At 29.3% G+C, this 57137-nt stretch overlaps 5 protein-coding genes across 7 annotated transcripts; 2 read left to right on the forward strand and 3 right to left on the reverse strand.

The window, feature by feature from the left end:
• Positions 1–12389: 12389 nt before the first annotated feature.
• On the reverse strand, positions 12390–16295 carry LOC135961728 (phosphatidylinositol 4,5-bisphosphate 5-phosphatase A). 2 transcript variants are annotated; one of them, XM_065513281.1, is made up of 3 exons: positions 16042–16295; positions 14835–15916; positions 12390–14693 (listed from the first exon to the last, which is right to left on the reverse strand). In XM_065513281.1, the coding sequence occupies exons 2-3, from the start codon at positions 15846–15848 to the stop codon at positions 14685–14687; spliced, it is 1023 nt and encodes a 340-aa protein (XP_065369353.1). In that variant the 5' UTR covers positions 15849–15916; positions 16042–16295; the 3' UTR covers positions 12390–14684. The 2 variants fall into 2 exon arrangements, with proteins under 2 accessions (XP_065369353.1, XP_065369352.1); XM_065513280.1 differs by having other exon boundaries at positions 12390–15916.
• Positions 16296–17037: 742 nt separating this feature from the next.
• Positions 17038–17935, forward strand: LOC135960258 (UPF0598 protein CG30010). The gene is made up of 2 exons (XM_065511502.1): positions 17038–17237; positions 17290–17935. Exons 1-2 carry the CDS (start codon positions 17094–17096, stop codon positions 17806–17808), a joined length of 663 nt encoding a protein of 220 aa, XP_065367574.1. The 5' UTR covers positions 17038–17093; the 3' UTR covers positions 17809–17935.
• Positions 17676–19629, reverse strand: LOC135960257 (protein crossbronx-like). The gene is made up of 4 exons (XM_065511501.1): positions 19424–19629; positions 19300–19364; positions 18766–18869; positions 17676–18396 (listed from the first exon to the last, which is right to left on the reverse strand). The coding sequence occupies exons 1-4, from the start codon at positions 19498–19500 to the stop codon at positions 17926–17928; spliced, it is 717 nt and encodes a 238-aa protein (XP_065367573.1). The 5' UTR covers positions 19501–19629; the 3' UTR covers positions 17676–17925.
• Positions 19630–19744: 115 nt separating this feature from the next.
• On the forward strand, positions 19745–20482 carry LOC135960259 (DNA-binding protein SMUBP-2). Its single transcript, XM_065511503.1, has 2 exons — positions 19745–19826; positions 19887–20482. The coding sequence occupies exons 1-2, from the start codon at positions 19820–19822 to the stop codon at positions 20426–20428; spliced, it is 549 nt and encodes a 182-aa protein (XP_065367575.1). The 5' UTR covers positions 19745–19819; the 3' UTR covers positions 20429–20482.
• Positions 20483–20999: 517 nt separating this feature from the next.
• Positions 21000–24740, reverse strand: ZnT49B (Zinc transporter 49B). Of its 2 annotated transcripts, none has more exons than XM_065512263.1 (10): positions 24307–24740; positions 23970–24233; positions 23088–23591; positions 22763–23030; positions 22571–22697; positions 22098–22504; positions 21813–22023; positions 21554–21746; positions 21368–21481; positions 21000–21307 (listed from the first exon to the last, which is right to left on the reverse strand). In XM_065512263.1, exons 2-10 carry the CDS (start codon positions 24162–24164, stop codon positions 21263–21265), a joined length of 2064 nt encoding a protein of 687 aa, XP_065368335.1. In that variant the 5' UTR covers positions 24165–24233; positions 24307–24740; the 3' UTR covers positions 21000–21262. The 2 variants fall into 2 exon arrangements, with proteins under 2 accessions (XP_065368335.1, XP_065368334.1); XM_065512262.1 differs by having other exon boundaries at positions 23970–24247.
• Positions 24741–57137: the final 32397 nt, after the last annotated feature.

A 57137-nucleotide genomic window follows, 5' to 3' on the forward strand; every position in this document is an offset into this window, starting at 1 on the left:
AGGAAAGATGAATATAATCGTACACTATATAATTTGCCAAAACAAGTAAAATTATTTCAGCATTTTCCTTTACATGTGGTCTGGGACAATTAATACAAATTTTTTACATTTTCAAAACACATTTCGAGCAGCTGCAGATTTAACTGTAATACAGTTACTATAAATACAGAATTTGATATTATGCAAATTATGTTTACACATACAATTTGTTATTTTGCAATCAAATTTGTTTATTATCAAATTTGAGGTGTTATTGACCGATCAATAATGTGGGTGAGCAAGTAAAATATTGTTGATATCAGTTACAAGGAGAATACGCAAGTTTTACAGCAACAATATCAATATAAATGACGTTTAATAACCACAAATATGTCACAACGCTGCAATAACATCAACAAATAAAATCATGAGTTTGATGACGTTTATTATCAAGCAAATAATAACGTCTAGCTTCCTTATAACGAAACCGATGTTTTAATTATTATATTATTATTGACAAATCTTCCATATTTGTTTGTCGTTTTACAAATATCAATATTAATTGCTAACAATTAATAATGAGCTCCTGGTGTTTACTAAGTTGTTTGGTTTAGGTGAATAATTTTTTGCTTTTTATTTTTTTGAGAAGAAATAATTTTTATACAAAAATAAAATTTTCTATTAGCATTAAATCTATATTTTATTCTTCAGATTGAACGAGTAATTTTTACTGCTCGAACAAAATAAAATTCAGTAAATAACTTTTATTTTAATCTGGTTCTTCAATATATGACAACAAAGCTAATGCAAAACCAGAGGTTCGAATTAATTCTCTAAAATCTTTAATTAAAATTGAACCCATATTTTCCGAATATATATTTATGGCGCCATTTTATTTATTGCATGGTTTTATAAATTTCCTGAGAAATGGGTACAATTTGAAGTGCCACAAATCAACATTTAAACACAGGGGGGAAAAGTCATTCAAAAATTATGATAACGAAGTGATCATAATTTTTCGAGAACATCCATTCCGATATCTATAACAAAACGTTTTTAAATCAAGAATGGTCTGTTATTAAATCAAGAACGAAAAAAAATACTCGACATTATCAAATTAACCCATTTCGCTTCGATATTAAATTTTTATTTATTTTGAAAAAAATACTTTTTTTAGGGTAATTAGGACCCACTGATTGCAAAAATCTGGTCAAAAATGTGGTTGAAATTTCGAACACTGGCGCTTATTCTATATGTCAGCTTTGTATGCAAGTAGAACATTTTGATTTATTTGCTGTTTTATTGATTTATTTTATTTTCGAATCAAATTTATTAAATTTTGTGAAAAATTCTATTACTTAGTTAAATTTATATTGCTATTACTTGAGATAAATCGTATAAGTTCTTTAAAAAAAATTGATTATAAAATGTAAAGATTTGGATCCCGAAGATATCTGGGGTCTTCAGAAAATTGATTTCAACATACAGACGGACAGACGGACAGACATACGCACATGGCTTAATCGACTCCGCTATCTATAAGGATCCAGAATATATATACTTTATAGGGTCGGAAAATTATATTGTGGAAATTACAAACGGAATGACAAACTTATATAGGGTATATATAAGTTTGTCTCAGGAAGGTGAAGGGTATAAAAATGTATGGCAAAGTTGATTTCTGCATACAGACGGACCAGAATATATATACTTTGTGGGGTCGCAAAAGAAAAATGTAGAAATTACAAACGGAATGACAAAGTGAAATTTATTTTACAATTTTTCCTTTTTTGATATTAAAACATTTCTGTTTTGTGGGGGGAAATTGCTTTGTTTCACCCGCCTGGATCCGATGATATAATGAAAATATATATCGTGGCAGTTTTTATATTGCTTGGTAAATTAAAAAAAGAACGATGCGTTGTCAAATTAAAGGTAGGGTCACACATGGCAAATATTTGATCAAAAAAGCGTAACCACTTTTTAGCACAAATTTGTTTGTTTTTCAAACAGCATCAAATAAAATAAAACTAATTTTTTGTTTTGAATCATCCTAAGTAAAATAAGTTTTTGAAATAAATAAAAGAATTCAAACGTCTTTTTCGTCAAATATTTGTCATGTGTGACCCTACCTTATGAACAATTGTTGCCAAAATAAATACTTTTTGTCGATCAGATATGTTTAGCATTCCAAAAACTTTACCTGTTAAAAGTTGATTTTAAGAAACAATTCAATTTAAAATATAGTTATTTATTTTTCCAAGAAACCACAAAATATTAGTTTAATTGTTGTTTTTTAAAAAAAAACAATAAATGGAAAATATGTATACTTAACCACAAAATATTAGTTTTATACATATTTTATTATTTTACACACAAAAATAACAGTCGACAGCTAAAAAAAAATAATGACGCATTTTTGGCCGCTAAGCAAACATTACCTCTAAAAAAACGTTACAGATATTATCAAAATTAGCGTTACCGTTATCTCTTAACCCTCTGAAAGCTATTTGGAAAAGGGAGTCATCAAACACAATGCTGAAACATTCAAATCGCTGACGAGGTCAATCATTGAAATATAAAGAAAGAAAATGTAATTGGTTTGAATAAATTCAGAAAACCATGGTGATATTTGTCCAGAAACAATCTATAGACCAATAATGTAATGTGTAAACCCATAATTCTTAACGAAACCAAGAAATCGTTCAACGAACTCAGACATATTGTATATAAGGAACACAACTTATGTTTCTGATGGGATTTGCTAAATAATAACATAATATAAAATACATTGTATCACTTAGATCGGGTCCTCCAAAACCTTCGTCCTTAGCTATATAATGATCTTTCGAAGTTGTCTCATCCATTTTTTCTCCACCTTTAAATCAACTTGGGGTCAATCCAACACAATTTCGATTTTTTAATTAATATTATAGATGTATATACGTAATACTTTTAAAAAAAACATGCACTATTTTAACTGTTCTCATTTATAATAATAATTTAATAATAGGTATTTTACAAATAATATTAATTTTAAGGGGATTCACTTTAAATTTATAATCGATATTGTTTACAGAATCAAATAAAAAGAACTTTTAAGTTATTGAAACTACATGACACCAGATATACTGTAGTTAAAGTTCAATAAAATACATACGTCGGAAAATAATCGTAATCGCTGATTTCACCTAAAAGTTATTTTCGTATAAAATTGTTATGCTCGTGGGGATGTGAATAACAAACACAAGAAAGTAATTTAAAGTAAAAATATTAAATGACATTTTAAAGTAATTGATAGGTAAGTGCAACACTCGTACAAGGAAAATCGTCTTAGAATATCCGAAATTATTAAGGATTTCAAGATATTATGATTTATGAAAGTCAAAGCTCTTTATAACAGATTATAAATATTGCAGGGAAGGCAAGTTATTGTGCACTTAAAAATACTCTGCGATAATAGATAAAGCTAAAATAAGGCGTACATAAAAACAAATTGGCGGGCCATCCAAATATTATGACCGATAAGATTTGTATTTATATGTATATACAGTATCGGCCATAACTAAAGCACCCCCTCAGTGAATTTTTTTCATATTATATTTTCTTTTATAAAAACAAAGTTTTAAATTTCGATTATGTATTATTTTCATTTGTTAATATGTTTATTATTGAAAAACAAATACTTTTAAAGTTAATCTTTCCATAAGTGGTAACATAAAATCAAAAAATATTTTAAGGTAGAAAATTAAACGGACAAAACTAAAGCACCCCTTGATGGATATAATATAACACTAATTTTAATTACTATTTTGTTGCAAATCCTTTGCATTGGATGACACAAGCACATCACTTAGGCATAGAAGATATTACGTTTTTTATCTTGTCTTGCAATATTTCCGATCCTTATTTCGGCAATTTTCAGGTTTATTTTCATATTAACAATATCCCTCAAGTTCTCAATAGGATTGTTATTGGGAGATTGAGGAGTTCAATGAATAACTTGAATTTTATTGCTCTGTAGCCAAGTCTTACAAATTTTGGAGGTGTGCTTAGGATCTTTATCCTGTTGGAAGCTCCCTTTAAGTGGCATCTCTTCACTGGCATAAGGCAATATTACATCTTTCATTATATCACGGTACATGAAATGATTCATAATCCCATTAATTTTATGAATTGGCCCAATTCCTTGACCAGAAAAGACACCCCAGACCATTACATTGCCTCCTCCATGTTTAGTTGTTCCTTTGCAATACTTTGGATTCAGTCTTTCTCCTTTTGGCCTGCGTACACGTCTTATTCCATCGGAGCTTTTTAAGTTGTATTTGGATTAATCAGTGAACAGTACTGTCTTCCATTTTTGGACACTCTAGTCGATGTGCGCTTTGGCAAACTCCAGTCTAGCATTCTTGTTCTTAGCTGATATAATGGGTTTTTTTGCTGGTCGTCAACTGAATAATCCGACTTCTACTGCTCTTCAATGGATTGTTCTATCGCTAACGCATAATCTTAAACTTGTTCATACTTGACTAGATTAAGCTATAGGATATTTTTGAATTGCTCTTTTGATCAAGGAATCATAATATCGTGTTTTTTTTTCGCGGACGTCCTCCAGAATGCACCGTTGATATGCGACCAGTCCGCAAAAACTTTGAAATAAGCCTGAAAGAAACTGATCTGTTAATTGAAAATTATTTACTCAATTCATGTCGTGATAAACCCGTCTTTCAGTCTTCAATAACTTTAATTTTAAATTCACTGGAGTACTTTTTCCATGTCATTGTTTTTATTACAATAAACTGTATAAAACTTAAATTATACACACTACGCCTTCCTTTATTTTTATCTTCTGGAATTTTTAAATCCATTCGTTGTCAGTCCCGTCAATTCACAATGCAAATATACAGTAGCGTAGTTAAATTTTTAAACATCTTATAAGAGGGTGCTTTTGTTTTGTCCATTGCGTTTTGTGTTTTTATATGATTTATCATTTTAAATTAATTGAACATTACACAATTTAAATTTAATAAAATATATACAAATCAGAATTCAAAAAAGCATTTTTTTTATAAAAAAATTATGTTTTGAAAAAATCTATTGAGGGGGGTGCTTTAGTTATGGTCAATACTGTACATCGAATATTTGCTATTTTTCTAAAAACAAAACAACAAGATTGATTAAATGCAAGGTGATCGTATGTGATTTTTGCATTAGTTTAGGTTTTATACAATTGTGTTCTAAAGATTAATTAGGTAATAAATAATATTTGGAAAAAGTATGTAGCTATATAATCAATAACAACGCTCAACAAGTTTGGAAAATTTGTCGTACTTTTAGTTAACTTTAGTACTTTATATACTCAAACTTAGCTCAGTTTGAAAGAGTGTGATGAATTCAATTTCAAGTATGATTTTTTAACTAGTAGGATATTATTTCCTTCCAAAATACAGGCCAGATACAAATATCAAGTAATTTAAAATAATTTAGTCAACAAATGTTGGAATAATAATTTACAGTAATTGGAATTCCGTGAACTATATACTTAGAGAAACAGGACACTGCTTCATTCGAATCTTAATTTGGAATTGCGTGGGTAATTGGTGTTTACTGTACCAAATCGTAGATTTCATTAAGGACTCTATTGGATCAATAGCCATTAATGATTTCTGAAATGCAATTTTTGTTTACACTAGAAATGGACAGTCCTGCGACGTCGAGGGCATAAAAATCTGATGGTTGGGATAACTTGGCAGGTCACGTGCCATCAGAAACTATCCGATCAGCTAAATATTATGTGATCCAAATTTGTCATTTAGATCCATTATTTCTATAGTCCTCACCATTGGGAAAAGTGTTTTAGAATAGTTGCTGATGTTAACAGCAATTTTTTTTTCTTGGACTACTCTACTCATGCAAAGCATTGTGTTGGAATTAAGAAAATTGGTTATGGGAGGAAGGATAGAGGGAGTAGTGTTTGTGGACATTTGATTTGAATTTTCCTATGTATATTGAAAGTGACAGGAAAGACTTCAGGAGGAAGCTTATTCCACATACGGACACTACGGAACGAATTTTTTCCCTGTAATGTGTTGTGCGATCCACTGTCCAGTCGACAACGAATTGATGTGCCCTTGCCGAAGAGCGTGTGTTGCGTAGAAAACTACGGGTTTCGGGAACAAGTTCCCTAATTTCAGCAGAGCACATACCATTGTAGTATCGGTAGAACAGTGAAACACAATCCACATTGCGACGATGTTCCAATGAGTCAACAGAGCTGGATACCCTACTGATCAGATGGAGTGAAGTATTTCTTACACCGTTTTAATAAACCAAGACACTTGAATGCTTCTTTCGACTCTCGAAAGCGGACATCACACTGAATACTCATGTCTAGAACATCAAGAGCTTCTGATTCCTTAATATTTACGCCACCCATAAAAACAGATGGAGCAACAGGATCTGTTGTGCTTTTGTGAGTTAACATACAACATTGAGTCTTGCGTGCATTGAAATCTACTCTATTCGCACAACCCCATTCAGAGATTGTCACAAGATATTGGCTGAGCGTATCATTCATGTTTTGCCTCATTGCCTCAATCTCCGACAGGCTTGGTCTATAATTGAATGCATATAAATGGCAAATGTTGCTGTCATCTGCAAAAGAGTGGTAGGGTTGGAAGTTTGACGTAGAAGGTCGTTTATAAAGATAAGAAATAGAGTAGGTCGAATTAATAGGATCATTCACATCACCAATGAAATCGTCGGCCACACTCTTCACCACCACGCCCCCAGGATAAAGCAATCTTGTGGAGAAATATTCAAAGAATCAAAGGTTATCGCGATCAAAAAAAAAAAACACAATGTAATACTGTCAAGACAGTTCCTTCCGGGATGTTAACGGATGAGACATCCAACCATCTGGTATGACCTTCGTATGCACGAGGAGAATATTCAGTGTTATGTTTACGATAGTATATGTGTCAGAAGCTAAAAGGCCTAACAAAATAAAAATTTGGGTAATTTAGTAATGTTTGAAAAATTGATTTGCCAAATTTATAAAATTCCTCATAAATTAAATTAAATAATAGAAAAACAAAATAATTTTCAAAGAGTTCAGAACTAATTAGATAGTAACATGTAGAACAAAATTGAGAAATTTTGAAAAATGGAGTTAGGCTTTTTAGCTTCTGGCACATCCATATCGATATTTATAAAGACGAGAACAATTCAGATATCACAGGATACAGGAGGAATGTGCATACACAGAGAAGAACAGAAAACAAGAGTAATTCTGCCACAACTGAGGTTGGAACGTATCCACAGGCATAATGCCATAGGACACATTTTAACTACAACATCATACAGTTAGTCTGGAGTTATGTCTTGAACGACTTTAAGAGAACATGCAATGGTTTGTTCAGTAGCTCACATAGAACAGCTTTGAAGGAAATTTATTAAGATGCCATAAATTCAGCTGTTTCATAAATGAATATCCAATGATATCCATATCAGACATAGAGAAGTGCCAGTGTCTTCAATACACCCGCCATACCTTATTCAGTTGGTTTATTTTCACTATTTGATACTTTTCTAGCTTTGCAAGACCTCAGCTTATATTTTGCTTTATATAAACAATCGCGACATTTAATTGAAAACGATCAGATTTTAATAATAACATTTTTTGATAAAATTTGATAAATTTTGAAGAAAATGTGCTTTTATCAATAGATACTATAAAAACTAGTTTCAAGGTATGTATCTCTTTTAAGATTTTCAAAAATAGTTATACAAGATAACTGCAATGAAAAAAGTCAGGGTCAAACAGGAAAATTTAAACTTAAATGCCAGCATCCCACTGTGCGTCGTTGGTATCATTTCTATATTTGGAATTCCAATATTTAATTTATACCATTTAAGACATTTTTACAACACACCATTTTTAAAAATAGTATAAATCTAGTTTTACACATTCTTCTCGTGTATTTTGTTTAAATTATTCATATAAAAACAAAACTCACTCACAAATCAAAGGTCATTAAAACTAAAGGCAATAATACTGAATATTTTTTTTTTACTAAAATCCCCCTTTGCGAATATTATCAGACAGGTGGTCATTGAGTTTATTTATTTTTTTTTTTGTGTGTTTCAGTACTTCTTCGATATTTAATCTATACAAAATATTGATAAAATTTGTTAAACGGTTTTATTTGAGTATCTTCTTCTTTTGAGCAGTTTATTTCTCTTCTTTTGTTATTTATAACAAATTAATTTGATTATTTGTTTAGTTAGTGTGTTCATTTTATTTCAAGGGGATTTTTTCGGAAACAAGCAGAAATATTTTGAACTTAATGGGTGTGAAAATAAAAAAAAACACACAAACGATACATGCATATGTATCTAATTTGTTAAATTACAAAAAGTAATATTTATTTAAAGATAGTAGTAAATAGTATTTTGAAACAAATTTAGCCCTAGCAACACTATTCAGTGAAAATGTTTATTAAATGCAAAATATGTAACGCTCTTGAGACACACAAATTGGGAATGAAAAAAAATATTAGTTTTATTATTTTTTAGAAATTACAAAATAAATTGTTATTTAATTGTAAATTACCGCAAAAATAAAGTACAAATATTGAAGGTGTTAATGTTTTTGAACTAGATTTTAACTATGTATGTCCATGTAAGAACCTTCGTTCTTTGATCAACATTATCTATATATAGAGAGACATCGTACTTTTTTGGCAACCTATATATCTTTTAAACCAATAAAAATAGAAATAAAATTTAAATCGTGTTATTTACTTAGCAAAAAATTCCAAATGTAAATTTGGTACTTTTTGGAGATTTTAACCTTTTAGGAGTAAAAACTGTAAAATACATTTTATTAAAAATTATTAACTCAGTTTTGATACAATTTTTATCATTTGTTCCTATATTCATACCAAATTTAACTAATACATATATGGGGCATTTCATGTCAAGTGAACCAACTTTTGAAATCGATGTCTTCCGTTCGGGATTTTGGAAAAAAAATTTGCAAAAAAAAGCAAAAATTGTATGTCTTGAGTTACAAAATATTTATTTTGATAGATATCCCACTCGCATACCAAAAAAGGATCCATTTTGGAAAAAAACTTAGATTTTGCAAAAAAAAAATCACAAATTTTATGTCATCCCACTAAGCGACCTCTTATAGGAATGGACCTAAGCTTTCTTTTGAAAAAAAAAATTTAAAAAGGCCCATTTTGGAAAAAAATTAGATTTTGCAAAAAAAAAGTCAAAAATTGTGTGCCTTGAGTTACAAAATATTTATTTTGATAGATATCCTACTCGCATCCCAATAAGCGACCACATAGGTCCTAAGCTTTCTTTTGAGCAAAAACAATTTAAACAAGTAAGAGTGCTATATTCGGCCGTGCCGAATCTTATATATCCTTCACCAAATTATACTTAAAAACTTTAAATATTTTTAGGTAAACAAAATTTAATTTTTTTTCCAGCTGTTTTTTTCATTTTTTGAAAAAAAAAATTTCGATTGTTATTTTAAATTTTTCAAATTATTTTTTTTAAATTTTAAAATTTTTTTTTTAAAATTTTAAAATTTTTTTTTGTTTTTTTAATTTTTTTTTTGTGAAAAAAAATTTGGGTTAAACATTTTTTTTCCGATTTTGACCCATTGTAGGTCCAACTTACTATGGTCTTATATACGTCGTTGCAAATGTCTTTGAAATATCTATCATTAGATATCCATATTGTCTATATTAATGTCTTAGTAATCCAGATATAGGTCTAAAATAGGTCAAAAATCGAGGTTGTCTTGGTTTTTTCCTCATATCTCAGCCATTTGTGGACCGATTTTGCTGATTTTAAATAGCAAACTTCCCGAAAGCATGTCTGACAGAATTATTGAAGATTTGGATCCCGAAGATATCTGGAGTCTTCAGAAAATTGATTTCAACAGACAGACATACAGACGGACATGGCTTAATCGACTCCGCTATCTATAAGGATCCAGAATATATATACTTTATAGGGTCGGAAATGAAAAATGTAGAAATTACAAACGGAATGACAAACTTATATATACCCTTCTCACGAAGGTGATGGGTATAAAAAGGGCCATTAAAAAAAAAAATCAACAAAGTTTTTGATTTTGCAAAAAATTTAAAAAATTTTATGTTTTTATTTTTTATTTATTTATTTTGATAGACATAAAACTCACATCCCACTAAGCGACCAAATTGATCTAAGCTTTATTTTAAGAAAAAAAGGCCGATTTTTTAAAAAAAGTCAAAAATGTTTTTGATTTCGGGAAAAAAATTATTAAAATTTTTTTATTATTTTTTTTAACATTTTTTTTCGAAAGATTGAAGAAAGAGCTATCTAAACTATTTGGCTTGACCAAAATGACTGGACCGATCTTGTTGAAAAATTGTGTTTGAATTGCTATACAATAGTTAGTTCTATTTTTGGTGCAAATTTCATCCCGATCGGAAGACATCGATTTCAAAAGTTGGTTCACTTGACAAAAAATCCCCCATATGTATTATTTGGTAATTTTATTTCATTATCTTTAATTGAAAATTCTTACTTAAATCTTGCACCGATTTTGATGAAATTTTTAGGGAATCACCTGTGACACTGTAAAGTCAGATTTTTTATTTTCGATGTGTGAGTAGAGGGGTGTGGCAAAATAAACGTTTTACACAATACCGCTAATGACATAAAAAAAATATTTGGTAAAAAAACAGATTTTTGTCAAAAAAAATTAATTTGTCCAAAATTATTTTTATCAACCAAAAAAATTTTTCAATCAAATTTTTTTTTTTATTCGAGAGATAATGCTTTTTTTATTCCCAACGTTCAAACATGACAAAAAAAATGCATGAATAAGAAATTTCCACGTGAAATCTATTTAAAAAAAAATATTCTGAATAATTCTCCGCATTCCACTTTTAATAAAGTCACTGACTACATTTGATTTGCTTTGCATTGATTGCAGACGCAACCAGCCGGACCATATACGTAATGATTTCACGCATACCGATCGACTTACCATTTGAATTCAAGCGGCTCCAGTTCCAGTTTCATTATCAACGTACAAGACCAATCGTCGACTATTGCTGTCATATATTTGAAAAATTCATGTTGGCACACCAAATAATTTACATATATATTTTTACTATAAAAAAAACGTTGACCTTAAGCTGAATTCATAAATATAATATCCCATTTGTCTTAAATACATTCGTTTCTTTTTTTTCAGGACATAGCATGGCACTATACTTATAGATATCTGCTACAACTTTGTCATATGACCACCTCGGGAGCGAAGTCATGTCGGGGCAGGCCGTGCTTTAGTTTTGTCTAACACTGTATATTAAAATCGAGATGCAATATAAAACAGATGTTTTCTAAGGGCCAGCTAGTTTTAGATAAAAGATGTTTTAATTCAATATTTTCACTTTTTATACCCTTACCATAAGTCAATTTTTTCATTTGCGACCCCATAAATTATATACATTCAGGATCGTAGAAAGCGCAGTCGATATATGTAGCTATGTCCATCTGTCTGTTTAAATTAACTTTCCGAAGCCCCCAAATAATTTATATGACCGATATATCAATATAACGCGTGTATACCAAATTAGGTTGCTTTTTAAAATCGAGAAATCGGCCCACGATAACCTCGATTTGCTGCTGTTTATAATAAGTATGCATATTAAGGCGGGAAATATTCTACGAAGAATTCTAAGCAACTTTGCCCTAGAAACCATGGGACTAAATTGGATTTTGACCTTGCGGAAATTCAGAAATAGGTTGTAAGTGCTTCATAAGTTTTAATAAGTTTCTTTAATTTTCTTTAATGTATATAGACATAGAGATGTACATTAGGGAGAACCATTTGTTTAGATGAAATATAAGGTGTCTATGTTCCCAACTATAATGAAAGTTTATTTTTTTTGAGGAGACCATTTCTCAAAAATTGTATTCTGGCATCAAAATAGTTTTCCAGAAATTCAAATAAAATTCGAACTAGATTGAATTTCGAAAAACGGTAAAAATCATTTCGGTGAAATTATATAATTTTTTGCAAAAAATTACAAAAGTTTATATGACTTATGAACATTTGGTCTCTCTTAATAAAACTTAGATATTCGCCGCAAGTTGAATTAAATTATTTTGATTTAATTCAATTTTTTTAAATTTCCTACTTAATATCGTCAAACTAGACTTGGTGTACTCTTAATATTCAGTTATATACCGCTATATAATTATATTTAAAATAAACCCCCTGTGTTAATTATTTGATAATAATCACATAACTTTCTTAATTTTCAAAGTTTAATTTTAACACATCGATGATAAAATCAAATAAAAACAAAGAAATTGAAAACGTTTGAAAATTTGTTTCACTAAATTTTTATATTTTATAACATTTTTTATAGATGAGTATAATAAAAACAACTTTTTTTAATAAGATTTTGTTGAATATACATGTATATATTGAGAATCAAAAAGTATTTAGATACATATGTATGTATGTAGTATATAATTAAATATGTATGTATTGATGAGTGTATATTGTATTGCTTACTTAAATCACAATTTCAAAATTTAACAACTATTGAGACTAAAGTTACGAGTACAACAAAAACTTATACAAATTGATATGATTTCAAATATTTTACAACCAATTTTAACATAATATGTATATACTAATTACTAATTTAAAAAAAAAGTATGGACGTCTAAAACATTTTGTGAGGTAAGTTAAAAAATCATTAGTACAAAAATGACACTGAATGATGATTGTTATTAGGATTATTATAGAAGAGAGCAAATAAAATAAAAAATGGGAATTAGTAAGAAATTAAAATATGATTAAATGTTAGTATGTTGTTGAATAATAATATAAGGAAATTTTAGATAATGTTTTTAACCCTTTTATGAATTATAAGCTTTTATAAAAAATATGCAATTTGAAGATATTTTTTATGTTTTGTACTATTAAAAATCTTCTACAAATTAAAGTAAATTAAGAAAGATACCAATAAAGTTGTTGGCCATAGACTCAAACAGATGTTCAAAAATGTTCACATACGAGTGTTGTTTATTGTTTTCGTATGGATTTTTTTACGACAGAATTAGAAAAAAAAAAACTCAAACAAAATATTACTCAAAATAACCACACATACGAGTGTTGGTTTTGTTTTCAAACAGTATTTTACTAACGCTTAGGTTTTTGACAACTGATCTTTAACATGAGAGCTACCGATCTATTTGTGTATTTATCTATGGTTGGCATTTTTATTTAAATTCTCATAAGAAAAAACAAAATTCAATCGTTTTTCTCCGAATTTCATGTGAGCGTGACACAAATAAGAAATATATTTCTCAATAACCAATCATCAAGATTTGACAAACAAACGTTTACCAAATTTGTTTGTACGTTAAACTTGTAAAGTAATTTGAATGCTATTTTTTATATTATTAAATGATTAAGCACAAGATAAGCCATGTTGCGTATTTATTTATTTTATTAAATCATAAACATACAAATTTAGAGAATTATTTAATTAAAGTCAGACAAACGCAAAAGTAGAAATCAAAATGAGAACCTAGGAAAAATATTATTTCAGGATTGGAAGTATAATGTAGAAAGAAGTAATAAAACCATCAATTAAATTGTATGTTTAAATATTTAAAATCATTTTCTATCTTTATTATGGATCCCTCCCATAAGCAATCGATGTTACCTATTGAGTTTTATTTATCTAAGTCATTCGTTTTACTAAAAATATAAAAACAAGTTCGTTAATACTATGTATCAAATCCCTCATAATATTCAAACCAAGAATTATATTACGATTTGAAAAATATACATATAAAATAAAAGTGTATAAGTGTATTATTTAATTTTTGTATGAAAATTACCAACAACAAGCTTACAATATTGTATTTTAATACAATAATACACTCAATTCAATGATACAAGGGGTTTTGTCAATTCAGCAATTGTTTACGAATTCGAACAAATCCTACAAATCCTAATCAAATAATAAACAGCCTTCAGTTTGCCACATGGCTATATCGACACCGCTATCTATAACGATCCAGAATATATATATTGTATCAGGTCGCAAATGAAAAATGTAGAAATTACCAACGGAATGACAAACTTGTTTATACATCCTTACCAAGCATGGTGAAGAGTATAAAAATGAGATTCATAATGTTTTCGTATAAATCCTTAATTTGTTTGTAAAAATTGAAAATGTTTTTATTTGTATTTTATATTTTTTAAGTAATTTTTATGTAAAATGGCCTAAACAATACGCACTGAGTATTTTAAGGAAAATTAAAGTTAAATACAATTTTTAAGTCCTAAAATTATCTTCAAATTGCACTAAATGCCTGTTATAATGAAATCATATATTTGAATGTCTTTTTTTTAATATTTCTAACAAACACATTTAAGGGTTAGTAAAATAAACAAGTAATTATTAAATATGTATAATAAAAAATAATAATGAGCACCTCGCAAACAAATATCTATTAGCATAAACCTTCCAAATTTTAATGGAAATTCTAGATTCACATTTCTGTACATTCCATAAAAGTATTCGAGATTTTATAATTCGAGACGAATTGGTTATATGCTAAATAGCTGTGAACTGTTTGGGGATGTTATTTTTGTTCTAATAAAACTACTTACAAATAAAGGAAAGCCAATCAAAGTTAGGTAGAAGAAAGCCAAATGTGTTAATCGAACAAAAAAATAAGAAAACAGAAAATAACAATAATTAAAATAGTGTTAAGTAAAACAAGGAGAACAATATGATAGTTACACTTGAGAGTGGGGTCTCGCTGCCTCCATGAGTCATGGCATAGATCTCCTCAGAGCTATGAGTGGTGGCTTTAATGGTATACGAAAATTCTGCAGTCACTGGCTTATGATCGGATAAAGTGTATTGAGGATGAGATTTATAGGACAATTGTTGCAGTTCTAATTCTATATCGGGATATTTATCCTTAACTACTCGGTACAAAATGCGATCACACCAGGCTGGTCTACGCTTTAGATCGTAATCGGAAGTACCTTCGATAAACTTAAAGGTGGGCGGAAAGGTGGGTTGTTGTTCCTCCATAAGAGCAAAAGCATTGCCAGCCGCTCTAACCATGGATAATTGGTCACGTGTGAATAGACTGTCCAAACGATTTTGTTCAACATCTCCACGGACATCCCAAGCCGAATCATGACCATTTAAACGGAAATTCAAATCACCAAACCAAAATACTACATCATGATCGAATATGGTACGATATCTCTTGGCCTTGTAATGATGATTTTCGATAATTTGATTGTAGTCTATTACACGCTCCTTAAGTTCTTCATCATGGGCAGCCAAATGGGCCACAATAAATGTTACGCCTGTGCCATAGAGACTCATGCGTACACTGACAGCTCCCTTATTGCCCCACAAACCACCAAGACCAGTTTTAGTTTTTTCCGTTTCAATATCCTGCATATGGAAGACATGCTCGGGCCGGGTCCATACATTTATCAATAGGCCCTGCATTTGTTCGGTTTCTAGCTTAACAAAATCATGTTCGGACAGTTCTTCTCTTATCTTTAAAGTCCACTGATCATCTTGAAATATATTTATAAATTGATTTTTCGGCTTGCTACTGACTTCCTGGAAGCCAATAACGTAAATATCGGGTAATTTATTGTCTGGACATTTGGTGGTACCATTTAAAGATAACATGTCGCTTAGCGATATGTTACCAGGATGATGGGTTCCCACATTCCATGTTAATATATAAATACATAGCTCTGCTATAACGGAAGTATTCACCATGGTTGTGGTTAATTTGGTTTTAAGTTTTGATTATGTATTAGTCAACACTTATAAGTCTTTGTCACGTTCTAAAATAAAATCACAAGTAATTCTTTTTTTGTTATTGGGAATATAATTATTTTTTACGTATTAAACTTGTTTTGTATTATTTTTGGCTCTTATTATTGTTGTTGTTGGTATTTTTTTGACTTACCTTATTAGTATTAGATTTGGTTGATAAATGAGATTCCAGCATTCGTTGCCTTATCAGGTACTTTTAATTTCGTTAGAGAACTTTTAATTTTGATTACACCATGTATAATTTTTTTGTTTTAAAAACTGCAAAAAATTATAGCTAATTCCTAATTGGATTAAATATTTTCCTTTTGTTTTACCTTTTACTTTTCTGAATTTGTCAAATGTATTATTTTTGTTTGTGTCGTTGAGCTATCACACTTGTTGTTTTTGTTTCTAAATCTATTGTATAACAGTTTCAAATGTCATTTTATTTGAAGGTTAAATTGTAAGGTTGCATTTTATCCATATGATACACTGACAAAAATTATTACTTGAAAACAAATAAATGAAATAAATCAGGACCACCACAACAGTTTATAATTCGAAAATGTCGCATGTAGGGCTTTTAACTCGGGGTTATATCGAAAACCGCCAATTATAATAATTTAATATAGAAATGTTAATAAACGTTATTTGAAATACTATATTCATTTAGTTTAGCTCCGATTAAAATGCCTTAACATTATCGACAAGGAATTAAAATAATATATTACTTTAAACTGATAAGAGTTACGATGTACAATCTGTCCAGCCAACCCTACATCACTACGTCCAGTGGATTTATGAACCCATCCAATAGAAGTAACACAATTCCTTGGCCTTGATCTATATACAGAACGACCGTGTAACGTCCCGAAGATTGTGAACTCAGCGACAGCTGTATCAATCGGAAGATTTTCCCCTGGGAAGAACTTTCGACGACAGCAGAGCTGTCACAACATCAACGGGTTACAATAAATTCAAGCATTTTTGATGATCCGATTTGTACATAGCAACTGTAAATTATTTGTTAAGGAATTATAATGCGTCACAAACTTTATAGTAAACGTTGCCTGTTGACCATCTTACTGTAGAGAATCATATACACAACAGCTGATGCTGTTTTGTGATAACATTTAAGCAAAATTAATAAATAATCAGTAATAGTAATATTTAATAATCTTCAGAGCTCTAACTTAAGTCAAAATAATGTTATTAACACGATTCATAACAAAATTTAAACCAAACAATTTTAAGCGACAAATACAGTATCGTCATGTCAGCTATATACAAGGTCAGGAACCGGAACCAAAAATACGAGAATATTTCTACTACATTGATCACGAAGGAATGGTAAGAAAATTACAAAATATATAAAAATTTTACTAAGCCATTCTTCTTCAAGTTATTTTTAGACGATGCCAGAATGAAAAATTTCACATCATGTTTCAAAGAAAAGAAGTTTTTAAAATTTTTCTTCGATCGTGTTAAGCTTAACGATGCAACACGTTATCGAGAAGATTTCCCCTATTTATCACCGTGTGGTCGGGAACGTAATTTCATTAGATGTGATGATACACCCATAGTTTTCACACATGTTATTGAAAATAAGGAAAATACAGGCCCAGACAAACTGCAATACAATCATGCAGGTGAAATATTACAAGTCGATTTTCAGCCAACAAAGATCTATATGAATCCGGAAACAGGTCGTGTTTATCATCCGGCTTGGCCAAAAGTGGGTAATATTGGTTTAATTAGATCGAAATTATCCATAGAATTGAGCAAGTATTTTGAATTTGAAGAAGGTGAACATAATGCACCTTCGCACATATGGTGGAAAGATAAAAAACTTTTATTACAAAATGATTGGATCGTCAATACACAACGTTATGGTATAAACTCTAATAAAGAAATACAATAATAAACAAATATTTGTTCTATACTACTAATGTTAATATACTACGTACATATATATTGTTACATAATTAAAATGTTGAAAAGAAAGATAAATTGTAAATAAATAAAAATATATTTTCTACTATTCCAAACTTAAAGGTGTGTATTCGCCTTCCTTTACCCACGACAATCCTTTCGATTGTGTGCTAGTTGTATTAGCAGCAGGCTCTTTACCCTCTCTTATGCGTTCTTTAATTGATCCATGGGTTTCGTCGTTGTACTCTTCAAATGTTATATAATGAGGATCATCGGTAGGTGATGCATCATATACATGTTCTTTACTGGCAGCTACAGATTCTTTCGCTCGTGCTATATAACCAGCACGGTTTTGTGTTAATAATTCTACCGCCTCGTTATTTTGCCATTTTATCGATGTCTGCGAGCTGACACGAATACAATCCAAAGGATCATTGAATATTGATTGTATGTATTTTAAAAGTTGCCATATATGATCTTCACCGCAACGCCAGTGTGGAAAGGCATGTAGTAGGTCCAAAGTGCCCGTGAAAGGACATATTAAAGGATGGAATATTTCACTTTGAAAAATAACGGTCTGTATTAAATTCAAAAAAATAAAAAAAAGTTACTACTTCATAATTACATTGATTCAAAACTTTTTTTTCAATTAAATATTTGAATTAGTTTGTATAAAATAGTTTCAACCATAGAGAATAGACATAGAGCGGAAACTCTTCTGTCAAAGACCTCTTCTGTCATAGAGCGGAAACTAGAAAAAACTCAAACAAAAAAATTACTCAAAATAATACCATATACGAGTGTTGTTTTTGTTTTCACATAGTTTTTTCTACTAATACATTCTCACCACTTAGGTTTCTGACAACTGAGTTAGGTCTTTGACAGGAGAGTTTCTGCTCTGTTTCAACTGCTTACACATTAATTAATCATGGGTTTTTAAACTTACCGGCGCGGTTTTGTCTTCTGGAAATTTGTCTGGCAGTAAAATATTGAAGCGAAATACACCCTCGTCATAGAATCCTTTTCTAACAAATATTACACCATACCACACTGGAATGAAACGAAAAATGGAAATAATTTGGTAGAGTAGTAATTTTTGAAATGTGAACTAATATTTATGTTTTAGAAAGGTCTGGATGCTTAAAAGAGAATACGAATGTTTATAATTTTAGTTCAAGTTAATTTTTAGTTTTGTTATAACTCAAAGAATACAATTAATAAAGTAATTTAGATATTTGGAAAATTGGAATGCAATTTCGTCCCTGTTAATGGCGCATTCAGCAATCTTACATGTCCAAATCGTATAGACATTTAGATTTATAAACAAAACTCCCACAAGAAATACATTCATTCATACCTATCCCTAATTAGCGATAAGAGTTGTAACATTAAAAATAAAGTTGCGAGTAAAATGGCTTGGAACTAAAATAATACCCAATTTATTGTTAACATGAACTAGTAGTTAAAACAATATACTTACATAGGGAATTGCCAAAGGAAGGTATAACATACATGCCGCCAATCTTTTCCGATTCAATCATTTTACTGTAAAATATTTTTGTTGAATATTATTGATAAACATTTTATAGGAAGACAAAACTTACTATTCAGCTAAAATTTTATACTCCTGCTGTATGCTAGTTAAAATTTTTTCATCAGCTCTATTCACATCTAATGACATTTTGTCTAATATTTATTTAAAACAAAATAAAAGTACTAATTTTTAATTATTTCATGCAAATTATAAGTAAAATTTATTACAAAAATTGTTATTTTTTCTAAAAGCAACAAAACAAAAAATAAAACAATTACAAAACAGCTGAAGAATTTGTTATAAATGACATCTAATCTGTCAAATTATTTATTGAACTGTTATACATACACTGCAAAAAATATATTTTAACGGTATTCATTGCCAAACTCTGTCAGTAGTCATATGGTCTGAGAAATGAAAACAAATTAAACAATTATAAACAAATTAATAGAAATTCAACATCAACATGTCCGGTAAGTTTAAGTTGGGAAATTTGTTCTTTTTTTTTGTTAAATTAATAATTTTTTTTTTAGAAAAACCAACTACATCTGATCTCCCGACAAAATCTGCCAGTGAATATCAAACAGATCCCGAAAGCAAATCAGAACCTCCATTGTTTCCTCCAACAAAACCAGGTAAAAAACCTAATTATGGCACTAATAATACTTTGGAACTATTGGAACAAATTCCCAGCAAGGTGGTAGAAATGAAATTAGATGATGTTTTGACTGCAGTAAAAGATGTTGATAATCTATGTGATTTTGGTCGTTGTAAAACCAAAACCAGTCTAATGGGTCAAAATTGTGATTATTGTCACAAGAGATTTTGCTTTAAACATGGCCTACCCGAGGTTCATGGTTGTGGTGAAGCTGCCAAGAAAAATGAACGAAAACAGTTTTTACATCCTAAACCGGTTAAGACAATAAGACAAGAGGAAGACTTGGAAAAGGCCAAAAAGAAGCTACAATCTAAACTTAAAGATATGCAAGTTGGAAGAATGCAAAAAACAGGAGGCGGCGGTGGTGCTGATGGTGCCAGTAAAAGTAGTGGCGGTAGGAAAAAGAAGGCAAAATAAAGCAGTTGTAGATTGATGATTAATAAAACAATTTCAATGTATGTTTTAAGGTAACTATGCGAATATTTTACTAATATGTATGTAGAAAATTCCTTCTGGGAATTCAATGAAATAATTTTTGTTCTTAATAATGTAATTAATCCTTAATATTAAGGATCTTATGAATATGACCATGAGTTGTAATGATAATTTCTACATTTTTCATTTGCGACCCTATGATGTATAAGTTTATATTCTGGATCTTTATAACTAGCGATATTAAATGACCCTGATTTAAAATAAATTATTGATACTTCAACACATCAGCTATAGTCCCGCTTATATTGATAGTTCTAGTGTTAGGGCAGTTTAAAATTTGAACAACATGGTGGGCATAAATTTGGGACCAGTAGGCATTAAGTATGTTGCTCCATCCCGACCTCTCGAATATGAACCTGATATATAGGATTCCGGAATTTTTAAATTTATTCTTTATTGAAAACAATAACAAATTGCTTGCAGTTACATTAATTTTAAGCACCGCACGACATCAACTAAAAACTTTTTTCAAAACTTTAAGAACAGTCATCTATTTACAGAAATACAATTAAAACATTTTAATAACTTTTTTCTATAAAAATGGGAAGAGTATTAATACAAAAAATTCAAATGTTATACTAAATAAAAAGCACGTTGATTTCAAAGAGAATAATTTAAAACTTTTACTACAAAAAAAAAAAAAACATAAAAACGTGAAAAATTATCAACAATAACTCTAAGCTTAAAGCAATAGAAACCCACGTTTCTTAATTAAAGGAAAGTTAGACCTCTTGGAATTTAGAATATGAAAATAGCTTAAAGGATTTCCAAATCACAGTGGCGTATTTCAGGGAATTTTTTCTGCATAAAAAATAAATCGATTAAATTTATAGTAAAAATTGTCATGTTAAAAATAAATACCCTAAGTTTCATTTCAATGCGATCAATTTCACCACCCATTAAATCAACAATATTTTCGCCATGATTTAATAAAAATTGTTCCAATTCATCAGTATTTTGGAATGATTTCACTACCTAAAATACACACAAAAAATAACCAAAACAGTAAAAAATATAACTTAGCAATTGCATTATAATAAGAAAAACCTTTAATAGTTCGCTAAGATCTTGTTTGTCCAAATACGAGCGTGTTAGTTCACGGCCATCAAAATCCATTTCCGCCTTATAGCGTACTAGGGAATTGCCGATATCGATGCCTTTAACATCGTGTATGGCTCTTATCATAACATCACTTTCTAGCTCAGCATTAATGCGATCCAATTGTTCTCTTGGTATAGATCTGTAAATGTAAAAGATAAGTAGTACTAGTAATAGTTTTCATTTTATACACAAGCTGTAAACTTACTGTCCTACTAAAGCAGCTACATTTGTGTAGATAATAAATGAAGCTACTGCTCCTAGAATACTGCCTACTAACAAGGAACCAACAGCATCATAAATAGGCGAACCCGTTATAGTGGATAGACCCATGCAACCAGCCGCCACAGCTACACTAGTTACAGCCGCAGCATCTTCAGTCAAAACCACATTTACACATGGATCTTTGCCCTGTATCACTGTACAATGCAAATGATTTACAGATATTTTTCATAACACTGTTTTTTTGTAGTCCATATTTCTATTAACTCACCATAATCCTTAAAGGATATTCCCTTTAATTTTGCCGATCTTTTAATTTCATTCACCGCCACTAAGAGCGTTGCACCCTCTGACACTAATGAACCGCCCAATATGAAAAATGCCCAAAAGAAATTTTCCATAGGTTCAGGATGCATTAGACCCGTAATACCATGATAGAAAGACAAGCCAGTACCCACACAAAATATGCCAACACCCGAAATTAAAGAGGAAACATATTTCATGTTTGTGTAACCATAAGGATGATCTGAGTCAGCCATTTGGGTGGATTTGTGTATGCCATAGGCCAAAATACATTGATTAATTGTATCGGCCAAAGAGTGTATAGACTCGGCAAACATACTATGCGAACCGGAGAATAGCCAACCACCAACTTTAAATAGAAAATTTAAACCATTGCTAAAAACAATAAAATAAAACAAGTTAATACAAGAACAAAATAATAAAACTCAATGGGACATTTACATTGCAATGGCTATTAAAACAACTTTGCCAGATTTTCCCCTTAGGCCTGGCTCATCATCATATACAGCTGCTCTGGAGCCAATTTCTCTTCTGTAATCACGCAGTCTTCTTTTAACCGTAAAAATATCTGCAAAATATTGTAAAAAATTTGATGGTCATTATTAAAAACAAATGTTTGTTTTTGTTGTTTACTTTGTTGATGAGTTTTACGCTCAATTTCACGCTTAAGACACTCTTTTATTAGATTCTCTTTTGAACCCCAAATATTGATTGCTTTAGCCTCTACATCTTTACGCCAATATACAGTTATGGGTGGTTCTTGTTCATAGGGCGAACGACGTTTGATTTTTGGTAATGTTTCCAGATCGGAAGCTTTAAGTAAAAAATCACTCATGGCCCGGGCAGGTGTAATAAAATTACGCTCCAGTGATGAACGATTTAAATCGACTTTAACGCGCTTCTAAAACAAAAGCATTACATAAAATGTTAGTGAATTTTGTTATTATCCTATACTTACTGGTTTTGGTTTGACTTCTGGTAAAGGTAAAGAAGCCACAGGGGCTATATTCGCCACCGCTGGAGTTTCTGCCATATCTATGATAACGGTTTTGCTGGCAGCCTCAGTTTGAGGAGCCAGTTTAACCGCATCCGATATTGAGACATCTAGTTTTGATGCACTTGCTTTTGTCGCCTTGCTAACACTTTGCTCCTTAGTGGACTGTTTTGTTGTTGATTTTGCCTTTTTCGTACCTCCCTTTGTCTTTTGGAATACAATATCATTGATTTTCGAATCCTCAATTGTCGTGGTTATCGATAATATACCCTTTGAAGTTTCAACTTCAAATTTTTTCGTCTGTTTTACTCCATCAGGTTTAGTAGCTTCATCCAAGCCGGCATTTTCATCTTCCTTAACCGATTTTTTTGGCTCTGTAGCTGTTTTTTTGGTTGTTTTTGTTTGCGTGGTAGGAATATCGCTTCTTACGGTTGATGTAGGTGATTGTGTAGGTGGGGATGCAACTATCTGAAATTTTAGTTAAAAACACCGGTTAAATAAATATGTATGTTTAAAAGTTACATTTTGATGGATTCATACAGCAAGTAATTCCTAATAGATCTCAGAAATTTTTGTCAAACCCATTTTCGCCTATACACATTTGAGCGTCTTTTTTCGGGATCTTGAAAAAGAAAATGTTTGTGATATATTGATACCACGTTAGGGTAAGTAGGATACCCATAAACATCGCTACTTCAACTCTGCTATCAATAAGCATCCTGTCTTACCACACAGGTCACAACAATCCCAAGTTTCACTCATACAAAAATTGTCAGGTCTGCGACAGGAAGCAGGGACATTTGCATAAAGAAGTTCTAAATTAAAAAAATATTGAAAATATCTTACCTTATCCTTAGTAGTGTAAAGCCTCTGCAAAACAAGAACATTTTTGTTTATTTTTTCACCGACATTATTTTCGAGAATTTGCCGGCAAGTCGGAAGTAGTTGATGGTTTTTGAATAATTGACTCACAGCCCGCTGACTTATAATACGTTGCTTCGAATGTAAAATTTTTACAAATTCTACCCCTCTCGGCAACATGTCTAAAGATTTGCTGAACTATGGAGACAAAACCAACAGATGCCGCGAAACAATTACTGCCATAAATATCTAAAAGGAGATTACTGAAAGGTTGCAATAAATTATAAAACGAATATTGACAATAAATCTTCTATTTATCTACCTGCGTTTAACCCGGTGTCTTCCCCTTAACAAAACGATTTATTGTGCTGTTCTGACGTATTGCTTCTAAAAATAAAATTCTATGTGCTGTGGAAAAGTTCAATCTTTTTGTTTTTATTTTATCTCACGATTGTTAAGGTTATTTTTTAGCAAACTAAATTTTTGTTTGTTTTTATTTAGTGGTTACAAAATACAAAAAAGATTCTGAACAAATTGTATGTAATTGATTTCCATTTAGAGAAAATTCTTAACAAACACTACGTCATTCGCATTAGAAATCAAATATTTTTGCTGTTTAAAATCTTTCGCGAATTAATTGGCTATAGCTGTTGTTATTTTGTTGGTTTCGCAGATTTGATTATTGTATTTAAATTAATTGTCAAATTATTTGCGAAAATCTTTAAATTTTTCCAAAGCCGTATCAAAATGAGAAATTTTCACTTTTTTCTTGCTTGCACTATAAACAACAACAAATCAAGTTCTTTTTGAAAATGTCAAAACAAAGCAAACGATTGTGACAGTTGTATGATGAAGTTGCCACCGCATCGTTTCAATTAGGCGTTTTTTGAGTTCATATCAAAATACATGGTAAATCGTTGAGCTGCTCGCAAAAAACAAAAAAAAAACGTTACACAAAATTGAAATTATTAATTTGAAATTATTCAAATTTCTAAATAATCAATTATTTATTGATTTGAACAATTAAAATTATTCAATTAATTCTGGATATGAATATTAAAAATGTTTGATTAATGGAATAATTGATTAATCAGCAATTTTATTAATCGATTAATCTAATTATCAGTATTTCACAAACAACTTTCTTTATTTGTTTTTGTGTTAATTATTAAAAGTTAAAACGTAACATCATTACCATATTAGTAAAACGTGTTCTAGTCACCATAAAATTTACTCTGTAGTTATTTATATTCATTCCATGATGAAAAGATGGCAAACAATGCATTCAGGAACCAGTTATTGGAAGGAGACAAACAGGAAAATGGTATAGAAAAAAATCGATATACATATTTAGATCCTCATACTTTCAAAAGAAGAAATTTATAAGCACAAATTTAGATACTTTCGACTTCGAGGCGAAAAAGAAAAGAAATATTGAGCTTAATTCACTAAAATCTTAAAAGTTATGCAAATTAAACTTAAATTGTTCTCCTGTAAACTATAAAAAATGTACTGTGTAGATATGTACTTTTTCCTTTTTGCTACAGATGCATACAAGAATATATTCCATTGAATACATTTGAAAATAACTGTTAAAATGTTTATATATCTTGTTTTTAAAATTGCCATACTTTCATTATGATTCCCCAAATTATTTTCTTGGTCTGTCACGATTATGTGGTGGTCCAGTCTCAACTTCAGCATGTAGTTCCTTTATGGTCATAGCCTTTTGCTGTTAATAATAAAACATTATAGGTACATACTGATAAAATACTATTTTATTGACAATCTAATCGAATCGGAATCATAGAACTTTCAACTTAACCATTTCGAATATTTCTTTTCAAAACCAATTCTATTATAGTTGCATTTTCTCCAGTACTGTGCCATACGACTGTCATAGTTATTGATACGCAGCATTAAGTTTTTCTTTTTAAAAGGAAATCTCCAATTTTACATTTAACAAATTTGTGGTTTTTTCTTTTCAATGGTGCAGATACCAGCATTCGAGCAAATCTGAATTTTTTAATACACAAGAAATTTCTGCGGATAATTCTATGCCAATTTTATTTAAGAAAATATTATTTTTATTGTAACGTCCGATTGATAAAATATAAATAAGTTTTGTTGCACTATGTAAACAAGTAATAACTATATGTAAACAAAAACATATGTCAAGCATGTAGACAATTTTGACAGTCTGTCAATGACGGTAAGTTGCCACTCTTTTAAACAGTTTAGTTTTAGGTTGGCAACATTTATATTATACTGACACACATTTAAATTTTAAATTTATTTAACGGTTCACAGTAGGCAGATTAAAAATAAAGAATTCCTAAAACAGCTAAAAAAAATTAAAAAACTACTTTGAAAAAATATTTGTAAATAGCAAATTTGGACTTTTTTGAAATATGATTTGACCTTCAATTATAATTAATATATTAAGTTCCATTTTCACGAAGTTTATATGAAAACGAGTTTAAGAAACGGTGAAATTTTTAATAACTCGAAAATTTTCAAACCGATTTTTAACTTTTACTTCTCTTTAGAGATAAAATTGCTTCCATTGAAATGTGAAAAATAAGAAAATGGGTTAACATTTTTAGCATCCTAATCCGACATGTACTGCAATTATTGTTATCTATAAAATACTGTTACAGAAATCGTTTAGGGGTAATGGTTACCAAAATAATAGAGATTTCCCATGAAGTTGCTTCGAAGCAGGTTTGTGATCTACAGAAAAAGAACACTGATATGTTTAATTCAGTGACACAATTCGTTTTAGAACTAGCATTTGCTTTATAAAAATTATTTTTATCTGTAGAAAGTATATACTAATAATCTGTGGTATATACAATCCTTCCAAGAGATTTTTAAAAACAATTCATATTTAAGTAGTTTAAAAAAAGAAAATGACAAAAATATTGTTAAAGTAATTTATAAAATGAAATGCCAAAACGTTTATACTTATGTAATATATTTGCATTAATAATATCGACGGCATGCTCATTGTATTTTATTTTTCAATTTAAATGGGCCGACTGGCTATAAATTATCGATAAAATTTTGTTTCAACAACAAGAATCATTCAAATCACATTCATTTTAATACATGTAATAAATATTAAACACTTGTTTGTTTCAACTGACGAATGAAATAAGATTTGAATTGAATTAAACTTTAATGATATAATAAGAAAATACAAATTGTTTAAAGCTCACGTCCTTTTGGACAAAATAATTTTAATGTGAACAAATGGAAAATTTTATACTGTCATGTGTATGACACCAGAATCAGATTGGTGTTTGTTTTGTATATCCCAATTCAGTAGACGTAAACAAAAATAATAAAATCATTCATTATACAGCTTTTATGAAGTAACCAATAATAAAAATTCTTGATACCTATAGGTATATAAATGGTATTTTATTACTTTTTGACTTGAAGATTAAATCAAATTTGTTAATCTAAAAATAAATCTAATCTAAAGTTAACACACTTTTCGGTTTTTGGGTTAAATTTTGTAGTAGTGCCATACAAAACGGCAGAAAATGTCTCAACTTGTTATCAAAATTGTGAATTTTTTTTGCAAATGTTAATACGCCAATATTTGCCACTTTAAGTAGCAAATAAAACCAAATAAATTAACCAAAAAGTGGTACTAGGTAAACTAATGAAACTCAACTTCAAATTTAAATAATATGTTAAAATCTAAAATAAATTAATTACAATAAAATCTTTAATAAAGTCACATAATCACATGTCTTGACTTGCAATTAGAGTTTTTTCTTTTCCCACACTTTTTCATTACCCGTGAAATCGGGATTAATTTTGAAATTTCCCGGGATACTGGGAATTCCCGCCTAGATCAAATGGTTGAATTTTAAGAATTTAGACTTCGTTAAAAATCTAAAGAAATGTCTTTGGTTTAAAAATGTAATTGGATACAAATAAAAAAAATACAATAAAAATTTAATATAAAGAGATAAACTGACTCAATTACTAATATTGATTATATACAAACCTGTCACCATTGCCATTTGTATCGGAATAGCTTCAATTTCCATTATATTTTGTTCTACCTTCGTTCTATTCAAATTAATTCTGTTAATTCGCAAAAAAATAAATATTTTATTATACCCTTCATCTTCGTGAGAACGTCATTCCGTTTGTAATTTCCACAATAAAATTGTCCGACCCTATAAAGTACATATATTCTGGATCCTTATAGATAGTGGAGTCGATTAAGCCATGTCCGTCCGTCTGTCCATCTTTATGTTGAAATCAACTTTCCGTAGCCCCCAAATAACTTACATACATGATTCATACATCAATATATTGGGAATTCTTCCATCTCGGTTGCTATTTAAAATCGCCAAAATCGGCCCACAAATGGCTGAGATATGAGGAAAAAACCAGGACAACCTCGATTTTTGACCTAGTTTTGACCTACATATATGTATCTGGATTACTAAGAGCTAGTTTCTGGGATAGAGATAATCTACATTCTTCGCTTAAACCTAAATTAAACTAAAAATCGTGTTTCTCACTTATTGTTTATATGCTATATAATCTAGGTTTAACTGAGCATCATTGGTGAGTTAAACCTAAGTATAAAATGCCAAAGCACAAACAGATGGAAAATAAAATAAACAATTCAGCACAGCAGCTCTTTGTTTTTATTTGCTTTATTAACATCAATATAATTTTTAATATACATTTTGTATACTTTTATGTCGCTTTTTCTTTTAGAAAGTTAAAATTTACAAAAAAAGTTATGTACGCGGTTGCTTTTTCTTATAAAATTTAAAGTGTTGCCATATTTATATGAAAAAATTTTAAGAATAAACATGTGATTTGACTGAAAAGTATGGCAATGCTAACAAAATTAATCCACTAGTGAGAAACACAATCATTGGTTAAATTCCGGCAAAATATGTTCCAGGATTAATATAACAGCGTGTTAAGCTGAGTTTAACTGACAAGTAAGAAACTAGCTCTAAGTCATTAATATAGAGAATATGGATATCTAATGATAGATATTTTAAAGTCCATTGCAACGATGTATATAAAGCTATAGTAAGTTGGACCTACAGTGGGTCAAAATCGAGAAAAATATTTTTTAATCCGAATTTTTTTTCATTAAAAATTTTTTTTGTCATAAATTATTTAAAAAAAAAAAAATTTTTAGAAAAACTTTTTTTAAAAAAAAATTCAAAAACAATTTCGAAAAGGAAAAATTTAAAAACTAATTTTTTATAAAAAAATTTCGAAAAAAAAAATTTTAATTTGTTTACCTAAAATATTTAAAAAAAAAAAATTTTTAAGTATAATTTGGTGAAGGGTATCTAAGATTCGGCACAGCCGAATATATCTCTCTTACTTGTTTTTTTTAATTGGCAATGTTTTGCTTATTAAATCAAAAATGAAGTAAGATGTTAGAAAACCTAAATGGTGGTTTTATTCCAAAAATTTTCGTTTTACTCGTTTTGAAAAATCTAAATACTAAAATAATTCCACTTTCAATCGGAATAGAATTCTGTAACAGCTCTAAACATTCACGAGTTTTTGGAATCATTTTAATAATGAACTGGTTATTGCTATATTTGGGTTAAATCTTTTTTGTTGTATGAATCTTCTGCATTTGTTTTGGAGCTTTAGAGAAAGTCATGTTAAAAAACATCACATAAAAATAAGGAATATAATTCCCGGGAATTCTCGCACAATTTCCCAGGATTGAAAATTTTGCGGAAATCCCGGGATTTATCTTCCCAGGAATTCCCGTGAAAAATTCTACTTGCAATATATTTTTTTATTCAGCGAACAATATCTAGTACACACATGAAATTGTCACGTGAAATTGTCAGAGGTGTCCAACTCTTGTCCGTATTGTGTTCCTGTCCACACTAGACAAATTCAATTGAACAAATTGATTGCTAGTCAAGACAGGGGATAAAGTTTGTTTTCCACAAAAAATTATAGTAGTCTATTGACAACTTTATAAAATGTACAATAACAACTATATTAATAACTTTTAATTCAGGCTATTTTTAGAATCTAACGAAAAAAGTAACAACTATAATTTATGCATATTAATTCTACATTTTAAATATTATTAACCGGAAATAATAATAAATAAAAATTTTGCATAATTTTATGCTCGAATTATTGTTATTGTTAACAAATATTCTACATTTTTTTTCTATTTTTGAAATAGTTATTAAACGTTTGTTGCATTTTAAAGTGCAAATATAACTTAATTATTATATAGCCTAAAAATATAATTAAATAACCCAGACATGTCCAAAGAGTGTGTAGTATTTAATGTTTGGGGAGTATTTAAAATTTAAATACAAAGAACTTGTTTAGTTGCGATTCAATCACGATCACTTTAATTGAAAATAGTTTAACACATTGTTGTCATTTTAATGAAATTTTTTATTGTTTATTGTTTGTTTTAGTAAATTAGTTTGTACGTGACGACACATGTCGTTCTTTTTTTGTTTTAAGTTTATTTTTGTTACACGAAATATTAATTATTTTATTTAAAATATTTTAATTAACATTTGTAAGCTCTAAAAATCGTTTGCTTTAATTTCGGTTTATCGGTAGCTTTTGGCATGAGGAAAAAAAGGTCACTACGTTATATCAGATAAATAATTTTCGAGGCGCCCAAATTTTAATTTTTTGACTTTTCTCAACTTTTATTTTTAAGGTTTTTTTTTAAAAACTAAAACGAAAAAAATAAATTTTTTACGTTTTTTTTAGTAAGTATGTTACAAAAATCGCAGATTTTTAAAATATATTTATAAATATATCCTATCCAAGGTAAAATTGTACGCTTAAAACTATGGCGATCTAATTTTTTCGAAAAAAAGTTTTTTTTATGAAAAATCAAAAAAAAAAACAATTTTTCCCCAAAACTCGTTCAAAATAATTTTTTTTCGAAAAACTGATATCCCCATCGCCTTTAACTTGTGAATTTCTTTAGAAATGAGCTATTTGATAGGGGAGAAAATACATAAAAATTGGTTTGGAGCCTTAAAAATAACAACAAAGAATTTCGTCTAAAAATACAAAAAAAAACATTTTTTTTTTAAAATGGTAAATTGGTCGTTTTTAAAATTTTACCTCTACAATTTCAATTATTAAAGCGTAAAAAATTAAAAAACCTCAAGAATTTTTTTTTTCAAAAACTGCTGTCGCCATCATTTTTATACCCCTTATATACATATGTATATAAGTTTGTCATTCCGTTTGTAATTTCCACAATATAATGTTCCGACCCTATAAACTATATATATTCTGGATCCTTATAGATAGCGGAGTCGATTAAGCCATGTCCGTCTGTCTGTCTGTTGAAGTCAATTTTCTGAAGACCCGAGATATTTTCGGGATCCAAATCTTCAATAATTCTGTCAGACATGCTTTCGAGAAGTTTCCTATTTAAAATCAGCAAAATCGGTCCACAAATGGCGGAGATATGAGGAAAACCAGACAACCTCGATTTTTGACCTATATCTGGATTAGTAAGTCATTAATATAGACAATATGAATATCTAATGATAGATATTTCAAAGGCATTTGCAACGACGTATATAAGACCATAGTAAGTTGGACCTACAATGAGTCAAAATCGGAAAAAATATTTTTAAACCGAATTTTTATTTTCACCAAAAAAAAAATTGAAAAAACAAAAAAGAATTTTTTAAAATTTAAAAAAATAATTTTTAAAATTAAAACATAAAAAAAAATTTAAATTAAAAAAAAATGATTTTAAAATAACAATTCGAAAATTTTTTTTTCCAAATACTGAAAAACAACTTTGGAAAAAAAATAAATTTTGTTTACCTAAAATTTGTATTTTGAAGGATAATTTGGTGAAGGGTATATAGCTCTCTTAATTTTTATCATACAATTTCACTTTAGAAAGGTAATAATTCTACTAAAAACCCTTAAAAATAAAAATTGAGAAAAAGTAAAAAAAAATAAATTTGGGGGTCTCGAAAATGATTTTTTTGGCATGTCCTAGTGGGACTTTTTTCCTAATGCTAAAAGCTATCAAAAAATCGATGGGACAATATCGACAAATGTTTGTCCTTACAAATCAACCCACCCTAATGTATATGGTGGGGTTTATGTGTTAAAAATGCCGTTGTACGGTGTTATAGGTCAAATCTCTTATTAATCTTATAAAACTGAAAACTGATTAGTCATAAAATTTTTATTGTAATTAGCTGATTGTAAGGATTTACATAAATCTCCATAATCCAGTAAATTTTCTCGCAATTTCTACTAGTTGACCATGATGCACATGGCCATCTTATTTATAGACATGCAAATATCTAGAAACCCAAGATTATTTGTCTCTATCAATTCTTTTTAATTACATGATAATGCGGATATATGTATGTAAGTACATAAACCCAACAAAAAACCATATGTATTAGATATTTAAATAAATTTATTACTGAAATATTACTAGTTGACCTTAATTTTATCACCGATAGTGTAATCAAAATCATCAATTTTTTCCACTTCCGTAACATTTGTTTTCATTTTTAATTCCGCTGGTTTTTTGTTTTGTTTGTAAAATCATTCTTAATTATTATTCAATTAACGTTTTTGTTTAATTTATTAATGAAATAAACAGCTGATCATTTTCATATTTATTTAAATTTTTTTTATAAATACATTCATAATAATTATACTTTAAATTTTACCAAACAATTGGGTTTAAATAATTTAAAAAATTTACATTTATTTAATAAGAAACAAAAAAAAAATAATAATGTAATTAATACGCGGCAAATAATAGAATAAAAGTATTTAAACTAATTTAAACAATATAATTAAAGGATTTGTGTGAAAATCTTTTGAATAATATCATTAAATTCTGACATCTGGAATTTTAAAGTGAATAACTTTAGATCATATGACAAATATTACTTTACAACTTGGGATGATGATTCAACATTTATGACACTAATACTTATTTTTAACGACTGTTTAACTATTAATTTATACATTAGAATGCTTGAAAATAACGACGATTATAATCGAAGCTGATAATAGTAATAAAAGTTAAAATGAATCATTCAATTACATGAATTATTTATAAAACGTTTAAACTATTTTAATAGTAAAATATTTATATGTTTAAAAACTGTAGGGGTCGGATTTACATATATGCAAATGCATGTGTTTTCTCGATCATCCAAATACTAATAACAATGTGCGCCAAAAAATCTTTGGGAAGTGATACTATTTTTCTGGAATGTTTTATAGAGTATAACAAGAATATGTTTTTAAAATTTGCCACCTCCAAGATTTTGAGTTACTTTATGTTCTACTTCATTATTTTTTTTTGTATCACTGTGTTATTTATCCTAATCACAAATTTTTCTGTAAAATTGCGTCGATTTTTTAGTGCATATTATTCAATCAGAGTGACTTATTTTGATATGGAGAATCTGGCAGTAAGTCTTCTTCATTTCTCTATCAGCAATTCAAATTAAGAGAGCTATATTTGGCTGTGCCGAATCTTATATGGTGAAGGGCAAATTATACTTCAAAATAAAAATTTTAAATATTTTTAGGTAAACAAAATTTATTATTTTTTTTTCCAAAGTTGTTTTTTCATTTTTTTAATTTTTTTTAAAAAAAATTTTAAAATTTTTATTTTTGTTTTTTAAATTTTTTTAATATTTACCGAAAAAAATACTTTTGGTGAAAAAAATTCTGGTCAAAAAATATTTTTTCCGATTTTGACCCATTGTAGGTCCAACTTACTATGGTCTTATATACGTCGTTGCAAATGTCTTTGAAATATCTATCATTAGATATCCATATTGTCTATATTAATGACTTAGTAATCCAGATATAGGTAAAAAAATAAGTCAAAGATCGAGGTTCCCCTGGTTTTTCCTTATATCCATTTGTGGATCGATTTTCTCGATTTAAAATAGCAACCGAGCCGGAATTACGGAGATATTGATGTATGAGTCGTGTATGTAAGTAATTTGGGGGCTTCGGAAAGTTGGTTTCAACAGACATACGGACATGGCTTAATCGACTCCGCTATCTATAAGGATCCAGAATATATACATATACTTTATATGGTCGGAAAATTATATTGTGGAAATTACAAACGGAATGACAAACTTATTATACCCTTCTCACGAAGGTGAAGAGTATAAAAATAGAAATGTCAATCCTAGTAAAAACCCAACATTTGGTAGTAAGTCCTTGTAAAACTACTACAAGACAAAATCATTTATTAGCAAGATAGTTTAAGAAATTCCCAAAAATTACTACCAGGAAGATTATCAATAATTCAAAAATAGAACTTAGTTCTCGAACTGTTAGCCGCAGGGAAAATGAGGCTGGTCTTGGTTGATATTTCCTTATGAAATAAACACTATTTGTCAAATAACATTTAAACTGGTCGGGACAGAAATGAAAAACTATTATATTTTCGGATGAATCGAAATATAGGCTGACTTCATAAACGCATTTTGCAAAGCAACAATGCAATGTATAAGCGGAGTTCAGTATTAAGTGCGAATGGTATTGCATCATTGCAAATGCAAAATTGTAAATGTTTTTGTGTGTATTTTGTTATTGGATTACGGTAAAATTTTGCATTTGCAATGATGCTAGACCATTCGCACTTAATAGTGAATACCGCTATAGTGTTCATAAACGCAATAGATTTTGTTATGGCAATGTCGCAAGTTCATTATTGTATGGCAATGCTTGTCCATGCGCAGCATCTGTCAAATTTATGAACTGTTTTTATTTATGATTCTTTACAAAACATTTATGCGTTCATGAAAGTCAGAAAGTATTGCCTTGTAATTGCTTTGCATTACTGCGTTTATGAAGTCGGCCACAATTTAAGAGGTATGATGCGAGAACATTTATAGACGACGCTCTGTTTTATTTAAATTTATGAAATGAATGTTATGTTCACACTTGGGCTCTTATACTATGTTCACATTTGCAGAGTTAATCATCTCAAACGTGATTAAGCTCTAATCACTTCAAAATCGAGATGATTATCCATACATTTAAATGATTTGTTAATCACTTCAAATTGACATGATTAAATCTTAATCACTTCATTAATCACGTAGAGTCAACTGAACATACCTCAAACTGATAATGATGTAGCATCGGCCACCCTTTAATGTAGTACCGATAAATAAATTTTGACAGAAGTTTTTTTTTCCTTAAAAAACCTTAAATAATTCATCAATGTTCACAATTTCATAATTAAAAAGTTTAAAATAATCTGCTGATATCTTTAATAATGTATTTATTTCCATTTAATGCCTTAAAGAAATATAAATTTGTTTTGTTGTTTTTTATTTGTCAACTTAATCATTTTAGTGTCAACTTAATCATCTCAAATGTAATGTGAACGGCTTTGATTAACTTAATCAAAATTTTGCTTAAACGCGTTTAAAAGCCCAAGTGTGAACATAGCATTAAACGCGTTTAAGCAAAATTTTGATTAAGTTAATCAAAGCCGTTCAAAGTGTGAACATAGCATAAAGTTATCCGCCTCTATAAAAAAGACCCATTTGTTGTTCTTCTTGTCATCCGATTTTCTGTTGCTAGTATTAAAAATAAATTATGGATATTATTGAATTATTCGATTGGCAACAAATCAGAACGAATATGTTTTATCTGCAGAAATAATACTGTTATGTACCGACAAAAATTTCCCAGAAATATTTTTAAAAAATGTGTAGGATCCTTACATGCTAATACTATAGTATATTTACCAATTAAATCGCATAATATCGGATTATATTTACTATAAAGAACATGACATTAATGGGAGGTTATTTCGAAGTTCGCTTACATTTTGTGAAAAGTCGGACAAAAATTCATTAATTTCTTTAATTACAAACTTCTCCTGCTTCTTTTCTATCTAGGTCCATTAAAATTCAATAAATTAGATATGAAATTAATTAATAGTTTTTAACTATTTACTGAACAATAATACTATGATCTTGAAAAATAGACAACTATAACGAATTTATAACAGTGCGGTTTATTGAAATATTTGACAGTTATTAGGAATCAGGATGTAAAAATTGTTATAAATTTTGAATAAAAAATTTACATAACACCTACAATTTAACTAAAATTCTCAATTATGCATTATAAACCATACAAGTGTAATGAACGTAAACATTTATTTTTAAATATAAATGCAATAATTAAATGCATTTTACTAGAAAAACTTTTTTTAATTTGTTAAATATATATTTTTTTAGCGCATTTAACCTTCACACATTGTTTGCATTTTAAACAGTTTTAATTTTAAATGACAGTTAATTGTTTCATTAAGTATTGTATTGTTCATTTTGGTTTTTACATTTATTTGCATTATTTAAATTTCACTCTGCTAAGGCTGGGGAGTGTCTGGCACTTTATATTGCCTTTTTTTAGCAATTTTATACGAGTATAATTAAAATAATTTAATGCCTTTGAAAATTTCATTTACAGAGATTTTAAATTCCGGCAATTTTATTTTTTTTATGAATGAATGTTAAGTATTTAGAAGAGTATGTAGATGTAGATATGTATTATTTAAAGTAAAAGTACATCTGAACATAAATTAACGGCCGCTTACTATTAGACATTTTCAAAATATTTTTATAGCTGCAATAAATATCCATATAGACCATTGGTGGGCACAAACAAAACATACCACATTATTTAATGTACATATTGTAATGTTGCATAAAGAGTATTTTCTGATTGTGTTTTTGATGTACAACTCAGTGTTGCCACTTCATGTGTAATTACACATATTGTGTGTAATTTTAACTTGGATGTGTAGCCCATGTGTAATTGAGTGAATGTGTAATTCATGTGTAGTTTTAATATCCAATTATATCCAAAATATATTGTCAATGTATGTCTTTTATCTATATTTTTGATTTTAATTGAATAAATGAATTATGGATTGTTCAGATTTCAAAACCGACTGAAATAAATATGTACATTTATATGAGGAAAAGTAGCTATATCCTCTATTTTTAGTATTTTAGTATTCATATTTATTATATTGTACTCGTTTGTTACTCAGTATAATGGAATTATGGCCTTATTACACATTGTGTTGAGAAATAAGACCATATGACTTTATTACCACCGTGGGAGTGAAATAAAGTCATAATCAATTATTGGCCAAAGAGGAAATAAAGCCATATCAGTGTAAAATTGCTTGTTGCTTGTTGTCCGCTCTTAGGTACTTTCTCCTCCGTGGAATGCGGCAGGCGGCTTCGCTAAATAAAGCCTTTCTTGTAAATAAATTATTAAAAAATACTTTTTTTTGGAGTGGATGTTCTTTAATTTTTGATTGAACTTTCTTTTCTTGGCAAATTAAATAAATCATTTTAGCAAACAAAAAATTGTCTAAATGCAATAATGTCATAATGGCTTTATTTCACTTCTTCCATGGAAATAAGGTCATATGGTCTTATTTCTCAACACAATGTGTAATAAGGCCATATGACCTTATTGCCTATGGCCTTATTTCACTGCACCTGGAATTATATGTACTAGGATCGCCCGGTGGCCGAAATTCGAAAACCATATATGTTTTATTAATATAGGTGGACAATAACATACTTAAAAGTGTACCACAAAAAAAACGTGTGTCCTATTTATATATAAGATGAAGATATGAATCAAGTTTGAACTAAATTAACATTAAGGTTTGCAGAAAAATACGATAAGTAATTTGAAGATTGCTATGTTTGGTTTTCCAAGTGGACATTTCGCCTTTTGTGATAGTTTTGTTTGCGTAATATTGGTAATAGAAACTAAATTTTAGTTTATATATAAGACTTTTAATTCCAACATGAAAAAAATATAAAACGACAAATACTATTCAATAACTATACATTTTTACAAGTTATTACAAATTGTAATTGGAAAAACATTAATTTTCAAAATAACCCCAAATCGAAAATTTGTATTTTTAAAATTTTAAATTGTTTATAGAATAAGGGTAAATGTATTTACAGATAACGGTATAAACTATTATATCGGTAACGGTAATTGCAGTTATTTCGGGGTAAAGTTAGCCAATCTTAAGAGAAAAAAACAAGAACGTAGGAATTTGTGTGAGAAAAATTTATTTACAAATTGTTACTAGTTATTTTTTATACCCGTAAGAACTGTTTTGTGTTTATGCTATTGTCTGTCTGGTTTGTGTTTTAAATAATAAACAATAAAATTGACTTACTATTTTGGAAGCTTTATTTCAAATTTATAACTACAAATTTTATAAATATAAACGTTACAAGATTTTACTGCTAAAGTATTTACTGGGAAGGAAAATGGTCAGAGCTATAATTTTTAAACTGAAAACAAAACTGATTTCCAAGCACTTAATATAAATTAGGAATAAATTAAAATTCGAAAGCAAACAGTGTGCAATTTTTTAAATATTGTTAAATTTTTAATAGAAATGTAACAATTTAAAATGGAACAATCTCCGAATGGAAATTGATTAATATTTGTTAAAAGCGTATTTGGAATCAAGAATTCATTAAATTTGAAAAATTCACAAAAAAAAGAGATTGATAATTTGCTTTAATACCCCTCATGTATCCAAGTCCTGGATAAATTAAAATTACCGCAAGTGAAAATTGTCCATTGACAATAAAGTGATCGTATTTGGTCCAAACATCCCAGAGTCCACTTTGACAAACATTTTATATTCATCACAATTTCTCGTATTGAAATCACGAAAATTTATTTACACGTGTAATATTTTCTCGTATGTGTAATTGAGGCATGAGGCATGTGTAGTTTATAATTTTCTTGGTGGCAACACTGGTACAACTTCCAATTTATTTCCCTTTTGATAAGTTTAAAGAGTTTCACTCACATTCGTATTTTGTACATCTGAATAGTCGTTTGCATTAAGATCCTAGTGGTTATGAGTGCCGACTACTGGTCTAGACCAACATTTACCAAAAATAAATAATATAAAGGCAAATAATTATATAAAAAATAAACATAAATACCTGTCAATTATTTATGTGTCAAATGACACAACAAATTGTCACTATAATTTTACTATAATTGTATATTGTTTTATTTACATTTTTTGTTATTTATCAATTAAAATGTTTAGAATTTTTTGTTTTTATTTAATAGTTATTAAAGTTCATTGGCTTTTATTTTAGTTAAGCACACTAAACATGTTTGTTTTCTCTTTCATTTTATAAAACTTATTATATATGTATCTAAATATATAGCAATTAGATTAAACTTGTTTTATAATTTTTTAAAAGTGTTTTAAGCTGTCAATCTCAATTATTTTTTTATGAATTTAACCTTCTATTTAATCTTTTTATATTTAAACATACATACATATGTACATAAATTTTTGTAGTTTTTTTTGCGTATGAATTTTTTTGTTAATGAAATAGTAGTAAATTTCAGAAATCTCTATTAAATACATATTAGATTTTGATAAAAAAAATGTTTTGGCTGTCAAATGATGGAATATCAAGAATTGACCTGTCGTATTTTGTACATACTTCGGAAATGATAACCATGGAACTAGACATCCAATTTTATCGGACTTTTTTCATTGTAGGGAAATATAGAAAGAAATCTATTCATTTCAAATAATCTTTCAGTATATTACGGTACAAATATATACCCGAACAAATTGACTCACCCTAATGTTTATACTTTTATTAAAATATTTAAGAGGTCCAACTAAGTTATGCCTGGAAAAAATTCATAATTTATTTCGAAAGGAAACTATTTCCAATCAGAATGTATATATATATTGGGGTTATGACTTAAAAATGTGGATATTTTTTTTTAATTTTTAGCTTTTATTTTGAAAATTTTGGAGAAATATAAATTTATTCAAAGTATTGGCCATTGTTAACTATGACCTTTTCCCATCTTTCTGGCAACAAATGGATTCTGAGCCAAGAGAACTGAACATCTTTTGAGGACATGAACGAATCAAGGCAATTTCGGGTTTATGGGTTAAGCATATCCCATAGAGAGCATTCTACATCGATCAAAACAAATAGTAGTCGGGCGGGGCAAGTTCTGGACTATAAAGCGAGTGAGGCAAAACTACCCAACCACTTCATTTTAAGTAATTTTAACAGATATTGCAACATGTGGCTGAACTGAAAAAATTGGAAATAAATCTGTAACTTCTAAACGAATAGCCCGATTTTAAAAGAAGTTTAAGTTTTGAATTTGAGCTTATACCACTGGCCCCCCGATACACAATGCCCCAAAATGGGGCATCTCGGGTATATCAAAAATTAAAAATGATGCCAAATTTTTGTTTGCGAACCGATTTGAAAGTTTTTTTTATATATGGAATCTACTAGACGAGTTCTACGAGGTATATATTATCTCTTATAGTTTACGAGTTATTCGCATTTGAAAAGTAAAATTTTATTTTTTTACCTACCTTGGTCTGCTTTTTTGCTAATAGCGGATCCAACTCTTTCCCGATTTTCTTGAAATATATTTTCTTGAATTAACGACAAATTTATTGTAATAAAGTTTAAAAATCTCTACAGAGTCAAAAGTTATGTTAAAATTGGGCTATTTGTTTCGAAGTTACAGTTTTTTCCACTTTTTTTCTCAATTCTCCAATGTGCGTTGTCATTATGTAACCCCGTATCTATAATTGACAAATATTTATCATAACAATTAATGACGTTTGTTTTCAAGGTATAGACAGGGGGTTGTATTATGGTTTTATGTCTGGCCGCATATTCTGGGAGTTCTTCGGCCAATGCTCGCTTCAAATGGTGGTCAGATGGTCTGGTCAGATTTCAGCAGCTCATAAAAGATATGACCCTTTTACTCCTATCAACTACAGAAAATTACCTTAGCGCCATGGTTTCACATACGATTTCTTTTACTTCGGGTTATCGTAATGGATCCATTTTTCATCGCAAGTAATAATTTGGTGGACAAATTATTTTCTTTAAAGCGTTCAAGCATTATTTCAGACATGCAAAATCGTCTTTCAATGTCTCTCGGCTTCAATTCATATGGAAATGTCTGCTTGTGTAGCTCTCAACTCAGCAATCACTTGTTGAGTTTTACAAAAATCTTCATGTAGTAATGCCTCCAATTCTTGGTCTTCAAACTTGTTTGGCTGGCCTGGGCGATCTTTCGTGTCAAAATCACCACTTCTGAACCGCACAAACTATCTCTCGCACGTTGAAACCGATGGAATACATTCACCATAATCTTTGGTGGGCAATCAGTGAGCTTCAGCCTCAATTTTTTTTTTCAAATTTAAAAAATTAAAGCAAAATTTCCCGGAAATGACGCTTTGTTGCTGGTGAGTTTTTGAAAAATTTGCGAAGAGTTTTTGAAAAATTTGGTTAAAAATTTTGTGAAAAGAGCAAACTTCTGCAGTTGTTCAAAAGGTGGATATATGACTGACATCATATTCCATTATTAATTCCCATATATCTTACTTCATAATCCGCCCTTTATCAACTTAATATTTATTACTTGCACGTTAGCTTTTTAACTCATTATTTGAAAAGCCGCAGAACAAATGGTACCTTGTCGAATTTTTTTACAAATTGATTTTTTGGTATTTTTATAATATTTGGGTTGAAATCTTCTAGAAAAAATTAATTTCCCAAAATTTTTAAATTTTCAAAAAAGTACCTTTTGTTCTGCGGCTCCTTATTTGTATAAGGATATAATTGAAAGATCATAGCTCCCGTTCCGAAATACTACAGCTACAAAAATATTCCCTGAGAATTTATTTTTAAAGTTACAGTATAATTTCTGCACTGATATGATTTGATTATATTCATAAAGCAAAAAGTCAGTGACCATAGTAGAATTACGAATGAAATTACAAATTACTACAACAGAAAAATACTAGAACTGTTTACTGTATACTTTTCCCCAAAACTGATTATTCATAATTCGAAAGCTCGTTCTATTTATCCATTACTAAACATCCACTATTACAATATGAAAACAGTTTAATTTTAAATTAAAAATGCCTGTCCTAGCTAAATTCTTATACAATATTGAATTTGGTAGCATGTTTTAACACAATTTGACACAAAACAAAAAAACAATAAGACAGAAAACAAGAATTCCATTAACAACTAACAATATTTAGACGGACAAATGATTGACTACACAGTTTATGGTTATTTAGCCAAAAAAAAATGAAAACGGCATTCGTTCAAACACAGAAAAAGAATTAAGTTTGGTGTTTTTGGTGAACTACAGTAGGACCATGCAAGGTTTATACAAACAAGATTCTCCTTAGTTTTGAGACTTAATTTTGCATTACAAATATTATACGAGGATGGGTCAAAAACTACGTGCCTTTTTGAATGAAACACTGGTTTTGGGATAAAAAATTATTTTATTTTTCAACATAGTCTCCTTTGTACAACGTTTCTCTAATTTGTTTATCCCTTCCTTTGTCGAGTTCATCAAAATAGGTATTTTTTGTGTGATGATTTCATCGCTGGAGATAAATCTCTTTCCTCCGAGACATTTATTAAGGTTTGGAAATATGAAATAGTCACTCGGGGCTAAATCCGGAGTAAAGGGTGGAAGAGGTGGTATTTCGTAGCCTAATTCATCGATTTTTTCCATGGAAACTGCACATGTGTGTGCCCTATTGTGAGCGGAAAGCTCTCATACCCAAGTGATCATTCAAAATTGAAACTACTGAGCCACGTGAGATGCCTATGGCTTCCACAATCTCTCGCATTTTCAATCTCCGATTGGCCAACATCATATCGTAATTTTTTTCTAATTGTTTCGTGTGTAGAGACCTCAACTGGGCGTCCAACATTTTCGACATATCCCGTGCTTGTACGGCCACAACGAAATTCAGTAAACCACTTTTTATACCCTTCACCTTCGTGAGAAGGGTATATATAAGTTTGTCATTCCGTTTGTAATTTCTACATTTTTCATTTCCGAAACTATAAGGTATATATATTCTGGATCCTTATAGATAGCGGAGTCGATTAAGCCATGTCCGCCTGTCTGTCTGTTGAAATCAACTTTACCATGCCCCCAAATTCTTCCTGTTCGGTTGCTATATAAATCGGTCCACAAATAGCTGAGATATCAGAAAAAAACAGGACAACATCGATTTTTGACCTATTTTTTTTACCTATATCTGGATTACTAAGTCATTAACATAGACAATATGGATATCTAATGATAGATATTTCAAAGATTTTTTTTTCACCAAAAAAGTTTTTCGTTAAATATTAAAAAAAAAATTTAAAAACAAAAAAAAAATTTTTAAATTTAAAAAAAAAAATTTAAAAAACAATTCTAATTTTTTTTTCGAAAAATGAAAAAAAAAACTGGAAAAAATATTAATTTTGTTTACCTTTTATTTGAAATTTGTATTTTGAAGTATAATTTGGTGTAGAGTATATAAGATTCGGCACAGCCGAATATAGCTCTCTTACTTGTTTAGTAATGAAATTGATGGTACAGAGTTCTTATAGTATTTATAAGCTTAGCCTTTATTTGCGTGATGGTTTTCTCCGCAAAAAATAATGCTTAATGAGCAGACGAAATTCACTTTTTCCAATTTCTCCTCAAGTCACGTGGTGGTCTGGTATCAATGGCTGTCAAATACAAACTAAATGTCACAACAAATTCAGTCAGCTGGCAGATTCCTTTTTGACAGGAGCAGTGCTGCCTTTTCAGTTAAGAGGCTGGAAATTCAAAAAGTCGTATGAAAGTAGTCAAGTATACTTTTTTCCTTACAATATAAAAAAAAAATAATTATATTCCGCAAAAGTTCTTTTAAAGTAAAATACGAAATTGTATGACATATGATTCATCACTCTGTTGTATCTTATACTATATTTTCAAACGTGGTAAATCATACATATATATTAAGGTTGACAATTATTCGCGCTTTTAAAATTTCATAAAATTTCATGTTCTATAATTATTCGAATAATATATCACTAAATATATGAAAATAAGTTCAAATGGAATAATATTCGATATTTAAACTTATCAATCGTGTATTAAAGATTTAAAATATTTGAATATTATTATTTTGGTGGAATTTCTTACAAAATAAACCAGAAATTACATAATTAACGAATAATTTTTATTCGAATAACAACAAGACAGTGTATACAGCTAGAAATGATCACGTGCAATTAATATACCTTGCAATCATTGAAAGACATACAAGTAAAATACGCACAAATTGTACTCGTTTGTTGTGGTTATAGTTTATTTGCCTTGATTGTTTATAAACAATTTGTGGTACCAACATTACAAATACTAAATATTCTGTGTGTCTCCAATATCCTCAGATAACATTAGAGTTAACACGATGCTTTACCAGCAGGTAAATAAAAAATGGCACCAACTATGTAAAATAGGAAATAAATAAAGCGGCTAGGGGCTTGATTAAGAAATTCGTTAGTTATACTAGGTACTTACTACGGTTAAAAATATGGATTCTTTATAGATATCGGTGTAAATTTAGTAATGTCTGTGTTGTTTAAAAAATGATTTTCAATTACAGTTGTATTATGAGCAACAAAGCATCAACCATGGCAGCGTATGAGTAATATTTTTCAATCATAACAAGTATACGAATAATTATAGGATCTTGATTTTTTCCATTCCCGGGAAATATTAAAAAAATCTGTTCATTCCCGGGAATTTCTAAATACTAAATTACCAAAAAATAATAACGTATAAGTTAAATCTGGAAAAAATGCGTAATTAGTTTAAAAATAGAACTTTTTCAAATCATAACAAATATAAACAAATTTATTCCAGTATTATTGTTATTATTCTCTAAATATGAATATCCGTTAAAGTTCATTTCAATAATTCATTTAATTTAAATTCTTAATAGTGCATTTACACGGAAGCGAAATCTAGTACAGAGATTTCGAACCAAATCTAGTTACATATTTTGACGAGATTTCCCATATAAAATGAAATCTACTTCGTCACTAGATTTTGGGAAAATCTCCTCAAATCTACTCAGTAATGGACTAAAAAATGGACTAAAAAATGCAGCACTGTACAAGAAAAATTGACAGATACAAATAAAAAAATAATATAAAAAGTGCGGAAAAATTTTAGCGTTTGAAAAATATTTTCAGTGGATCAAATTTAAATAAAAGTTAAGTGATATGATAAGATAAGATTATGAAACATATGAAAATACAAATTACAATACTAAAATTTTACTTATTTACTGCGGGTTTTGTTAGTCAGCTGTTTTTGTTATTAATTGGAATCTTGCTAAATGTGAGAAAACAGCGGTGTAAACGGTATAGATTTTGACAAAGATTTCAATTCAAATCCACTAGATTTCGCGTCGGTGTAAATGCACTATAATAAACATTTTACTGGTTTTTTCACACAGACAATATTAAATGTTGCAATATGTTTTATTTGTGTGGAAATAAAAATGTAACTTTAGGAAGAAACCTTATAAAGAAATTCTCGAAATTACTGGGAAAATTTTCCCGGTTTTACTAAGAACAAGTAAGAAAGTATGGTTGGTCGCGCTCGACCATATAATACCCTACACTAAGTAAATGAGCAAAAAAAATTATTTTAAAATTTCAATAATTTATTTTCGTTAATGATTTTTGGAAGAAAGCTGTGACTAATTATGGACCGAACGCTAGGTCGTGTGATTTATGTCTATATGAACGTTATTTCTGTTGAATTGTATGTCTATACCAACATAAGAGATTTATGCTCGTTAAAGTGATTTTCGGAAGCGGGTCTTATATGGGACCTATGACTAATTATGCACCGATCATCATAAAATTAAGTGACATGAATTCCATATAGTATATGAAACTTATTTGAAGCGAAATTTGTCTAGATAGAGGACATTTGTATGGTGGCTAGGTGAAATAATATACCAATTTCTGACAGTTTTAATAGGCTTCGTTCCCTGGAAATAAAATTATCCGGTAAACCCCAAACCCTAGTTCTGGGTAAATTAAACTATATTTGGTACACATATTTAGCTAAACTTGGAAACAAAGGGCTTACTAGCATTAAGAACAATATAAACAATTAAGAGAGCTATACTAGGCTTTGCCGAATCTTATATACGCTTCAAAAAATTATACTTCAAAATACAAATTTTAAATATTTTTAGTTAAACAAAATTATTTTTTTAGTTTTTTGAAAACAAAATTTTTTCGAATTGAATTTTTTTTATTTTTTTTTTTAAATTTAAATTTTAAATTTTTTTTGGTTTTTTTCAATTTTTTTTTTGTAAAAAAAATCGGGTTTAAAAATATTCTGATTTTGACCTATTGTAGGTCCATTACATATCCATATTGTCTATATTAATGATTTAAATCCAGATATAGGTCAAAAATCGAGGTTGTCCTGGTTTTTTCCTCATATCTCAGCCATTTGTGGACCGATTTTGCTGATTTTAAATAGGAAACTTCTCGAAAGCATGTCTGAAGATTTTGATCCCGAAGATATCTGTTGTCTTCAGAAAATTGATTTCAACAGACAGACGGACAGACAGACATGCTGACGAACATGGCTTAATCGATGATCATATTTTCGAATTCCTTTTTTAACAATTTGTAATTTCTTAGTTGATAACACAGTGCAACAGTGAAAAAAAACACACGATCATGACTATATAGGTTCGACTCTACTACCAAAGGGTAGTAAAACCCTATACTCAGTTTGTCCATTTTGGTGACCGATTTTTTTTTATGGGCCCCCAAAGTTTCTGAAAATCAATTTGGCCTCTAAAAAAGGTGTCATCAGTTTTTGGTTAACAGCTAATTCAGACTTTGTGATACGGCTTAACTTTATATGGCAATAATATAGCTAAAATTCCGCCAAATAAATTTTGTTACAATTTTTTTTCCAAAAAATAGCTTTTTCGTGCACTTTTGTTGAAAAAAAATATTAAGAAAAATTTTTTTTTTTAGTTTTTTTAGAATAACTTCCAGGGTCTGCTAATTTTTCACTAACAATATTTAGCAAAGTTGTAGCTACAGTAAAGCTGAACAACTCTTGAGAACATATTAATGCATTCTGAACGTGTCTAGTCACTCTAAATAGCACATAAAGATCACTTTGTACCTTAACAATTTTCGTTTTTACTATTTTTTTACGCTAAAACAAAGGTTTTTTGTTAAAATGGTATGATCAAGTCCACACTTCTATGTTGTGCTGTATTATTTACTCAGCTGAGGTGTTCGGAATGGGGATCAGTGAGTGGACCCTCAATGTCACACATTTAAAAAAAAATCGCCAAAAACCCATTTATGATCCGAATGAGCTGAAATTTAAAATGTAGATAGTCCCTGAGAAGGTCTACAAAAATATGTTTTTATCTGTACGTATCTCTTTTAGTTCAAGAGATATTTAAGTTTAATTTTTTTTTAAATTTTGCTCGAACTTTTTTTTGTATTTTATATATGATGGGCCTACGAAAGGTCGAAATTTGTTTTTTATGTACGACGTATATTTGCGATAAAATTCTAAAGAAAATAAAATAAACCTGATAACAATTATTTCGTCCCTATTAAAAGTAACACGCATCCAAAGTTGAAGCATCTTTTTATATATTTCAACTTTGTATGCGTGTGTTTTTTAAGTTTTTTACCAAAAAAGTCCCCATATTTTTTCTTTTATAAAAAACTAATTTTCTTCGTGGCTATATACATTTTTTTATGATCTGGGAAGACAACTTAATGGAAAAACGTATAAAGTAAAATTTGACTAACTTAAGCGGACATTGTACCCCCCAGCCCTATCCAAACTTGTCCAATTTTGAAACAAAATTTTAGGTTTGAGTAAAAAATTCTAAAAACGCAAAGCACCGATCCTCAAAAGCTCATAATATTTGTATAGCCCTATATATTGTTTATATACATACAAAACGTTTTTACTATCATACTGTAAATAACGTCAAAGTGGACTATTTTCAAAAAAAACTTAGTTTTTGGAATACATTTTCCCCGTTTTAGGAATTTTGATGTTTGAAAACAAAGAATGGCAACATTAGTAATGCCATTGACTTAAGAACATTTAGATCTATATTACTTCCAAATTTTATTGTGATGTCTGTAACTGTTCAAATTTTACAATAATTCAAAATTTTTATTTTTCTTGGTGGAAAATCACCATTTTAGTTAGTTAGTTTTTAAGGTAAAATACGTCCAAAAAAACTCAAAATTTATTCATTACAATAAAATGTCAATCTCCAAGTTTCCACCGATATCAAAAACTTATATAAAAAGCTTATATTTACTCTTCAGAAGCACCACACACCTTGTCCACTTTCAAAAATTTTGATGTTTTTTCATATCTTGCATCAAGCCGGTCTTGCGTGATCAAGATTGGATAAAGTGATGCGCTCGGATCATACCGATAATGATTTGCCCATTCTTCGTTATTCCAGCACAATAGAGAAGTATACACTCGAACATACATTTTGAACAAAAAATTTTTGTTTTAGAGTCAAAAAATAGTAAAAAAATAAAATTTTTAAGCTACAAAGTGATTTTTGACAGCTATTTAGAATGCCTAGATACGTTCGGATTGCATTGATATGTTCACAAAAGTTATTCAGATTTACCGTAGCTACAACTCTGCAAAATATTGTTATTGAAAAATTAGGAGTCACTGGAAGTTATTCAAAAAAAAGTAAAAAAAAAATTTTTTCAACAAAAGTGCACGAAAAAGCTATTTTTTGGAAAAAAAGTTTTAACAAAATTTATTTGGCGGACTCTTAGCTATATTATTGCCATATAAAGTTAAGCCGTATCACAAAGTCTGAATTAGCTGTTAACCAAAAACTGAAGAACACATTTTTTAGAGGCCCCACTGATTTTCAGAAAATTTTGGGGCCTGTAAAAAAAAATCGGTCACCAAAATGGACAAACTGAGTATAGGGTTTTACTACCCTTTGGTAGTAGAGTCAAACCTATACTGTCATGATCTTGTGTTTTTCCAAAAGTCTTCATTTGTTGCATAGTGTTGGTTTACGTGGTAGTTCACTACGTGCGAACAATCAAGTAGAGTCGAAGGGACCCCGTTTTGATGTATAGCATAGTGTAATCTGCGCGCTTTGCAAACACAGGAGGTCGTTTTGTTTAAATATGAAGTGTGACATAATTATATTGGTGTAAGAATATCACAATTGATTACCGTGACTTCTTACAATTGCTTCACACTGAGATCCACATTCTAATAGAAGTCTTAAAGCCCACAGTTGGTCATATTAGGTCTTTGGTAAGGTTTTTTGGTAATAATTGTTTTAATCTAAACATACAAACATCTAACAATTTATGGCGATGTTAATCAATCTTAACAAAATACTAGTATCCATGTATTTGGTGCTCTGTTTACAAGTTACCTTAGACGGTTTGATTTTGTCCATTAGTTGATCGATCATTGTGGATTTATGTTCAAAGTAGTTGGATGTTGGCTATTGCGCTTACAGTAGCTATTATTATTATTATTGGTGTTGGTGTTGTTGTTGTAGTTATCTGTCGTCAGTCTGTCTGGCTGTCTTTTTCACTCAAATCTTGTTCGATGTTTAAATGATTGTGGTAAAATTGCAGTGGAAAATTTTTGAATGAAAATGTATATTGTTTTGATTTGTTGTTGTCGTCGTTACACAAACTACCCTCCCACCGCACATACCGGTCGGCATCTAGGTATTTAAACCATTTAGACATCATGGAATGTTTGGAAGCTTCAAAGGCAATACATACATATGTATATCAGTTTGTTTTTACAATTTTTCTCTTCTTATCGGGTTTAGTGTATTTACCTCGAACAGCTTTATAAACGCAATCATAGACCATAGATTGTGAGTTTGTGTCGGGCCCCATTGCGAGAGTGCGAATGCAGACAACTACTTCATCATCACCATCATCATGATTGTGTTATTGATGGTGTTGTCTACTTTTTGAGTGGCATCTCATTCAAATAATGTCATTTTTAACATTTGTTTTATTAAATACTTTTAAACAAATGGATAAGATATCATCGCGTCCATATCGTAGTAATATACTCATTATACATTTATTACATTCCACATACTTAAATGTCATTTAAGAAAATAACGTTAAATTTTTTGTAAATTGTTTCTGATAAATAACTATTTACACAAAACAATTTAAGGGTTTTATTAAGTTGACAACAGTTTTTAAATGGGCTAATTTAAATCTGTTTTATGGGGTGTTTAACTTGTGTTGCTATCGAGCTAATCATGTTATGGCTTTTCTTACAATATTTTCACGTAGTCAGTAATGTAATGAAAAATTGGCAAATACGGGTTAATGAGTAAAAGAGCAAATATGTTACATTCGCGCTAAGGAGGGAAATTGTTCACCTGTCACACCTAACAATGTTAATATACCTCAGTCCGTCATCATATAGAAACCAAGAGACTTCCGAGCCACAATAACTTCTAATCTTTTGAGGTCAACAATGAATCAAGCCAATATCGGATACTCTGTTCCAAAGTGAAGCGTAACCCAGAGAGATCGTTCTGTATCGATCGAAACAAGTAGTAGTCGCACGGGGCACGATCTGGACTATAAAGCGGGTGAGGCAAAACTTCCCAACCATTTCATTATAAATACTTTTTAACAGATATTGCAACATGTGGACCAGAGTTGTCATGATGGAATATTACGGTTTCATTTGGGCATTTTCAAACGAATCAATTGAATTCCGTACAGGTTCCCTGTGATGGTCTGGTCAGACTTCAGCAGCTCATAATAGATAGGACTCTTTTGATCCCACCAAATATAGAGAATTACTACCTTAGTGCCATTGATATTTGGCTCTGGTATCGATTCGGCTGGTTGGCCCGGCTTAACATAAACTACAATTCGTATGGTACCCAATTTCCCTGCTTTTTGATGAATTATGCTGCTTGCTGCGTGAGTAGCTCCCAATGATTTGGCAAGCTCTTGTTGAGTTTGACAACAATCTTCATGGAGTAATGCCTCCAATTTTTGGTCTTCAAACTTTTTTAGCTGGCCTGGACTATCTTTGTCATAAATGTCAAAATCACCCATTCTGAACCGCACAAACCATCTCTCGCATGTTGATATCGATTGAACACATTCACCATAAGCTTTGATGAGCAATCGTTGAGCTTCAGCGGCACTTTTTTCAAATTAAAGAAGTAAAGCAAAACTTCCCGCATATTACGCTTTGTTGGCACAAAATTTGACATTTTCGAAGTAAAAAAAATGTTGTTGTTTCATTATACTGTTCAATAAATAAGTGAGAATAAATTACAGATATGTACCCTTCAAAATGACATATAAGTTATTAAAAACATCTATTTTAGATTTTTAAAGATGATTTTTACAACATAATGTTACAGCATATCTTTGGACTAAAACTATATACTCTATTTAACCCTATAATGGTTAACAAATTAAGGGCAAAGTGGCAACCATAAATAAGAATTGTAACCATTGAAAGATTCAAACACGTCTGTTATGCAGAAGGGATCCAAATATCCTATCCAAAAGGCTCTCGACATATCTTACAACTGGGCTATTGATAGAATTGTCGAATAAAATTTTCTATTTACAAGGATGACAAATACTGCAGACTATGCAGATGATGTAGGCCGAAGTGGCGACAATCGCCGAAGGATCTATCAGCCCCTGATTAGGGATGATATATCATGTATTGAGTTCCTCATATCGAGCAGATATAATGAAACACCTAGGTCTTTTCTCTAAGCCCTATCGTGCCTTCAACACACAGATGGACGGACAACATATATTTACTTTTGTGGGTCTATGTAGTGGTAATATTTTGCTGCTCTCATCGAACAGGCTCTTCGCTGTCTTAATATTAATCTGATAAAAATCTCTCCAAATCTCTGATCTGAAAAAATTAATAAATTTGAAAGTGTAGGCAAGGTTACTATAAATTAGCATTATGTATTTTTTTATAAGTATTATTCTTTCCAATTAGAATTCAAACTTAATTAACGACTGAAAGAAAAAAACAATTTTTGTTTCCCCAAATAGTTTTAACACAAAGTCACAGATTATTTCCTAACAATTTTCTATCGAAATTAGCAAAATGTACAAAATAATTCTCCAACTCTTTGTCTGTAGTCAACAAAGTTGTTTACATCGTCATTATTATCATCATAATTGTATTTATGGGAATTAAATTTATGTGAGTATTGCTCTCATAAAATTGTTTTATTTGCAAAAGGTTTTCAAATAATAGGTGTTATTTCATAGATGCTAAATAATAAATTTAACAAAAATAAATAGGAGTGTTATATTATTATATAACACTCACCACCATTATAATACGGGCATCGATATTTGTGCATTTTGTATAAAAACATTTATCTGGTTCTATCACTACAAAATATGAGTGGTAAATTTTACCTTGCTAGATTATTAATGTTATGGTGACAGCCTCAAAAGTTAGTAAACACCAGAGAATTTTTTGATTTTTTAAGATCATGAAAATCATTATAGACCGACTTAAATCTTTTTTATTAAAACCGAAACTATTATTCAACCCAATCTCCAACAAACCGAAATTTTAAAAATTGTAATCGGTGGATAGATTAAATTATTTTAATTATCTTAAAAAAATCAAATAATTTGTGAGTATTTGTGAGTGAGTAAACACACTTTTGAGACTGTGTGTAAATTAGTTATTAGCAATAACTATTTATGACGAATTTCTACTCGATAGGGCCTATCGTGTTTTAATTATTTTACGGGTTAACGGAAATTATTTATGGGTAAATTTTATCCCTCTATGTCCTTCCCTCTTGGTCCCATTATTCATTCAACAGATCAAGCTGTCTTAGAATTTCATATGGTCCTTAAATATTCCTATATTTTGTGGGTAATTTTACCCGATACCATCTTATTGTATACAATAGAAGGGGGACCATACGCCACTTTTTTTTGTTGAGGCGATCTCAAATTAAAACCACAATACATATTCTTAATTTTTTTGTTTCGGATACTTAGATATGTTGGCTTTAGTTTTGAACATTTCAATCTAGCCTATCTCATCTTAATATACATAATTTTTTAACATTTCTAGACTGACCAAAAACGGCGAAACCTCCCCACCCATGGGGTAAATACGCCAAAGGGGTGGGGCAGATTTGTCATTTGTAAAATAAAACAAAAAAATCAAAAAATATAAACGTATTTTACTGTTTTATTCCTTAATTCACAAATCAAAATATAATAAACAAGATATTTATTGTTTATCTCACATAATTCAACAAAAAAAATTTTAAGAAATTGTGACTGAATTTTACTATATTTTATTAAAATGTTGCTCTACATCAAAGGGATTCCTTGTATCTGGCGAATGTGCCCCAGAGAGAGTTATGATGTTTAATATAAATTTTTTTCGTTCTTCAAATTAAATTGTTGGAAAAAAAACTATTGTCACTTATTGTTCACTATTATTGACATTCTATCACCAACCAATATCTTTTTTGTATCACAAAAACTAAAGAAGTTAGCACAAAAAATTCACACGCTGAAATATTTTCAAAGGATGTTGAAAAACCATTAATAGCCTAGCCTCTACCTCACATCATATGTAATATTAAACTTTCCAACTTTCAGGGATGATAAATAATCGATAAACGAAAACATAACTTGATAATGTAACAAAATCGATTAGTCGGTTTTTAAGTTATTCGTTGTTAGCAGATGTGCCCCTATGGCGAATGCCCCTACATAACTAAAATTTTGGAATTATAACAGCAATTATTGATAACTCATGTTTGTCTTTGCCCTTTCAATGAAAAGCTACAGAGGTTTTATTTCATTTAATATAATTAAAATTTTTGTTAGGAAACAAATCAAATACATATTTTATGGTATGATTTATTTTATAGTGCAATTTATCGATAACGGTAACATCAAAAAGGTCACCAATTTGTAAACAAACATATTTTGACACCCCATATACCCGCCAATTTTTTTTGGTTGCAATTAACAAATTATTATTCAATATAAAGTTAATGAGAAGGGATCATTTATTTCAAGGTCAAACTTTTAAAAATATGTATTTTGAAATAAATTTAAATGGGGTGCCATTTATTGTTTTGAGCAGTTGTAATTTTTTTTTAAATATCCAGCACCAAATATTTGGGTGGTGTAATTTCAGTTTTCAAAAACATGATCCAAGATAAATTGAAATTTACTAGGTTTTCTATTAAAATATAGTAAATTTCAGTGTTTTTAAGGATTAAAGAAAAAAAATACATTTATAAAATGGTTTATACTTCTTAGCATTGGCGAAACAATGGAAACTTTTAAATTTCAGCAAGAAAGAAGACTAAAACCATAAGAATATGCAAAAAAACGATATAGAAATCATCATGTTTTTCCACATTTTCAATGTTTATTTTATGTTAATAAGTTCTTTTTGTAATTTATATCTTTGTATTTATCTTTTTGTATTTATACAATTGGTCAATTCACAAGGTCTCTTATCATGTCATAATGTCCTAATAATTCACGACACGGCGGCTCGGCTTAACCGAATCTTAAGGTAGGTTCACACATGGCAAATATTTGCTCAAAAAAGCGTAACCAATTTTTCAGCACAAATTTGTTTGACGTGTTTACTCTTACAAGTGTTTTGTAAGATCAAATAAAATAAAACTAAATTTTTTATTTGGAATCATTCTAAGTAAAATAAGCTTTTGAAATAAATAAAAGAATTCAAATATATTTTATTTAGTGGTTACGTCTTTTTCGTCAAATATTTGTCATGTGTGACCCTACCTTTAGGCGTTTAGCGCAGGTCTCTGCTGGTTTGTTACGATAACACAATAAACATAGCATACAGAGTAGTATTATTTTAGAACATTATTTGCTTGAAAGGCAATAACAACACTTTTAAACCATTGTGAAATATTAGGACATTATGACAATATGACATGATCTTGTGAATTGACCAAATATGTAAAAAATCGTTTATTATGCAAGGTTAGCACCGATTTTAAAAAGATAACGGTAACGCTAATTTGGATTATTTCGGTAACAGTAGCTTAGCGGTATTTGTTGTTATTTAGGTAACGGTTTTTAATGATAAGGGTAATTTTACAAAAAATAAAAAAAGTTGTCAAAGGTGGTATTTTATTACATTACAAATTTTGTAGATCTCAATGAACTCAATTATGTATTTAAATGAAAAATTTGTATTTTTATATTATTTATAGAATATTCGTAACAAATTCTATTTCTTAAATAGCCCATTTGAGGAGAACAAAAGGTACTTTTTCGAATTTTTTTACAAATTGATTTTTTGGTATTTTTATTATAATTGGGTTGAAATCTTCTAGAAAAAATCAATTTTCCAAAATTTTTAAATTTACAAAAAAATACCTTTTGGTCTGCGGCTCCTCATTTATGCATTCATTACCAAATAATTCATAGGTTTAATTCCTTCAAACTTCAAACGTACTGAATTCATTCATTTGAGAATTCGATATTTTTATAATTAATTCCTTATTGAATCATTAAAGTTTTCTTTAATTCAAATCCTTTACAAAATGAATGATTAAAATCAATTATAAATAAACTTTAGACATTTCTTAAATTAATTTTGTAAAAATGTTAAGTAAATAAATTTATAATTGATTATGACCTATAGGTGAGTTTATTGAAAAAAAAAAATAAATAAAATATAGTAAACAATTATTAAAAACAAATTGAATAAAGAACAAATATGTTCATTCAATTTGTATTATATTTGAAGTAGCAAAAATTGTGAAATTCAAAAGTTTAATGCATTTTATTATGAATTAATTCCACAATCAAAATAATGGATATGACTACAAAAGTATACACTAGGGTGGTACTTAACAAACAAAAGTTTGATTTTTCCCAGTCTCTCCTCCCCCAGTTTGGTAAGTTTTTGTAAAAAAAATCATCCAAAAAAGATTTCAGGTTAATCGGCTGGCGCTAAGACAATGGGGAAAATGCAATTTTCATTAAAAAATTTAATTTTAAAGAATAGAAATGTGTACGTAATTGTGGTTAAAAAAACCAAAGTTTCAAAACTCCATTTTCAAATTTTGAAAAATTTTGTTAAACAAATATCAGATTTTTTTGATCATCACATTAGGATTTATTGAGAATATAATTGGGAATAAAAAGATGAAAAAAGTATGACAATAGCGCCTATAGTTTTTCTGTATCTGCGATTTAAATTTAACGATTTTCGAGAAAAACTAATTACTAGAGTGTTCCTTAGAATTTAATGTTTGAAATGTTGAAACGGTACCGCTGAATACTTTCGCAATGACCTAAAATACTACCAATTTTTTTTAGCTTGTTCTAAGCAACACGTGCCGCTCGTCGCTCAAAGTTTTGAGGTGCATTTTCAGTTTTTGTAAGCATTTTGCCATTAAAAAATTACTTTAGCAATTTAATTTAAAAATAATGGAAATGTGTTCGTAATTGTCGTTTTAATGAGATATAAAAGATTGGTTAAAAAATTTTAAAGTTATTAAAAATTCGACAGGCCATTAATGTGTCTCAGGTCACTAGAACAAGAAATTTAGGAACAAATTTAACATATTAACATTAAAATATATCCATATTTACTTGTATATGAGTTATTGTCTTAGTAGGAAACCGTTAACCTATTCGCAGGTAGCAGTTTCAAAACTCCATTTTCAAATTTTAAAAAATCACATGGAAATATATTAACAACATAATAGGGAATAAAAATGTGAAAAAGTATGTCAATACCTTCCATAGTTTTTCCGTACCTGCGATATAAATTTTGCGATTTTCGAGAAAAACTAATTTTTTGGGCATATTTTGGCGAATGAGCCCAACTTTCTTACTGTTATTAATTTTAAGTAAAATCTGTTCAGAATATTATATTCCAGGTAATTTTAAATATAGTCTGAAAGTTTTCCTAAAATCGAAAAACGTTAACCCTTAAATCGTGAAGGTCAAAGGTCAAATTTTTCAATATTTGGAATTTCTAATGGAAAGATAGCGAAATGTTATATATTTTTGGGCCGATTTTGATGAAACTTAAGAAAAATATATTATGAAGTCTAGTATTTAA

The sequence above is a fragment of the Calliphora vicina genome, chromosome 5 (genome assembly GCF_958450345.1).
Source record: "Calliphora vicina chromosome 5, idCalVici1.1, whole genome shotgun sequence".
In the NCBI taxonomy this organism is placed as follows: Eukaryota; Metazoa; Arthropoda; class Insecta; order Diptera; family Calliphoridae; genus Calliphora; species Calliphora vicina.

Bases quoted from the DNA above. Each gene is read 5' to 3' on its own strand.
- LOC135961728 (XM_065513280.1), bottom strand. From the start codon at position 15,848: ATGGTGAATACTTCCGTTATAGCAGAGCTATGTATTTATATATTAACA.
- LOC135960258 (XM_065511502.1), top strand. From the start codon at position 17,094: ATGTTATTAACACGATTCATAACAAAATTTAAACCAAACAATTTTAAG. The intron at 17,238-17,289 runs GTAAGAAAATTA...TTCTTCTTCAAG, and splicing joins ACATTGATCACGAAGGAATG to TTATTTTTAGACGATGCCAG.
- LOC135960257 (XM_065511501.1), bottom strand. From the start codon at position 19,500: ATGTCATTAGATGTGAATAGAGCTGATGAAAAAATTTTAACTAGCATA. The intron at 19,365-19,423 runs GTAAGTTTTGTC...AATATTTTACAG, and splicing joins TATAAAATTTTAGCTGAATA to TAAAATGATTGAATCGGAAA. The intron at 18,397-18,765 runs GTAAGTTTAAAA...AATTTAATACAG, and splicing joins CAGAAGACAAAACCGCGCCG to ACCGTTATTTTTCAAAGTGA.
- ZnT49B (XM_065512263.1), bottom strand. From the start codon at position 24,164: ATGTTGCCGAGAGGGGTAGAATTTGTAAAAATTTTACATTCGAAGCAA. The intron at 22,024-22,097 runs GTGAGTTAATAG...TGCATTGTACAG, and splicing joins AATATCCTTTAAGGATTATG to TGATACAGGGCAAAGATCCA. The intron at 21,482-21,553 runs GTTTTTCTTATT...TGTGTATTTTAG, and splicing joins ATCTTAGCGAACTATTAAAG to GTAGTGAAATCATTCCAAAA.